The 65909-nt window shown below is 37.2% G+C and overlaps 2 protein-coding genes across 4 annotated transcripts; both read right to left on the reverse strand.

The window, feature by feature from the left end:
• Positions 1-923: 923 nt before the first annotated feature.
• On the reverse strand, positions 924-1310 carry LOC131151417 (uncharacterized). The gene has a single exon (XM_058102660.1). It carries the CDS (start codon positions 1308-1310, stop codon positions 924-926), a length of 387 nt encoding a protein of 128 aa, XP_057958643.1.
• A 20608-nt stretch (positions 1311-21918) lies between these two features.
• On the reverse strand, positions 21919-39421 carry LOC131151030 (uncharacterized vacuolar membrane protein YML018C). 3 transcript variants are annotated; one of them, XM_058102201.1, is made up of 9 exons: positions 38965-39038; positions 37499-37558; positions 37154-37410; positions 36050-36267; positions 35084-35154; positions 34887-34988; positions 23267-23384; positions 22954-23089; positions 21919-22269 (listed from the first exon to the last, which is right to left on the reverse strand). In XM_058102201.1, exons 3-9 carry the CDS (start codon positions 37403-37405, stop codon positions 22207-22209), a joined length of 960 nt encoding a protein of 319 aa, XP_057958184.1. In that variant the 5' UTR covers positions 37406-37410; positions 37499-37558; positions 38965-39038; the 3' UTR covers positions 21919-22206. The 3 variants fall into 3 exon arrangements, with proteins under 3 accessions (XP_057958184.1, XP_057958183.1, XP_057958182.1); XM_058102200.1 differs by having other exon boundaries at positions 37154-37558; positions 38965-39421; XM_058102199.1 differs by having other exon boundaries at positions 21919-23089; positions 37154-37558; positions 38965-39421.
• Between the last annotated feature and the right edge of the window lie 26488 nt (positions 39422-65909).

Raw genomic sequence — 65909 nt, forward strand, 5'->3', positions numbered from 1 at the left:
CAATCAATTCATAATGTATAAATCATTGTCTTAACATAACCCCCTTACTTGCATGTGAATCAAAGTTCGAAACGACCCGGAACTAAAGCCCTAACCTTCCGAATCCCGAACCTAAACGGTTCAAAACAATGGCACGAAAATCTTAAAAGCTAATACTTGAAGAAAAACACTTCAATATAATCTCGTATACTACAGATCTACTAGACCAAAAGCAAAAACCGACCCTTACCTCGATTTTTGGGAAAAACTTGGAAATCTCCGAAATGAAATTCTGATCCATAGAACTTGTAGAGATTCCTTCCCTGATCCACGTAGCAACGTCGGATCATCAATTTCGATAACACACGGCTCAAAAATCTTAGAGAGAGAGAGAGAGAAAGAGAGAATGAGAGTTTATAAAGAAAAGTCTAACTAAGCCTTTAAGTAATCAAAATAAATATCTCCTCCAAGATATTTACATATAAATATCTCAAAATATCTCCTTTCAAAATATATCTTCTTCAAAATATCTCCTCCAAAATATCTCTTTATTTATTTATTTATTTATTTATTTATTATTTATTATTATTATTATTATTATTATTATTATTATTATTATTATTATTATTATTATTATTATTATCATATATTGATCGGGTTACTACAATCTCCCCTCTTTATAAAATTTCGTCCTCGAAATTTGCTAACTGTTTATATCACATCGTCTGAACTCTAACTGCTCTATCTCTAGGAAGAGCCGGTGGCCACCCATATAGTAGCTCCGTCCCAAATTTATTACCTACCCTCACTTATGGCGGAGGAATACCGTGGTTACATATAATAGTCTCGAAAGCACACATTACATATACAAACTCTCCCAGAGACAATCCACATACCCTTACCATAAGCAAAAAAGGATACACTCACATATCTACATTGTCTGTCTAACTCTGAACATCTCTAAATAGTTGAGGATACTTATGACGTATCTTGGCCTCTAATTCCCAAGAATCCTCCTCAATCGCGTGGTTACACCGTAGCATCTTTACTAATGATACCTCCTTGGTACACAACTTTCGTACCTTCTGATCCAAAATCTGAACCGGTACCTCACCATAAGCTAGTGCTTCACTGACCTCTAAAGACTCATAACTGATCACGTGCAACGGATCTAGCACGTACTTCCTCAACACCAACACGTGAAACACATCATACACCCTAGATAAGGTTGGGGGTAAGGCTACCCGATAAGCAACTGGACCTATCCTCTCCAGGATCTCAAATGGCTCAATGTATCGAGGACTCAACTTGCCCTTCCTCCTAAACCGCATCATTCCTTTCATAGGAGCAACCCTAAAAATTACCATATCTCCAATATCAAATTTCAGCTCCCATCGGTGAGTATCGGCATAACTTTTCTACTAACTCTTAGCTGATCTAATCCTTTCTCCAATAAGCTTGACCTTTGTAGACGTCTGCTGAACCAACTCTAGTCCCAAAATCTGCCGCTCACCTACCTCATCCTAGTACAATGGAGATCAGAACTGACGACCATACAAGGCCTCATATGGTGTCATCTCAATATTGGCCTGGTAGTTATTGTTACAAGCAAATTCTACTACCGGTAGATACTAAATCCAACTGTTACCGAAATCCAACAAGCATGCCCACAGCATATCCTCCAAAATCTGAATCATCCTTTCAAACTACCTATCCGTCTGCGGGTGAAACACATTGCCGAACATAAGTTGTGACCCCAAGGCATCCTGTAACCCCTTCCAAAATCGAGACGTGAAACGTGGCTCTCGATTTGAAATGATAGACACCGGGACACCATGGAGTCGTACTACCTCTTCTATGTACAACTCTACCAACCTATTCATAGAATAACCAACTCTTATCGGAATGAAGTGTGTCGTCTTCGTCAGCCAATCCACCACCACCCAGATAGCGTTCTATCTGTGCACCACTGAAGGCAACCTCGAAACAAAATCCATCGATATGTGTTCCCACTTCCACTTGGGAATGTCAAACAGTTGTAGTGGTCCTGCTGGTCTTTGATACTCAGCCTTCACCTGCTGACATTTCAAGCATTGCCCAACAAACCCAACCACTTCCCCCTTCATATTACTCCACCAAAACGATTCTTGCAGATCTCTATACAATTTCGTGCTCCCTGGATGAACAGTATAAAAAGAGCGATGAGCCTCCTCCAGAATCATCCTTTTTATCTCTACGTCGTCTAGTACACACAGCCTGGTGTGGAATGTAGCGACTTGCTTAACTTATTACATAATAAACATAAACAATAATAACATCAACCCGAACCCGTGGGTAGCCTGACATAAACAACGGAAACCTAAGCAGCAGTAAAAATAAATTACATCCATCAAACCATTAATTACATGATACCAGAGTCTACTATATTCCCAAAATACAGTATTTAAATACAATCTCCAAAACATCAAAATAGACCTAGGATATTACAACAAAAATCTCTTGATCCTAGATCAAAGCTTACCCTTCTAGCAAGGAAACTCAACTCACTCAACAGCGGCTACGACCCGCTAGTCTCTTAGGGTCTCCTGAAAAATTTATTAAGTTCAGGGGTGAGACACATATCACTAAGGGAAAATAAACTAAATGTAGCTATGTGGCAACATGAATATATACTGCAGTTATACATATACAATACATTTCATATATCTGTAAACATTCGTCATATCGTACTGAATAATTATATACTTTCATATTTTTCTTGTAATCATATCGTTCATAAATCGCCTATTATATCTGATAATACTGAAAGCATAACCAGGATGAATAGCTAGCTGATGTCATGTATTACCCCCCATGACGGGTTGTGCAGCACGAAGGCGGGACTCGACAATGGCTGGTAGATTACTGTCGAGTCAAAAATGTCTGTACGTACAATGGACCCACCACACCCTGGTCCGAACTGCCAGGTGGACGTTTACAACTCTACACTGAAAGCTACATCGACTATCCATCTCCCACCCCCTCGTAGGGTGGTTAGCACAAGTCCAAACATAGATATTTGATCTATATAGCTACGATACCGAGCTCCTGAAACTGAACTAAACTAACATCTGGGTTCTGATAACATATAATACATGATATTATAGCATTTTCAACATTTCATTAATATGGCCTCGTGCCAAACATTTCATAAATACGGCCTCGTGCCAAATATTTCATAAATACGGCCTCGTGCCGAACATTTCATAAATACGACCTCGTGCCGAACATTTCATACATATCATTCTGAAAATAAATCAATTATCATGTATTTCAAAATCATCATATACTGCATTATTACGTAATTCCTGAAAACATACTTATTCGTAAAATTGTCGTAACATAATACGTTTCATGAAAAATAATACCCATGCCACACAATGCTGAATTAAATCATATGTTCCATTTAAAATCATAATTCCTGTATATAGCAGCATTTTTCACAAATATATATTTACTCAATAATATTCATATATAATACATGTTTTTCTGAAAATCAATTTGCTGAGAAATAATGCTAATTTGTGTGGAAAAATAACTGCTTTAATTTATTCCCTTAACTGGCTACTAAGAAAAGCCCCTATAAACTCTGGTCTCACACTCGTAGGATTTCCTAATCAATACCTTGAAAATGAAAATTCCCAGTACTATACTTCAGTATTTTCACGTGTATATCATTTCCTATAACTATCGTAAGACCAAATTTGGCTTAAAAAACTTTACCTCAAGTCAAGGATGATTTCCAACTTGCTTTTACTAACAATCCGCTCTGGCAGATTTGGAGAGAACTTCCCCAGGAGCGTCGTGGTGGCTTCAGATAGTCGAACCGGCTGAAATTCGACCCAAAATCGAAGAGAGAAGAAAGAGAAATCGTAGGGCGAGAGAGAGAGAGAGTGTGTGAAAGGTTACTTAATTTTGAAGTTAAAATCTAGATTTTTGATATTTATAGGATTGGATTCGTTGACGAGCCACGTCATCTTGTCGATGAGTCCTTCAATAATTTCATCGACGAAACCCTCTCCTTGTCAAGGAAATTCAGACTGCTCAAAACCTCTCTCGGTATTTCCTCGTCGACAAATCTTGCCTTCGTCGATGAGGTCCTCTTATACCCTCGTCGACAAATCTCATATGTTCGTCAATGAAGTTGGCTGTCTCCTTTTTTTTTTGGTTTCCATTTCCCTTTCTTCTATTATTTAAATATCATTATTCTTCGGGTAATTACATTCTCCCGTCCTTATAAAATTTCCTCCTCGAAATTTACTATTCACATAATTTATCATCCCTTAGTAGGAAAAATGGTCTACTTATTTTATTACTTACCCTCACTTATGGCGGAGGAATACCATGGTTACATTTCAAGTCCTAGGAGATTACATATACCAAAAGAAAATTCCTTCAAAACTAAAACACCACTTACTAATTCAAGAATTACATGTACCTACAAAAGAAATATTACATATTTACTCACATTTTCTAATAACATTTAAGCTTCTTGGAATAGTTGCGGATAATTCTGTCTAATCTGCTCCTCGAGCTCCCAAGAAGCGTTTTCTATCACATGATTCCTCTATAAAATTTTTGCCAAAGGAATCTTCTTACTATATAGTTCATGTTCCTTTCTGTCCAAAATTTGCACTGGTACCTCCTTATAGACTAGCGAGTCATTGAGTTCTAATTCACCATAGCTGATAATATGAGAAGGGTCTGGGACGTATTTTCTCAACGTAGATACGTGGAATACGTCGTGCATCCTAGATAGTGTAGGTGGCAAAGCTAGCTTGTAGGCCACCGGGCCCACCTTCTCTAAAATTCCAAATGGATCGATAAACCTAGGGCTAAGTTTACCCTTTCTACAAAACCTCATAACTCCTTTTAATAGAGCTATCTTCAAAAATACATGATCACCCACATCGAACTCCAAATTCCTGCGGCGATTGTCTGCATAACTCTTCTATCGGCTTTGAGCTGCACTGATTCTATCCCTGATAAGTCAAACTTTATCATACGCCTGTTATACCAGCTCTGGCCCCACAACGAGCCGCTCACCCATCTCGTCCCAATACAAAGGATATCGACATCTCCTACCGTACAGTGCCTCAAACGGTGCCAAGCCAATACTGGACTGATAACTATTATTATATGTAAACTCTACCAGCGGCATAAACTGAGTCCAACTACCCCCAAAATCTAAAACACATGCTCGGAGCATATCTTCTAATATTTGTATCGTCCTCTTAGTCTGCCCATTCGACTGAGGATGGAATGTCGTGCTAAACGATAGCTAAGACCCTAAAGCTTCCAGTAAGCTTCTCCATAACCGTGACATGAAACGCGGATCTCGATCTGACACTATGGATACTGGCAGTCAATGAGATCGAACTATCTCCTGGACATAAATTTCTACCAATCGACTGAGGGAATAGCTAATCTTGATAGGGAGAAAATGAGCGGACTTAGTCAACTGGTCTACTATCACCCAAATTGCATTCTGGCCATGTGATGTCGACGGCAACCCTGAAACGAAGTCCATGGATATATGATCCCACTTCCACTCTGGGATAAATAACGGCTACATCTGACCTGCTGACCTCTGATGCTCAGCTTCTACTTGCTGGCATGTCAAGTACTGGGCTACATACTCAACAATCTCCCTCTTCATACCACTCCACCAGTAAAACTCTCGCAGATCCCTATACATTTTCATACTGCCGGGATGAACTACATACAAAGATCTGTGAGCCTCCTCTAAAATAGTCCTCCTAATGTCAGCATCAGCAGGAACACACAGTCTAGAATGGAACCATAAAGCTCATCATCTGAAATGCAGAATACCTCTCCTTGACCACTTTGCACTCTGTCCACTACCTCTACCAATTCTGGATCTTCTTTCTAGGTGGCTTTAATTCTTTCTTGCAGAATAGGCTATACCACTAAGCTTGCGATACATATTGGAGTATTACTCTCTATAAATTCAATGTCGAGTCTCTCTAGATCCATCATGATCAGACGCTAGATCTCCATAGCTGCCAACACTGATACCCCAAACTTCCTGCTCAATGCATCAGCTACCACCTTTGCTTTCCCTGGGTGGTAACTGATAGTATAGTCAAAATCCTTAATCAACTCTAACCATCTTCTCTACCTCATATTCAATTCCTTCTAGGTGAAGAAATATTTTAAGCTCTTGTGGTCAGAGCAAATCTCGCACTTCTTGACATACAAGTAATGCTTCCAAATTTTCAATGCGTGTACCACTGCAGCTAATTCAAGATTGTGGGTAGGGTAGTTCTTTTCATACTCTTTCAAATGTCTAGACGCATACGCCACTACCCTGCCATGCTGCATCACTACACAACCAAATCCTTTCAAGGACATATCACTGTAGATAGCATAACCCTCACCCCCAGATGCGATGATCAGTACTAGCACTGTGATTAGGCTCTGCTTCAATTCCTAAAAACTCTGCTCATTGCTATCGTCCCGTTCAAATATAGCATTCTTTCTAGTCAGCCATGTCAAAGGTCCTGATAAAGTTGAGAATCCCTCAACAAAACGACAGTAATATCTAGCTAACCCTAAGAAACTCCTGATCTCCTAGATATTCCTCGGTTTAGCCCAATTCACTACCACCTAAATCTTACTAGGATCTACATAAATTCCATCTCTTGAGATAACATACCCCAAAAACACAACTTTCTCAAGCTAGAATTCACATTTACTGAATTTTGCATACAGCTTCTTCTCCCTAAGCATCTGCAAGACCTGCCTCAAATGTATCTCATGCTCGTTATAGCTCCTCGAATAGACCAGTACATCATCAATAAAAACAACCACAAACTGATCTAAATATGGATGAAAAATCCTATTCATCAAATCTATAAATATCGTAGCAACATTCGTTAGACAAAATGGCATAACAAGAAACTCATAATGCCCATATCTGGTTCTAAAAGTTGTTTTTGATACATCTTCTGCTTTCACCTTTACCTGATGGTAACCTAATCTGAGGTTAATTTTAGAATATACCCGTGTAACCTAGAGCTGGTCGAATAAGTCATCGACACAGGGTAGAGGATATTTGTTCTTGATTGTCACTTTATTAATCTCCTTGTAGTCTATGCACATCCTCATAGACCCATCCTTCTTTTTCACGAACAGTACTAGAGCTCCCCACGGAGATACACTAGGTCGTATGAAGCCTTTATCAAGCAAATCCTATAACTGATCTTTCAGTTCTGCTAACTCTGCTGGCGCCATTTGGTACGATGCTTTAGAGATCGGCGTTGTACCTGGAAGTAAATCAATAGGAAAATCTACTTCACGATTAGGTGGTAGACCTGGTAATTCATATGGGAACACATCCGTAAATTCTTTCACCACAAGTGTATTAATAAGCTTCAATTCATCTTCTGACATTTAATTCACAAAAGCCACGAATCCCAAACAGCCATTCTGGAGCAACCTCCTTGCCTGAACTGCTGAGACCATCTGAGGTAAAGATTGCACTCGCGACCCTATAAATCTGAATTCTAGTTTCCCTAGAGATCTGAATATCACTTCCCTTGCACAAAAATCTATAATAGCAGAATTAGCTGCTACCCAATCCATGTCGAAGATGATATCAAACCTGTGCATATCCAACATACCAAATCAGCAGATAAAATTCTCCCCTAAACATCAACTAGACAACTACGGAGCATCCTACTACATCTCACCGCTGACCCGGTTGGTGTAGCCACTAACAGTCCAACATCTAATGATTGTATTTTCGCCCCACATAATTTAACACACCCCAAGGACACAAACGAGTGTGTGGCACTAGAATTAAAAAATGCACTAACTTTAAATGAAAACAAATTAATCGTAGCTAGCTGTCTCAGCATCACCTGGTGTCAAAGCAAAAACCCTAGCTGGGGCCATATTCCTCTACTGGCCTCCACGTGGCGCCTAGTAGCCTCCTCGAGCAGGTCTAAGAGCAAGAGGAGCACCTATCTGAGCTTAGCAATCCCTCATCACATGCCCTAGCTCCCCACAACGGTAGCAAACACCTCCCCTGACACGACACTCCCCTGGGTGCCTCTTCCCACAAGTTGGGCAAACTGGAGGTGGCTGTATACCCTAAAAACTGCTATTCTCAGTCTCTTGCCTCTGGTCTTTGTTGTAGCCACCTCTCTTCCACGAACCACATCCAATCCCCTGCTGGGAACCAGAAGGAATGGATCTCTTCTTTTGTCTCTGCTCCTCAACCTCCAACCGCTCTCCAATCTTTGCTATAGTGGCCTTATCAACCAGCTTAGCGAATTCCTCAACTTCAGTATCGATACCTATTTATATATTTCTCTCCTCAGGCCTATTTCAAATTGATGTACCTTCTTCACCTCATCTAGAATTATGTACGGGACAAAGCGAGATAACTCGATAAACCTCGCAGCGTACTGCTGCACTGATAACTGTCCCTGCTTCAGATTCAAGAACTCCTCAATCCTAGCCTCCCTAGACGAGGCTAGAAAATACCTGTCAAATAATATTTCTTCAAACCGCTCCCACGTCATCTCCACAAGTACAGCCCTCTACTGCTCTAATCATCTCACCACCGACCACCATCTCTCGGCCTCTCCAGTTAGTTTATATGTGGCAAATAGTACCCTCGGTTCTTCCGAACATTGCAGTACTGCAAACATTTTCTCTATCTCCTGTACCCAGTTTTCAGCGACTGCAGGATCTGTCCCTCCTGAGAAAATCGGAAGACTCATCTTAATAAACTTCTCAATCAAACTACCGTGGCCTTCCGATGGACCACCCTGTTCCTTCGAACTCCTGGCAATTTCTGTTATAACCTGCTATGCCACGCTGTGTAAGACAGCATCTGAATCACTACACGCAGCGCCTGAGGGTCCAGCACCCTCACTTCCACTAGCGTGGGCACTGTTGCCACCAATGTCCATCCTGAAAAACAAGTAACTTAACTCAAAATCCCTTTACTATACATATCACTCGACTTATATAGTATATTCTCCTAATTAATTCATCTCTCCTGATCTTAATTCAAGGTTCAATCCTGCAACCTAGATACCCAACCCAATGATAGTTTACAATGACTTTCCTGAAATCGTCACCCCAGGAAAATCACACAAACTACCACGGAAGTCTTGCATCTAGAATACAAAACCAGACTTCAAATCCCCTTATCCTATACCCTGGTATTATTATTACTACTGCACTCTAGAGTCTACAGAACCTAGTATCCTAGACTCTGATACCCAACTGTAGCGACCTGCTTAACTTATCACATAATAAACATAAATAATAATAACACCAACCCGAACCAGTGGGTAGTGGGGATAGCCTGACATAAACAGCAGAAACCTAAGCATCAGTAAAAATAAATTACATCCGTCAAACCATTAATTACATAATACCAGAGTCTACTACATTCCCAAAATACAATATTTAAATACAATGTCCAAAACTTCAAAATAGACCTAGGATCTTACAACAAAAATCTCCTGATCTTAGATTAAAGCTTACCCTTTTAGTAGGGAAGCTCAACTCACTCAACGGCAGCCACGACCCTCCGATCTCTCAAGGTCTCCTGAAAATTTTATTAAGTTTGGGGGTGAGACACATCTTAGTAAGGGAAAATAAACTAAATGCAGTTGTATGGCAACATGAATATATAATGCAGTTATACATATACAATACATTTCATATATCTGTAAACATTCGTCATATCGTACTGAATAATTATATACTTTCATATTTTTCTTGTAATCATATCGTTCATAAATCGTCTGTTATATCTGATAATACTGAAAGCATAACCAGGATGAATAGCTAGATGATGTCATGTATTACCCCCTATGACGGGTTGTGCAGCCGGAAGGCGGGACTCGACAATGGCTGGCCGACCACTGCTGAGTCAAAAATGTCTGTAAGTACAATGGGTCCGCCACACCCTGGTCCAGACTGTCAGGTGGACGTCTACAACTCTACACTGAAAGCCACATCGACTATCCATCTCCCACCCCCTTGTGGGGTGGTTAGCACAAGTCTGAACATAGATATCTGATCTATATAGCTACGATACCGAGCTCCTGAAACTAAACTAAACTAACATCTGGGTTCTGATAACATATAATACATGATATTATAGCATTTTCAACATTTCATAAATACGACCTCGTGCCGAACATTTCATAAATACAACCTCGTGCCGAACATTTCATAAATACAACCTTGTGCCGAACATTTCATAAATACGGCCTCGTGCCGAACATTTCATACATATCATTCTGAAAATAAATCAATTATCATGTATTTCAAAATCATCATATACTGCATTATTACGTAATTCCTGAAAACATGCTTACTCATAAAATTGTCGTAACATAATACGTTTCATGAAAAATAATACTCATGCCACACAATGCTGAATTAAATCATACGTTCCATTTAAAATCATAATTCCTGTATATAGCAGTATTTTTCCCAAATATACATTTACTCAATAATATTCATATATAATACATGTTTTTCTGAAAATCAATTTGCTGAGAAATAATGGTAATTTGCATTGAAAAATAACTGCTTTAGTTTATTCCCTTACCTAACTACTGAGAAAAGCCCCTATAAACTCTGGTCTCACACCCATAGGATTTCCTAATCAATACCTTGAAAATGAAAATTCCCAGTACTATACTTCAGTATTTTCACGTGTATATCATTTTCTATAACTATCGTAAGACCAAATTTGGCTTAAAAAGTCTTACCTCAACTCAGGGATGATTTCCAACTTACTTTTACCAATGATCCGCTCTGGCAGATTTGGAGAGAACTTCCTCAAGAGTGTCTTGGTGGCTTTAGATCGTCAAATCGATGGAAATTCAGCCCGAAATCGAAGAGAGAAGAGAGAGAAACCGTAGGGAGAGAGAGAGAGAGTGAAAGGTTACTTAATTTTGAAGTTAAAATCTGGATTTTGGATATTTATATGACTGGATTCGTTGATGAGTCACGTCATCTCATCAATGAGTCCTTCAATAATTTCATCGACGAAACCCTCTCCTCATCGATGAAATTCAGACTGCTCAAAACCTCTCTCGATATTTCCTCATCAACGAATCTTGCCTTCGTCGATGAGGTCCTCTTATACCCTCGTCGATGAATCCCCTGTGTTTGTCAATGAGCCCTGATAACTTCTCTCGGTTATTCCTTCTAAAGTGCAATGTCGTCTACTACCTCCTTTTGTTTCCGGTTTCCATTTTCCATTTTTTATTATTTAAATACCATTATTCTTCAGGTCATCACATGGAATCTTAGAACTCCATCCTCAAAGACATTAAAGTCTAAATGTGGTTCGCTCTGCAATTTCTCCACAATCTTTACTAACTCTGTGTCATTCAACTGAGAAGCTTTGATTCGTTCTTATAAGTTTGGATGAACCACCAACCCGGCAACGAAGGCCTGGGGATCCCCGTCCACCAGCTCTACCCTCAATCTCTCTAGATCCATCCTAATCCAGTGCTGCCCCACAACTGTTGAAACTGAAGCCTCCACTAACTTTTGACTCAGTGCATCAGCTACCGCATTAGCTTTTTTGAGATGATAGCTAATGGTACAGTTGTAGTTTTTGATCAATTCGAGTCACCTGCGTTGCCTCATATTCAACCCCTTCTAGGTGAAGAAGTATTTGAGACTCTTATGATTTGTAAAGATCTCGCACTTCTCACCATATAGACAGTGCCACCAAATCTTTAGAGCAAACCCAACTATTGCCAGCTCCAAATCATGCATAAGGTAATTCTTCTTGTACTCCTTGAGCTAAAGAGAAGCGTAGGAAACTACTTTACCATGTTGCATCAAAACACAACCTAGTCTCTTCAGGGACACGTCACTGTAGATCATGAGGCCACCATCCTCTAATGGAATGATCAACACTGGTGTCGTGACCAAGCACCACTTCAACTCTTGGAAACTCTGCTTGTAGTCTCTAGTCCATGCAAACCTGCTACCCTTCCTAGTAAGCTGGGTCAAAGGGCCTGACAGCTTAGAAAATCCCTCGATGAACCAGCTATAATACCTGGCCAGACCCAAGAAACTACATACCCATTCCTTGGTCTCGCCCAATCAACTACCGCCTCAACTTTACTTGGGTCAACTGAAATCCCCTCCCTAGACACTATATGCCCTATAAATGCAACTTGCTCAAGCCAAAATTCACATTTCTTGAATTTAGGGAATAGTTCCTTCTCTCTAAGTTCCTAAAGTACTACTCTAAGATGAGCATCATACTCTACTGGACTCTTTGAATACACCAAGATGTCGTCAATAAACACCACCGTGAATTCATCCAGGTACTCTTGGAACACCCTGTTCATCAAGTCCATGAAGGTTACAAGTGCATTCGTCAAACCAAATGGCATAACCAAAAACTCTTAATGGCTACCAGGTGTAGAAAGTAGTCTTCAATACATCCTCTACTTTCATCTTCAACTGGTGATACCCAGACCGCAGATCGATCTTTAAAAAGACCTAAGTGCCCTACATCTGTTCAAACAAGTCATCAATCTGAGGCAACAGATATCTGTTCTTCACGGTCACCTTACTGATCTCCCTGTAATCGATGTACATCCTCATCGATCCATCCTTCTTTTTCACAAATAACACAGGCACACCTCAGGGTGACACGCTCAGCCTGATGAACCCCTTATCCAAAAGTTTCTACAACTGCTCCTTCAGCTCTTTCAACTCAACTGGAGCCATCCTGTAAGGCGCCTTGGAGATTGGTGTCGTTTCTAGCTCAATAGTAAACTCCACTTCCCTGTCTGGAGGCAACCCTGGCAAGTCTTCAGGAAAGACATTGGAGAACTCCCTTATCACTAGGATATCCTCCAACTTCAATCCCTCCTTAGGTGACTCTTCCACACTCACCAGGTATCCCTGACAACCCTCCAGAAGCAGTTATCTCGCCTGCGTCGCCGAGAGGATCCATAGTGCTGAATGCACACACTACCCAACAAATAGAAATTTTTCCTCTCCGAGAGGCCTGAACACTACTTCCTTCCTACGGCAGTCAATTCTTGCAAAATTGGATGCTATCCAATCCATCCCTAGGATTACACTAAACCCATACATATTAAACATGATTAGACTAGCAGGCAACCTCCTCCCCTAAATCTCTATCGCGTAATCCCTGACCACTTTACTGCATACCACCACTAATCCTAATGGCGTATCCACACCTAACTCAACTTCTAATGGTTGGGCCTCCACTCCACACCATTTAACAAATTCTCAAGATATAAAGGAGTGGGTTGCACCCGAATAAAAAAGAACTACATCATTATGTGATAAGCTATAAATGGTACTTGTCACCACATTGTCGGCATTCTCTACATCGCTCGGTGTCATTGAGTACACCCTAGCCTGAGCGGTGCCTCCCTGGTGACCACCTTGAGGTTCCTAGTTACCACCCCGGTTCTGAGCCTATGCTGAAGGGAGAGTCATTGTCGCTTGACAGTCTCGTATCAAATGCCCTAACTCCCCACACCTGTAGTAGCACGTCAATCAATACTTGCACTCCCCCCCCCCCCAATGCTATTTCTAGCACTTAGGACACGTTGACTTCTCCAAACTCCCCTAGGAAGTCTGAGATCCTGACTGCTGCTGCTGTTGGCCTAAAGGACCGCCGAACTTCTTCCAATAACTCTTGCTGGAGCCTGACTGCAAATTTTGGGGAAAAGGCCTCTTCTTCTGATTCACCTCTCTCCCCCCTAGATGCTGGCTTCAGCCGCCATGGCTCTATCCACGAGCTCGTAAAAGCCCTCGACCATCAATTCTGCCATCTACGCACATATAGCCTGCTTCAGACCCCTCTCAAATATATGAGCCTTCTTCGACTCATCTAAAACCATGTGAGGCGCAAATCGAGATAACTCCACGAACCTAGTCGTGTACTGCTACACCGAAATTGATCCCTGGGTCAAGTGGAGGAACTCCTCAGACTTCGCGTCACAAGTGGCAATGGGGAAGGTAGTCGACACGTACCCTGAGCGCTGCTCCTTGACCAGCCTAGCTAATTCCCACCATCTCTTAGCCTCCCCCACCAACTTGAGGGTGGCGTATTTAACCTTTTTTTCCCCTGTGCACTCAGACACCTCCAGCAGATCATCCATCTCTTGTAACCAGTCCTTCACCCCAATCGGGTTCGGCCCTCTTGAAAATGTCCCTGGAACCCTTTATGGGATCCTTCCTGGCCTACCTCGCTATATCGCAGAGGAACACGGGAGCCTCAATCTCATCCTCACTAGAGGCATCCAGGTGATTATCACCTCCTTCCATGATCCCCTTCCCTCTGGGTTCCATCATGTACACAGGTAAAAGCCGACTTAATCATTCCACATTTAACACAATAAATGCAAATATGGAACAAGAAGATTAATCAACACGTATTCAAGACACCAATAGCCCATACACACTAGACCGTCTAACTTGTCATCTCGACATCAGAGTCAAGTCTCTCAACCTAGAAATGAAACCATCGATGGATTTACCATGGTTTTCCTGAAATCATCATTCCATGAAAAGCACAGAAGACCGTCAAAGGAAATCCCGCCTCTGAGCCTCCAGATTAAAATCCGACTAACTCTCTAACTCTATCTTATTACAGCTAATACTCTGGTAATTTACTCACTGACAATCAAAGTCTGCAGCACCTAGCAAACCTAGGCTCTGATACCACCTGTAACGTCCTGGTCCTAACTTACAACCCGGGTGTTACTATAGTGGCATATGTGTACCTGATGTACTTCTCAATAGATATATACGCAGCGAAAAACATAAACATCCATCAAACTATTACCATAGTTTTAACTGCCTGATAGATACATACAGCTATTCCAACATCCATATACAATACTATATGATACTCAACGCATCCTCAAGTCTTACAACATTTTACAAGTTCTGAAAACCTATAACATAACCTACAAAAACGAGCTCATGGAGACGCTCATTCAAAAATAGATCGCTACCCTGCCCCAGTCCTTGCTAATCCCAACCTCGATAAGGAGCTGAAAAGATAGTTTGTATGATAGGGTGAGACACCTCTCAGTAAGGGACGATTAAACTAATAACAGTGTGTGGCCAGCATGCTTTATGTGTTTAACAAAAACATAAACATATATAATCATCGTTTCCATAATTGTAAAATACGTTGCCCATGTTCATCATATGAATAGCCCCACAGTATATAACAACAATTACATAAATGTATAGATATGCAGGATAGGACATGCCCTCAAACTCTACACTATGTATAAATCCCCACAATCGGGGTTGACCGCCCCTACTGTCTTAATACAACCTGGGTACACAATCAAGAGGCAAACTCACACTAAGATCACCCTTACTGTCTCAATACAACCTTGGTTCATATAGATCAAAAGTTTGGTGCCCTCATTGGCAACGAATCTGTGCCTACACTATCAGTCCCTAGGATTCCTAAAGCATATCGTGCAATTTAAGCAATTTAAACACTCTTATGAAATCATTTCACAAAACACATCATTATATGAAATTCGGCCCGTAGCCGTCAAATAAACTTCCCATTTTCACAACAGTTCCAGTATTTCACAACATCAACACCTACTACATAGTTTTCCACATTCAAAAACAACCCAAAAGTAAATATAAATAGTTAATATCACAGTACGAGTTTTAAACAACGAAAACAACATTTCCAACCAATGAAAAGGTCCAGAATGACAAGTACAATATTCTAAAAATATAACATTTGAATTTGACAAGTTGATTTTGAAAATAAAGTTGGTTTATCGAACTGAGGCCCAAAAACCCTAAAACCACCATAACTCAATACCTAAAAGTTATTTCAACATTTCAATCGATTCATATTATATAAATCACTATATTAACATAACCCCCTTACTTGCATGTAAATCGGAGTCCAAAACGACCAAAAACTCAAGCCCTAGCTTTCCGAACCCCGAACTTAAATGGTTCAAAACAACAGCACGAAAACTACGAAACCTAATACATGAAGAACAACACTTCAGTATAATCTCGTATACTACAAATCTACCGGACCAAAAGCAAAAACCAACCCTTACCTCGATTTTTGGGAAAAACTCGAAAATCTCTGAAATGAAATTCTGATTCGTAGAACCTGTAGAGATTCCTTCCCTAATCCACTTAGCAACGTCGGATCGTTGATTCTAACAACAAACAGCCCAAAAATCTTAAAGAAAGAGAGAGAGTGGAGTTCGTGTCTAGAGAGAGAGAGAGAGAGAATGAGAGTTTATAAAGAAAAACCTAACTTAACCTTTAAGTAATCAAAATAAATATCTCCTCTAAGATATTTATATATAAATATCTCAAAATATCTCCTTTCAAAATATCTTCTCCAAAATATTTCCTCCAAAATATGAGCAAAAGTACAATCAAATAAAAATCATGGTGATACAAAAGAAACAAAAAATACAAGTAAAAGAAGAAAAGAAATAACTGTGAGCACAAGCACAATACAAGTACAAAGGAGAGCTCATATCAAAAGATCCTATACATCCAGCACTACTCCTCCTCAGTAGAACCACCCATGTCATAATTAGAATCGTTGCCCCCTCATACTGTTGAAAGCATCGTAAGGGGCACTTGCATTAGACCAGTGAGCCGCATTAGATGGTGTGCGAAGCAGTTAGATCATCATCGAAAAAACTATCCAACAGAGTCGATGACTTGGGTGATGCTGGAGTGGGGAGTGGCATACGAACATCTAGAGTAGGTGGTGGCAGAGCAAGTACAGAAGTTGGTGTGTGCGAAACTGAGGATGTAGGTGGAGAACAAGAGGCTTGAGCCACTAGTGGAGCAGTGGAAGATGCCCTAGTGGTGGGAGCAGATGATGTGGCTGCCATGCTAGTGTCCATGGCTCTCAAAATATGTGCCATTGTGCATCGTAGGCGAAAAGTAGGAGGTGTGACAATGGAAAGAGGCGTTGAAGGCACTGAGATACCTATTGGTAAAATGAGGGCCATTGCCAAGGAAGGATCCGACTGGACAAGCATGTCCTTCGGAGGCACTGTAGTTGCAATTAGTGATGCTGAAGTATCGACTAGCTCTGTAGCGGGTGGCACATCCATAGGTATTGGTGAACTGGTGAGGGACTGTGCCTCGCTCACAGAAGTAGATGCTAGTACAGGGCCTCCTCCATAGGAAGCACCAGCTCATCATCACTGCTCTTCTCGATCTTAATCATCACCGCCGAGCTTGTTGGCGGGGTAATCTATGGCGCAGGAGATTGATGGCCAGGCTGTGGTGGAGGGGACGGAGGAGTAAGAACCCGTGAAGTTGGACTGAGCAAGTTGAATGGACACTCACAGAGATGCTACAAGCTCAAGGGGACTGACAGGCGCCGCAGTAGGTGCAGGTGAGGATGAGGGAGCTACAAATCTTAGGAAACTGAATGCCTCTAACGAACTTGGGAAGCAGACTCCGAGTGGTACCTAAAACTCAGACCCCAGTTCAACCTCAATGGTGCCCACTGGTGAACCTTTAGTTATTCCATGTCTACCAAGTTTAGGCTCTGACGCCATGTCCATTCAATGGTGACCTCTATAATAGGGATTTACACGTCCAAATCACCCAGGTTGATCTTCATACGCATCAAGATCGACATGATTAGCTGGGCGTACAGAATGAGGGGCCTCTTCGGCTCCCTAGCTGGTTGACCGCGCATAGGCCTTGGTGTAGGCCTCCTCAATATTGGGTTCTTCACGTTCCACTTATGGAACATAAGCATCTCATCCATGATGAGTTGAGGAATATCAAACTTCATATTCTAATGCACGATGTAGAGGACCTATAGATGAACGACACGCCTCTCCAAGTGATGTCCAAATGCACAGATATTGCGTTGTAGGATGAGGTCTAGAAGAAGCAGGTAATCGGGTAGCCTGCTCCATTTCATGCATGTACCTCTCTGCATGTTGCCACCATCGTAGTATAAATAGTGAAACAAATAACGGATGATGTTGTGGACATCGGCTGAATCAAAGGCAGCCCAAGGTACGTCATCAATCTCGTCGTGTGACCATGCCCGCTCGATCAACTTCGAAGTCAGCTCGTACCGATCGGATGTACCACGTCTCCTCCAAAACCAACCAATGGAGTGGAGATGGCTTTTAGGTGTTCTTTATCTATTTTCATATTTTGGAGCACCGACCAGAATATTATGTTGGCTAAGCTCCCGTTGTGTATTAGGACTCGTCTCACCTTGTAGTTGGCCACCTGTAGTGACACCACCAGGGCAGCGTCATGAGGCTATTGTACTCCCTCGTCATCTTCCTCATCGAAGGTGATAGTGTCTTCTTGCTTTTGTTTCTTACCATTCGAATTTCTTCCCTCTACTAAGAGCACATGTTTGGCATATCTCTTCCGGGTACCCCTCACTATCTCCACCATTGGCTGGTCTGCCAAAGATCATAGCTATCTCACTGACGACCTGCTCTTCCTTCTCTTCTACATTAGGCTTTTTCTATTCGCAAGCTTCCCTTCGACGATCCCATTTTTTTATGAACCCTAACAGATGACCTCTTTTTATCAAGGCCTCGATTTCATTTTTTAGGTGAATGCATTCCTCGATATCGTGCCCGTGATCCTTGTGGAACTAACAATACTTTGACATATTTTGCTTATATGAGGGTGTTCGCATAGGCGCAGGCCATGAAACGTATCCCTCTCTCGTATATGCATTAACACATTGGTGCAGGGCGCATTTAGGGGAGTATAAGATTGAAACTTGCTAGCATGTCCCAATCCCCTAGAGTTGCTTTGTGGTTTACCACTCTCCTATATTTTCCCGACTCTAGAGGATTCTCCAATATCTTTAGCCCCTTTTCTTTTCAATTCATCCTAGTCCCTCCTCGTATCCATTACCTCCTCTAAGTTGATGTATTTTTGTACCCTAGCCATCAGCTCTCCCATGTCGGCTGGTGGCTTCTTCCCTAACGAGTATAAGATAGCTCCGGGTTGGAGGGTTATGGTTAGGGCCGTCGGTGCTACCCTGTGATTCAGGTTGTAGATCTCTGAGGTTGTCATAATGAAGCAGTGTATAAACTTCTTCAATGTCTCCTATTCCACTTGAACCAAACTCATCAAATGAGTCATGGTTTTGGTGATCCTTCAACTACTAATGAAATAGCCAATGAACTGTTGCTCCATCTTAGAGAAAGAGCTAATCGATCCAGGCTTAAGGGTTCAGTACCATGGTCTAGTGTTACCTTTAAGGGTGGCAGCAAACGCACGGCACATTATAGCATTAAATACGCCCTGCAGTTGCATCAAAACCTTGAAGATATCTAGGTGATCAACAAGATTAGTCGATCCTTCATACCTTTCAAAAGTTGGCATTTTGAACTTGTTAGGCAGTGGAACCTCCATCACTTCTTTGGTGAACGGTGGATCCGATGACTTTAACGAAGTCTCTCCATAAGAGGGGTTGGTTCAGCCCTCTTTCATCATTTTTTCTATTTGATCTATCTTTTTTATTCTCTTCTCTAGGTCTTTTGATCATTGCTCATTGACTCCTATGTTGTTCACGTCCTTCACCTTCTTTGTGGGGTTGGTTTATCCATTGCTCTCCTTTGGGTCTTCTGCTTTCCCCTGTGCATCATGATCAGTTAGCTACTAGCGAGAGGTAGGTTCTCCATGACTCTTTTGCTGTAAAAGCATGTTGAACATGTCCTCCATCTTCTTCTAGAGTCTTCTATTCTCCTTTGAAAGATAAGGAACTCCTCCCTTATCACTCCTGAATGGTCTCCGCGTGCAAAATGAACAGACTGGGGTGACTGATCACCCGCAGCAGGGTCTGATCTGGAATTAGTGGTTGCTGCCATGTTTTAAGAATCAAGATCGAAGGTAGGATGTGCACCTCTCAGAAGTGGTTCCACAAACGGTGCCAACAGTTGCTGAATAAAAATGTCAATGACCTCCGATGAACTCTCCGGTCTCGATCACCTGAAAAGGACAAAGAGGAGATTGGCTTAGAGGACCCGAGGTGTACTCCAGGGGATCTCTCTGATGCCTAAGTCAGGGATTGATTTTCAGAGGTATGAAGCAATAGTAAAGTATGGTTTAGAATGGGATACCTTAGCCTCTTCTCTGAGTCCCTATTTATAGTGAAGGAGTTTGACCCGAGGGTGATATGTCATTTATTGGTGAATTACGGAGCGGGCGTGAATTGTTCCAATTATTACCTTGTTGGCATGGATGGCTCTGGTCATTATAAGGCGAGCGTCAATTGCTCCGGCGGGGTGATTGACTTGAATAGTAACTGCCCTCATCAATGTAGGTCTTAGTCTCCTCTTGACTTATGAGGTGATATACTTTTGGGGTATATCAAGACCAATTGTTGTCATTTTAAATTGTATTTGAGGCTTGGGTTAATTTTCACAAGATAAATAAAGGAGAAATTGAAGACAGCTATTAGAAATTGAGAACCAAGTTTCTTGTTTTGCATAAGTAGCTTAAGCATGGTGGGCAAATTGTGTTAAGGGCATGCCTTTGGGGATATATATCTAATAACATGGTGACAATTTGTTGGAAAATTGGAATAAGGAATAACTTTTGTCATGCTTTAAGCACAATACCAAGACATTTCATACCTTTCTCAAAGTTGGAGAGAATATTTACAAAATCATTATTGATGGAAGATGCCTTAAATGCAATTTCTAGAAATGGGATCATTCATGCAAATTCAAATTTTGAAACCTTAACTAGAGTCTTATGGGATATCTTAGGTTCATAACAATGCTTCACATGTTTACGAAAGATGTCAAGTTCTTATCCGAATGGATAATTATTTTGATGATGTTTTATGAGATATCATACTTTATATATTTAGGTATGATTCAAGAACATGAGAAAACATATGTATCTCTCTATAATGATAAGAAGATTGTTTTGAAGTTTACTCTGCCATCAAACCAAGATAAAGAATTTGACAATATTGATTATGTCAAAGTTACTCAACTTGAAGACATTACAAGGAAATGCATGTGTTTGAAGAGTCTTCAAAACATTCATATTGTTGAGTTTGTCATTTTCAAGGTGCTAATTAATGGTACTTCTCAACTCAGCTCTTTTCTTTGGTGCTACCAAAGGAACAAGGTTTCTTGCATCAACTGCTCACAACTTCTAAAGAGTCCAAGTTTATTGCTTCTATGTTTAATCCTCCAACATTTTAAAATTCTAAACCAAATTTATTTTAATTGGAAAAGATGTGATGTAGGACAAAACCAAACTATGGGTGGATCCTTGTTGGAGACTAATTTAAAAGAACAAGGTCAGTTAATTGTTGTGTTTAGATGATTAGTTTATTATATCGTATAGGTTTAATTAGTACTAGGATTATCTATATTTGGGAGTTTGTTCATAATAGATGTGTATTTTCTAAGATTTCTTCTATAAATTTATGTATTCTTAGGAGTTCATGTATAATTTCATATGATTTGAGCTTTCTTTTAATAGGATACATAAGCCACGTAAAAGTGAGTTTTTGATGCATTTAAATTGAGAAGTTTAACTTTAGTTTCCCCAAATTGCATCTCCTTCTCTGCTCCATCTCTCTGAAATTCTCTCTTGGCTGTAATTCCTCGATGCGGTTCTGCATCAATGTATTCTGCTGCAAAAGCCAAACGGATACCATTTTCCATTGACATGAAACAAATTTTCAAAATAATCTTTACCATTTTCATCTAGATTGAATCTTCGTTGATACTTGAATGTATTTAATATTTTTTTGTTCCTTTCAAGTTTCAAGTGGGATGTCATTAGAAGTGCAATTGCACCCATGGTGGGGGGGCAGAATATTGATGCAACCATCCATAAAAATGCAAAAATAATTGAGATTTTTCTTTGAACAAGAAGCATTTATTACATTCTTCAGGGCTCAACACTCCTACAGGAGCATGGTGAAAATACAGACCTCATTCTTCAACTCATTTTTTGCACAATTCAGTTGCAGTACAATAAGCTCCTTTTTCCTCCTTTCTACATACTAACCCTGCTGAAGACATTACAATCCAACCTTCAGCCTTTACTCAACACAGTGGAGTGAGTACAGCCATGATAAAGAATCAGGGTTGCCAAATTAAGCACCAGAAAATTCAACGTAAAATGCTACAATCCCAACTTCTTCGTGAGCCAGTCGGAAAGAGTGGCTATTACAAATCCTGCAAATACCTGCAACACCGACCAAACATAGAAAGTAACATATGCAGCCAACAACAATTGGGGTCTGTGCATACATTTCACATTGCAATTGGACAGAAACTTGTATTCTCTGCAGACAGGAAAGTGCAATATGGAGATATCCTGATAATTTTCAAAAGAAAATTTAAAATAACTGAACTAAGACTTTGCCCATTTTAAATATGGGGCCAAAATGTGTAAATTGCAGGAGAAAATGGTGGAAATCATATTTACAACAAGATGTAATGCTGCAAATTGAAACCACTTGAAGGCAAATAGTTAAGCATGGTATGATTTGCATAGAAAAGAGGGGCAAAAGAAGGTTTTGGATTCATCAGCAGTCGTAACAGTATTTTGAGTACTAAAGATTGGGAACTTTGGATGCAACAATACCTGAGATGTTCTGTTGTATTTCCCATTTCAACTTTATTGTTTTCTCAAGATAATTTTACATGGTTTGTTTTCTAGTAAAATTGAAAGGAAGTTTTCAAGTCAAATAGTCCGAATCATTGCATTGTGAATAATTATTGACATGGCAAAAATCTCCTAATGGATGGAGCCTATTTTTGCAGATACTGCACAAAACATATTCCACATACCTAAATATATTATGCGCAAAAACCCATCCCCTTGATATCTATCCCCCTTTTTGCGACTTCGTGACAACTTTCTTACCTGAGCTGAGCCAAGAATGTAGATTGCTGAATAGTGACGGCCATGTATCAACATGTCAGCAACCATAGCAAGCGGTATTGTAAGTGACATGCCCAAGGTGGCTACCAATGGAGTTGTCCAAACAACGCATAATGCCCTAGGGAAAATTGAAGAGAATCATGATTAGAACTTGTAAAGCAATCTGAATGTATAAAGCAATAGAAGAATTATCTAAATGTTAATCAGGAAAGAATTTATTTGTGATTAAAAGAATTATCTGAATTCAAGTCTGAATTTATGAAGCTATAGGCACAAAGAGATTGCTTTTACATACCAAAAGTAATCAGAGAGGACACTTCCAATAAAGCCATTTGCAATAACAACTTCTTCCATTTTCACGGAGTGAGGAATGGTAAACTTGGGCTCAATTCCTAATGCGGTCAATGGCCACACTGAAATGGAAAACAAAGGGAAGAGATGATCATTAAATCAAACAATAAATTGGAGAAGACTAAATTTCAGATAATAAAATCAACTGATATCCTTACGGTTAGATTAGTTACTGGTTATTTTAGTTATTTTGGCATTTTTGCTTTGTGTTACTGCTGTGTTAGTAAGTGTGAGTTAGTAAAGGTATGATGGTCATTATAGAGGCACACATCATAAATAGAGGGAGACCTATTTGCTGATTTAGAGTTTCCTATTTACTAAACATTCTCAGCATGGTATCAGGGCACATTCCCAAGACCTAAACCCTAAGTTCCGAACATGACCAAATCAACCTCTAGACCCTCTAATCCCATGCATGTCTGCCACTGTAGGAGGGTCATTTACACCGCCACAGGTCAGGAACAGCTCCAGCTGTCACCAGAAAACATAGCAGTCACTGTAAAGTTTCTGGATAACACTACCAGTTCAGAACCATAATAATCCCTTGAGACTTTGAAAAACCAGAATCATAGTTTCTCATAGACATCACCTGTCTGATAGAATGCCATCCTCCGTATTTGGTGGTAAAATACCCTATTCTGTTCTCTTTCTCAAAGGCTCCTTTTTTCTCACTATCTCCTTGTACATTAGGGTGTGTATCCTTTGTCCATAAGTCTAGGCATGGATAAGTTAGATCCTCATTCTATCAAATGTATATTTTTTTAGATCCTCATGCCATCAAATGTATCTTTTTGGGATACTCTTGTACACAAAAAGGATATTGATGTTATCACCTTAATTTACATCGTTTCTTTCTATTGATTTTACCTTTCTCTGAATCTACATCATATTATCCCAACTCCCTGAGTTATGTTGACCTTAAAAGAGTCCTTTTCTTTGCTTAGTCTTTAGGGCTTTGGTCTTTTCATCCCTGTCTTCCTCCTATATTGACATCTCAATCTAATCCTTCTAGTCACTTGAATCATCCTCATCTGCAGGTATACAACAACAGCTCAAGGGAAGAGAGCCCTTTCCAGATCCTAATGCTATGCCTTTGGCGTCCTTGTTAGATGATCCCACTTCCCATGAGACTCACCTTCTTATTGCAGGAAAGGTAAATGCGCCTGTACCCAGCATCAAATCCCTAATTTTTTCCATTATGATTCCTTGTCACCCTCATACTATTGTTCTGTCATCACTTTATCCATGTTTCACTTCCCAAGTATACACCTGAAGCCTTATCCCACACTCGGTGGAGGGCTGCAACAGTTGAAGAGATGCATGCCTTAGATGACAAGGATACTTGGGAACTGGTACCTCTTCCTATTGTTAAGTATGTGATGCCACAGGGTGTACACTAGGAATGTCAATTTTGATGGATCTGTGGCTTGCTTGAAGACCCAACTTGCTGCCAAATATATAATTTGTTGAGTCAAGAAAGGTGTAAAACAGTCTTCCAGAGCATGGTTTGGCCTGTTCAGTACTTAAACTTGAATTCAATCTTAAAGGTGTGTAGTAGATCACTCTATATTTTATCGCCAAACTGATATCAGCTGTCGATAGGATTCTGCTTGTTGTGTATGTGGATGAATTAGTGAATACTAGTGATGACAATCAAGGTGTCCTGAGCTTGAAGCATTTTCTACAAACTAAATTTCAAACCAAAGATTTACGGCTATTGGAATACTTCTTTGATATAAGAAGTATCCATATCTTATGTGGACCATTTTGTAACAGGGAGAGTATGCTCCAGAATTTTCAGGTGTGACCATTGGTGGATTTAGGACCTAAAGTCAGTCGGGGCTAAGGCTCTCATACATACATAATGCATTTTAAAATTTTTTATTTATATATTTTATAAGATTTAAAATTTTAAAATTATTCATTCATAATCATGAACTATTATATTATTAATTTTGACATAAGAGTTGGGGTACTAATCAAAACAAAAACAAAGGTCAATTTTTCACTACATTCATTCCAAAAAAGAGGTACACCATACACTTACCCTTGATTAATTTTCATGTTTTGGATGCTCCATAATCAACTTAGTTGCAATATGCTATTGAAAATCTCTCTCTCAATATAAGTGACTAGACAATTTAGGGTTTAGTATGAAAAACAACAAATTAGGATTTGCCTCGAGTTAGGGCTCATAATAAAATAACTCACGTTGTGTTTGGGAACATAGATTTTGGGCCATGGATTTAGATTTGTTTGGATTTGCACAAAATTTAATGCAATTTTGAATTACATTTTCTCCAAATCTACATATATCCAAATCCAGGGCCTCTCCCAAACACAAGGTCAATGCTCTAAAATATTTCATGAAATTTTCTGAAAAAATAGGAATCTAATCTTGTTCATTTGAATCAACTCCAAAATAAAAAATTTTTAAAATTGAATTAGCCCCCTAAATCTGGTTTATTTGGACTTAGACCCCATTTTGAGTGGGTGCAATTCCAAAAAACACTGCTACTTTAAGCCTATAACATGAATTATTATTGGATTGGTTTTTTTGTAAATTCAGTGGGGGCTATAGCCCATCCCCAGCCTAATGTAGATCTGCCCTTGGGTGCCACTGGGCTTTTGGGATCCAAACTACACCCAGGGCCCTAACAGCAAATTAGTGCCAGACATGGGTGATTTGTTAGGCTGACCCAAACTGATTCCAGAGACTTGTTGGAAAGTTAAACTATCTCATTGTCACTTAACTAGATATATCTTTCATAACAAGTGTTATGAGCAAGTTTCTTGTTTCCTAAGAACAACTCATGAGACCTTGAGATACCTAAGTGCACCTAGGAGAGGTCCTCTATCTTGATTGGGGGTACCACTCATGTTCAGGTATACACATAGGGGTGAACGAAAATTACTGAAAAACCAAAAACTAGACCGAAATACATTTGGGGTCAGTTTTTTTGTTTCTATTGTGGTTTCGATTTGTAAAAATAAAAAAAAACAAATTCAGTTTCGGTTTCCAGCTGAAAATTGAGCAGGAAAACCGAAAAAAAATAATTAAATTAAATTATGTTATAAATTTATATAATATTAATGATAAATCTATTGTATACTTAGATTCATTAATTGTTTTATCATTTAATTATAATGTACAATCGCACCTATTGATAACTAAATATTTTATATTTTCAGTTTATAAAAATCTTAATTCAAATTCCTAATAGAAGAGCTTCATGGGGCTTGTGTTTTATAAATGTGGAGGGGCTCCTCCACCTCTTAAATTGTCGATGTGGGACAAGTAATGTAAAGGGGAATTGCACCTCTCCATGCAGAAGAAATGCAGCTTGCCCGGTGCCCCAGCCTACACAAACCCAGCCTCTTTTGCAAAATTTCCAGTGTCCCACATTGGTTGTTTATGGGAAGGAAATGGGTTTCTCTTCCTACAAATACCAACACCAACCTTATCTTCTCCCAACTCATGTGGTGGGCTTCAAAGCCAATCCAATAGCCTAAGTCTGGGCCATGCAGTTTAATTGCAGGCTTAAGAGCAGCTCCTTGCGCAGCCAGCCCATTAATGGTTATTTTTTGTTCCTTTAGTTCAAAATTTTAAAAAAAGGAATTTAACTGAAGCTAACTGAAAAACCACTGGTTTGATTCTTTTGATAACTGATGGTTTACGGTTTGGTTTCAGTTAATTTTTTTTGACAACCAAGGGGTTTGGTTCAGTGTTCGGTTTTGTCAATAACTGAACCAAATAAAACCAATTACACCCCTATATACACATGCAGATTAGGCTAGGCCACCTTCCATTAGAAGATCAACAATCAGGTACTGTGTTTTTGTTGGCTGCAACTTGGTATCCCGAAAGAGTAGGAAACAAGATGTGGTGGCTTTGAGTTAGAGCATTAGTCCATGGCCCAAACTGCATACGAGATTGTTTGGCTACAGAACATGTTGTAAGAATTTAGTTTTCCACATTCTCAGCCTATTGAGTTGACGTGTGATAATCAAGATGCTGCTAATACTGCCCCCAACCCAATCTTCCATGAATGGATGAAACACATTGAAGTTGATGCTATTAATACTGCCTCCAAGTTTCCAACCCAATCTTCCATAAGTGGACAAAACACATTGAAGTTGATTGTCATCTTTTGAGGATAAACTTGGGCAAAAGCTCATTAAACCCTCATGTGAAGTATGAATTCCAACTTGATGAATCCACTAAAGCCCTGGGGGTGGGGGTGCTCATGAATCCATTTGTAACAAGCTAGAAGCATATGATATCTATGCTCGTGAATTCACTACACTGCCATTTTTTATTTGTCACTCTCTCTCGCATGCACGCAGACAACAATTATGTTACACATTGACGTGTCAAAATGGCATATATATTATTGCAAAAATATCCCCTAAATCAGCTCGTCTGACTTGAATAAATTTTTATTATAATATATTAACTTTTGGCTGTTTGCAGATCATTTAGCATTTAACAAGGATAAATAACCAAAATATGGCCTAAGAGATTTGAAGTTGACAAAGCAGCATTGAGCCAGTTTCTAGCACACCATCTTGAGGTGACCAAGCTTTCAAGTTGCACTATAAGTATAGAAAATATAGAATGTTTGTATTTTATTTCACACAATCACAATTCACAAAATGCATTAAGCATAGCTACAAAATGGTTTTTTCATCTCCAAATTAAGTGTAAGAAAAATATTTTAAAATTTGAAGCACTTGTATCTCAAATATTTATATTATTTAATAAGAAAGAAAGTGGGAGCTATTTGAAGATAAATACCAAATATTAAGCAAAAAAAAAAAGGCAGCCCAGTGCACAAAAACAATTAAAATAAGCCAACTTAAAATTGAGTTTCCAAACTAGAATAGGAAAAATAGTGAAAAAAATGCAACAAGAGGGCTCAAAACCCCATTTAGGCATTCACAACTAGTTTAGCATCACAGTATCGACCTAACACCGGTGAGGGAGCATCCACTTTGGCCCACTAGACTTCATTGTTGTCTTATAAAAGGTTCTTGATATGGTTGAAATCTAAACCATCCTCATATGGCCAAGATCCCCCTAGTACACATCTGATATGAGATCCTAATAGGTTCTCTCGACCAATCCCTAGTGCACTCATCAGAGTGACGCACACCTCTGTGTGAGACCTACACATTTGTGTAGGATCCACCCACATGACAATACCCCCAAGGTGGTCCCGATACCATGTGTAACATCTTGGCCAACTCTAATAAACTGTTGTTCACTTTGGCCCACTAGGCAGCTTTGTCACATAAAAGGCACCATACAAGGTTGAAGCCTAAACCATCTTTATATGGCCAAAATCTCCCTAGTACATGTTCAATGTGAGATCATGATAGGCAATGTCACAATGTGATGTTCCTACACTCATGACATGTGTAAGAGAGTTGTACAGAAAACCTTGGGAGAATTCATTGGGCATGTTGTTGTGGCTTGTAAGTAACTTCACTAAACATGGATTCAATTATGGAGATGTCATAGGATGTACTTTGAGTTTTTCTATGATGTTGTGGTAGATTTGGAAATTTATAAATGTGTCTTTTCCTAGTTAAGGAAGAATGATTCTTCAAACCCATGGATGGTCACTCATGCTAGAACAAGAATGTTGATGGGAAGCAAATGATCTTTATGGGTAATACCAGGTAATCATCCTACCACCCAATATTTGTTCAGTTCGGGCACCAAACAAGCACTCGAGGAGCACTTGGAGGTGAGCTTCTTTTGACATCCTCAAAATGTGTCTTAGCCTCTCAGGCTTCTGTGTGGCATTAGGAGCCCCATAGACAACCCACAAAGAATGTGGTTGCATATCACTCTTGACTCAAAGGTTGGGATAAGTATTCATGTTGGCCCTTGGTCTACCCTTGAGCAATTTCATCTTATACTAAACTACTCAAGGAAGTTAACCCTTTATAAGTCTATCTCAAGCAGTGTATTGGGTCACTTCCCCTTAGCAATATGATATGGGTATCTAGTGGCAAGCACATTTACACAAGGATCATGTTGTGGATGAGAGTTACCGTCAGTGCTTGCAAGATGTGAGCAGAACAAACTTATCACTCCAATCATTGCTCATTTCAATTGTGTCAAGGGTTGTCAAACCATGAGACTTGAACACCAAATAAATCTAGATTCTCCATGTATTTCAATGAGTAGTGGTGTAGTCCCATTGCAACATGGGCATGACTCCATCACATATTTGGCATACTAAGGCAAAGGTGATTCTTTTGACCTTAGAAATCTACTGCTCCATGACAGTTGGTATAAAAGCAAGTCACTCCTTTGTGGAGTAAAGCAAAACTACTGCTGTTAATTTCAGCTCTCTTTCGAAATTTGAGATATGCCATTGAGTGGTGGATCTATCCGCCCCAGGGTGTACATTGGTCGATGTACCCTCTTGTCACGGTATACATTATGCGGATTTGCTGAGGTTGGCCTTCAATATACTAACTTGTGGAAATAAAGATGCTTCAATTTACCTTATACCTTGGGTGCGGGGATAAGGGGTTTTTTTTGCGCCCGCCGGGGGGGGGGGGGGGGGGGAACTAATATGTTTGAGAAACCCCAGTGCCCTTAAGGCGAGCATTGATGCCACAATACAGAACTTCTCCTATCTTGTTGGTACTTGAGTTTGGATTTTAATCAACACATATTTATGTGGCATCCTTGCTTTATAGCAGAGGTGATATTCTTAAATCTATGGAAATGGATAGTTCTGAGAGTTTTTTCCCAAAATCATTTAAATGTTTGTATTCAATAGAGAGAAGTGTGATTCTTGGATCTGTGAAAGAGAGAATGGTGAAAGCCTTTGTGTATCTAATCCTTGAGCTAGACGAGTGCAACTCTAAATTGGTTAGTGAGTTGAGGGAAACCCTATTGAGTGTGGGCTCAAAGGGAACCATGATTGTTGCTTAGAGGACTTCATTTGAACCTTAAGAGGTCTACAGTTTGAGTTCAAGTGGGAACACGATTGAAGACCATAGCTTGTGGAATTAACAACTTAATGCTTATGCGTTGATGGCCTAAGGGCCTCTATTCTTACTCTTGCAAGAGGGCATTGGGCCATGTTTGCTAGAGAGAGTATGTGTTGAGTTGGCCAAGGGCCCTTTGTATTTTGTGCAGGTGAGTTTTATGCAACTTGGCCAAAGGGCTTCAAAGTTTTGCAAGGTTTGAGACTTGAAAGCTAGAGGGAAACCAAATAGGAAGTCAAACACAAAGGAGCAGGTTTGACATTAGAACATCAAAGTGACTACTAGTGCTTGAGGTGAGAATGGAGCACTACACATGGGAGTATGAATATTGAAGCATAAATGGATAGCAAATGCTTGTCATTGAAGCGGGAATTGGACAATGAGTCTTAGGGTTTAAATGTAGAGTGTGAACTAAGATTTTAGATGTGGCATGTTTCACTACCAAGATAGTGGATATGTGAAATAGAGGATTGACTTTTGAATGGTGACTTAGAAGAGGACTAAATACACTTCGAGAAATTTGGGGTCATGAATTTTACCCTCGGAGCCCTAACATTAGAGAATGTAGGGTGATATTGAAAGTGGCCTAATTCATTATTGGGGAGATGAAGGTGTGGGACGGACAATTGAGTTTTAAATCGAGAATCCAAAAGGGGACTGTTTTCGCCTTGCGTAGCATGGAGATGTGAAGTCAATTTTTGGGGTTCAAACATGGTGATCAAGCCTTGATGTTGTTCCTTGTGTGGAAGGAAAGCAAGAATGCTTTCACTCTAAGAATCTTTTGGGAACAAGGGTTCAAAAAGAGCTTTTTTGTAGATGAAAGAAATAGGAACGACCTCTAGATGGTCGACATGTAAGGGTCTTAGTATATAGATTGTGGTAAGCTATCACTAGAACAACATTTTGAATGGAATTTTTTTGGGTCAAATTGGTGTTCTCTGTTAATTTTAGGATTTGAGGTCAACATTGGGAGAGGGTTCAACAGATGATTGATCAATTCCTTAAATTTATGAGGGAGTTTAAGGCACTCAAGTACAAGGATGAAATACAAATCCATATCAAGGATTGATGAGATGGAAATGTGTTGTAAAAGTGTCCATGATTGCAACATCTTCATTGAGGAATTAATGATCTAGACAATGTTTTCAGAGTAAAACTGAATATCAGTCTAGGAGATGGTATCAAATGATTTTCTTCCATGAGGGTTTACTCAAGGCTGGGTTTGCCTCAAGAGCAGTGATGCAAATAGTGTGCAATGGAGTTTGGCTTGGAGAGCCTAGATGTTCCAATGGAATTTGTTGTTGGTTTGTCAAAGTTTTTAGCCAGAAACAGATGTGTGTTTGAATCAACAAGGACATTGATAAGATGGAGCAAAGGAAAATGTCACGGTGTAATGTTCTTGCACCCGTGATACATGCAAGAGAGTCATATGGGCAACCTTGGGACTTGGGAGGATTCATTGGGCATGCAATTGTGGCTTGGAAGTAACTCCAGAAAACATATATTTGATTATGGAGAAGTCATAGGATGTGCTTGAATGTTTATATGATGTTGTGGTAGATCTAAGAACTTATAAATGTGGTGTTCTGACTAAGGAAGTGTGATTCTTCAAATCTGCAGATGGTCACTCAAGCTAGAACAAGAATGAGACAGAAAGCCAATTATCTTTGGAGGGAACGCCAGATAAGCTCCTACCCTCGGTGTTCATTTGGGCACTAAGTGAGCACCCCAAGGAGCAAATGGGGTAGGCTCTTGACTTCCTCAAGGTGCGTCTTGTGCTTGTGGTAGGATTCAAAACCCTATGGACAAGCCATTGGAAAATGTGGTCACACATCATTTCGACCCAAGGGTTGGGATGGTTATCAGTGTTGGCCCTTGGGTTTACCATCAAGTGGTTCCGCTTATATTGAATGGACTATTGAGGTTGAGGGATGTTGACACTTCGCATGTCTGTCTCAAGCAGTGTATAGGGTCACTTCCTCTTAGCGGCAGCTTATACCAAATGAACTATTAAGGGACATTGACCCTTCATATGTTTGTCTCAAGTAGCGTATGGGATCACTTAATCTTAACAATGGCTTATGGCTGGTGGCAAGTACACTTGCACAAGGATCATGCTGTTGGCAACGAGAGTTACCCTCGGTACTCGTGGGATGTAATGATGACACCCTTACCATTTGAGTAGTGACCATCTAAGTATTGTGAAAGGCTGTCAGGCCACAAGACTTGAACACTGAATGGATTCAAGAGTGTTTTCATGTATTTGGATGAGCAGGCGGGACTTGGTGTAGTCTTGTCGCCGCATAGGTGTGACTCTGTCACATATTTGGTAGTTAAGGCAAAGGTGACTCTTTTGGCCTTGGAAATCTGCTGCCTAATGACTCATAGCAACCTATGAAAGTCCATAATGGTCCACAATGGTCGTTATCCACAAACTAGCAGTTTACGGAGTTGTGAAAATGGGGGCTTTCGAGATATCACCCTCTAACCATCTTGAAAGGCATTGATATTGTCATGCAGCAGCCACTATACACCAATTTTTAAAACTGAAAAGTTAAATAACAGATTTTATATAGCAACATGATTAAGAGGTTTAGCTTGCAGGAATTACAAACGATGGCATGGTGAAACAAAGTAGAAAATGTGGTTAACAGCATTAAAGGTGCTGCTGAGGGGAGAATAGGGAGAGGATAGGGGAATAAGGAGAAGAAGGAAGGAAGAAGAGGAGGAAGAAGGAGGAGATACAGGTGGGGTGAAAAAACTCTCACGTTCACTTCTCAATTCAAATTCGTCAAAAGCTAACTTTGACAAGGCTTTTACATTCTACTTATAAGGGGCCTAAATCACAAGACATCACACATAAAACCCTAAAGATACATGAAATTACAAAAGAACCCCTACAAAAAATGTATTACAACCAAATCCCAGATACAAATAAACCTACTGCAAGTTAAACTACACACGGATGATAAACTACTCATTAGCTAAAGGCATATTTGGGTTTAGGACACAATGATTTCTTGATAAAGTCTCCTGAATCCATCATCGACAAGGGTCTATCCATGGTCCAGCCTTGTGTTTTACATCACCAAATCTAAGGCTTCCAATAGCAATTATAAATTTTCATATTTATATTCTATTTTCACATCTAGACATTACAGAATATGTAAAAATAAATAAACAATCTACAGTTGGTTTTGCATGGAGTAACATACACTTTTTAAGATGGAATTTTATGATCACATCATCTCAATCTCACTAGGGCTAATCCTCATGCATTTAAATAGTTACACCATTAGCTTTGCACCCATATTGTATCCGCCAATTACCAGGTCTTAGCAATTTGACTAAACAATTTCCTAGATGGGACTTCTTCAATCAAATCCGATTTAAGCAGTACTCTGAACACTATGACCAGTGCACAAGACTCCCACGCCATTCAGGGTGTGGGAAAAGCATGTTTCACTGTTGTATGCAGCCTTACCTCCACATTTGAACAGGGTATTTATGTGACTTGAACCTCTGACCGTAAGGTTTGAGTTAAGTGTGTGGCACCCTTACTATTGAGTGAAGACTTGCCCTAAAATCAAATTTAAGAAAAATCACATCAATTGATATATCTTAGGATAAACATAATCCCATGACATATTTATTAAGTCAGCATTTGACTTAAAAGCTATTGCATTGTGGGCCAACAATATATATAAAGCCTCAACAGTACCATGCACATGCAGTCTGATTGCATCGTGGAGGGGTAAATAAACAATAACTGATACCCACGAATAAGATAATTAAAACATTGAAGATAAATGCACACAGCAAGATAGAACCCAGGACCCCGCAGCAATCATTGGCTCTAATACCATGGTAAGAGAGCAGGGAGACGGGATGCCACTTAGCTAGGTAAGCTCAGTGGGTTGACTGTTTTGAATCATGGTGTGCACAAACTATTTAAGCACTCAGCCCACTTACTAAATATTGAAGGTGTCATTAGGCACAATGGAATCTAATAAATATATTCAGATCACTTACTTTATCTGGTTATTTCATCAACGAAAAATTTTTATTCATTTTTCTTAGTATCTTCAATTTTTACCTTCTAGTCACTAATTTTTTTAAACTGAGTACATGTAAAGGTTGGACTGCCACTTTTGGCAATCTGGATTGCATACGCTCCACGCAATCTGAGATGCAAAGTTTACCACAAATCGGATGAGTTTGCCCAGATCAAAGCACCAAGGTAGGCATAGCATTCTCAGAAACCATGATATTATCACTAGGCCTGTATCGTCTAAAAGATTGATAACAAACAATCTAAGCCTTAAAATGAGTATGAAAAAACAACATCAGAAAATAGCATCCAAACATCCCACCAACATTGTCTTAAAAACTACAAGATTTTCCCAAAGCTATAGAAAAGGGAGTGAAAAATAAGCTCTAAGCATGTAATAATCCTATGACTGGAGGCATGTGCAAGTCAGTAAAAAAACCCATGCCAAATGAGAACATGGAGACCAATTAAAAATGTGTTACTAGTTAATAACTCTTACCAAGCCACCATAGCATTACAAGTGTAAATAATCCAATATATCCAAACAACTTTTGCACATCAACCCTTTCTCCTTCCTCGCCAGCAAATTTTTTGAGAAGTACTGCAGCAAATGACTGTAAAATGAATGCTAAAATCATACTAAATTATAAAACACCATTACAACATAGATAGCCACATAAGGGAGAAAATGCGCACCAGTAAACAGGCCATATGACATAGCTGAAAGAAGGCCAAAGAGATCTCCAGAAAAAGAGCGTTTCCCATTTCTGAACACAATAATTCAACAGTCAATGCACAAAACATGGTGACAAAGAACAAGGTGATATAGGTGTTGTAACGCTCTAACAACATAACTTCTAAATTGATACCCAATCTTACAGATGCAAACATAGACATGCACATCATGCCAGCCTCCTTTTTAGTACAACAATTTAACAGTCAATGAACAAAGATGTGCACATCATGCCACCCTACTTTTTAGTACAACAATTTAACAGTCAATGACCAAACTTGGTTACAAAGAACAAGGTAATAGCGATGATGTAAAGGTCAAACAACATATGTTTCTATATTATGAAAAAGTAGGGTGGCATGATGTGCACATCTTTGTTTAATAAGTGGTGATTTGGGTCTCAAGTTCATCAAGTGAAGCATAAACAGCTTCAGGCCACAGTCAGCCCATTCCACTTAAATCCTCATTACCAAAACAAAAGTAGGGCCCATTTATGTTCTTTTACATGAAGCCCACCCCCTTGACCTGCCACTGCCACCACTTCTAATCACATCATACTTGGACTTAGAACATCCGCAAAAAGGAAATATCCAGAAAAATATGAAAGAAAATCATCACTAATGATAAGTCCATGGTAAGAAAGAACTGCAGCAGCTTTGTCACTTGGGAAGAGTAAATATGTAACAGTTCCCAAAAGCCTCCACTATATCTTGTTGGCAACACACCCCATGGTTTCCTAAAGTAAGGGGCTGTGTCAAGAAATACCAGTTGAGGAATAGCTAACTATGCAAGACCTCTGCATCTCCATTATTTATAGAGGAGATAGAATAACAAAAGAATGAACAGCATCAGCAATTGATGCTTTCATCTTCCATCAAAGGAAACGGGCTTACTATAATGTAAACAACAATGATGAAGAAAAGAATTACCCTGAAGCATTTAACTGAGACTCATCTGAGGCCCATGTTTTCCCTAGAGTTGTCATGGCAACACCAGCCATGCTGATAAAGACAGCAACAACCTTTGCTACATTTAGAGAATCTTGGCCCATGAATGCACCAATGAAAAGAGTAAAAAGTCCTGAAGTTGAAGACAATACTGTTGTGCTGGCAACACTTGTTCGCGCCAGTGCAGCATTTGAAAAATACTGCATACAATAGAAAAAGAAAACATTACAGAGCTGTCATGTGATGCCTGCTAATTGGCACACAGAGCATGTGCTATACGCACCATAGATTGGGGATCATTCTTCAAACATGCCCACACATTGTCAACATGCCCGTGCATTGTGCATGTTTAACCAGCAGTTAATATCAACAATAGAAGCATACTATCTATTAAGAACATGAATATCTGACCAATCATCACTGGAGTGCAGAAGAATAAGAAGACTCCCCCAAGTCATTTCAAGCACAAATTACACAATTCTACTCAAGCAAAAATGCCTACTCATAAGGCCCTCAAGGTATTGGGGCCATCTGAACAAGGATATAACAAAATAAGTGGCACCAAAAAATTGTTTAGATGTGTTGGGAGATTTAACTAATGACAAGTTCAACTCTGCAATAAGAGAGATGCTATAGCCTAATCTAGAACGATTTAAAAAGCAAACACTACTTATTGACATAAGTACTTATTTCAAAAAGTACTTTTCCAAATTTTTTTAAGGAAAATAAGTATTTTCTAAAAAATATTTTTCTGAAAAAACTACTTATCTATAAAAGTACTTAAATAAGTATTCTCAGACTAGTTTTAAAGAAGTATTTTTCCCAGAAAAGTACTTTGTATAAGTGGCTCCAAACGATCCCTAAATTCAAGAATCAAGATACACAAAGGTACATCCAAAACTATCCACAGGGAGAGTACTTTTCCATTTATCATATATTTATATGAAGATGAAGATTTGTTTTAGAGACCCAATAAGTTCATGCCAAAGAAGCAAATGCTTCACCAAACAAAACTGAAAATTTTGTTCTTTTTTAAGAAAGAAAAAAAAAAAAAAAGATGAAAAAACTAGTGAGGAAGTGCCATACCTCTGTTATAAACCAGATGGGAGCAATATAAAATCCATAAGTTGCAATTTCCCTAGTTGTAAGCTCTCGGTCTTGTTTCAGAACTTCTGTATCATCTTTACGCCTTGGAACTAATGGCCGATCCTCTTCCAGAGTAGCAAGGTCTGCTTCACTGTCTTTTCTAGTCAATGTCCCTTGAGTTTCCATCTCAAAGACTTTCTGTCCCCCAATATATTTTAGAGGAGAATTCAGCCTGCCAGATGACTCATTCATAGTTTCTGCATTTTTACCACCACTTTTAGAAGAGCGCTGTCTTAGTGAATTACATAACCAATCCTTAAGAAATGCTATTGGGAGATAGACTACCATAAGAGAAGCTCCGAGATACGTCACTGCAAATGGCTGCTTATAGTCTGTAAAAATACCCTGTGAAACAGATTCTGATCAGTTGACCTTGGCCGAAATGCATAGTATGTGGCTTTATTGAATCAGCGAGAGAGAGAGAGAGAGATGGGGGGAGTGAGGTGAATATATGCACTCATGCTAGGTTTGCTGACTAAAGTTGGAAAAGTATCAGAGAGAATTTTCTGCTAAAGGATCTCAATTGCCTACAAAATTTAAAAAAGAAGCTGATTGTGCTTCATAAATGCTAAATCATTCCACCTTGACTAAGATGATTGGATGGTTCCAGCTGCAGGGCTACTTGGTGGCTTGAGAGCTCAATATCACCTTAAAAGGAAATTTATTCCAACTTCCACTGAAAATTGAAATTCCATTTATTCCACACTAATATGATTCTTTTTTTCAAATGGAAGATCAAACTGCTTCTTTTTGAGTTTCGAGTTAGGTAATATAAATACAAAAAAGGGTTCATATTGTAGGCCAGTCCAGCTTAATCAAGACAATAAGCTAAAAAGGGTTCATATCCAAAGTTCCTCTGGCACAATGTCCTCTTTCATCTATTAAACATAATTATTAGAGCATCCAATTTAAAGTAGCGGCTCTTTAAATGCCAGCTTAGATATGAATGCCCACATCCCCTCAGCAACAAACCCCGTTTCTCCCACAAAACACATGATTTTGGACACTCACTAGCATATGTATAGGTGAAAGTCAGTTCACAAATTGAAGCAGAACAGTCTTAGTGAAAACTCAAGACGTTCCATTGGCAATCTCTTATTGTGTACCCCAGAAACGTAAGACGCTAAAGGATTACGCACCATTACATACATCCACTAGACAACTTCAGAAACATAGCATATCTAGTTATGCAAAAAGGTATATAATTCAACCAATCGATATGGAAAGACCGTTTCAACCCCCTGAACTTAATTATAACTCCCCATTCCATCGGACATAAACCACACATAAATTTACAGACTCATAAATGAAATTTCAACACACATGGTCATTCTAAAACCCTTCGTTTGGCTTCTGAGAAAACTGAAGAAAAATAGGCAAAGATTAGGAATTCCATATATACTGCAGAAAATACCATCCAACGTTTGGTCGCCGAGTAACTCAAGAAAAATATTCGATACTTCAGAATTTGAAATTTCAACTTCTCGGGGACAAAGAGAATTAAAACAAACCTCCTAGTCGAGCCTAGTAGACCCATATGCTTAAGGTAGAGTTGACCAAATCAAATAAAGGATTAAAATAAAACATTCAAAATCAATAAATTATCAATTTCTTGTGAGTCTCCTAAGCAAACGAATGCATATCAAAGATTCAAACTTCCATTCCCTCTCCCTCTCAGCAATCAATTAAGGCAAAACAAAGGGAATTGAAAACGAATCAAATGGGTAAAGGAGGTTAAAAAATGAGCCAACCTGGGTGACTTCAGCGGAGGCGACCCATATTACAACAACAGCACCAATCAGAAACAGACCCGCCTTGTATCTCCAGCCCATCACGAATCAAAGAAACCCAGAAACGGAAAACCAAAACAAAATGAGCAAGATCTGTATTGCTCACCTTGGATCCTCAAACAGTGTTGGGACTTAAATGAGACAATGAGATCTTGGCTGGTGTTTGATTGGCATTAAACGCGAGAGAGAGAGAGAGAGAGATAGAGAGAGAGAGAGAGAACGGCGTTTGTGGGAAACGGAGATTGCAGAGGAAGCAAAGCCAAGGAATTTTTTTTGGGTTGCTGCGTAACGAGGCCAAGAAACTCGGAGCCGGCGAGAGATGGCACGCAGTCGGTGTTGGAATTAAAGTTTTTTCGGTGGTTAGCAATAGTTTAACTCTCTCTCTCTCTCTCTCTCTCTATGCGTCTGTCTCTCTCTCGCGTTTAATTGCCTTTGGCCCTCGTGCTCTAATCACTCTCTCTCTCTCTCTCTCTCTCTCTCACTATGTTCAGATTTAATCTCACTTTCTGTCCCTGTCGACCTGTCATTCTCTTCTTTTATTTTATTTTACTTTATTTTTTGAATATTTATTCTTAATTTCACCCATTTATATTTAATTTTTTTACATTTTTAAATTTGATTTTGATTTTCTCAATTTGCAGCCTCAAATAAATGAAATAACCAACGGTTGACCAAATTAAATTACTCTTTTAACCCTCGACTCTAAAAAAGTCCCAATCTAAACTTCGAGGTAAGGCAAAGGAGAGGGTAACTAAATTTGGAAGTATATTTAAATACTTTTTTAATCCAGTGGCAATTTCCAGCATTTTTATTTTGTTTGTGTAATGAATTCCGGATGTTATGTAAATTATTGAATTTGATCATAAAGTAATAAGAGTCACCTTTACTACTAATTTTTTTTTTTTTGGTACTAACAAAAAGGAATCGTCGAGAGAAGATTAGGACATTAATTATGGGTACGTGTGACATGTGAAATATATTTTTAGTTATGGGCACATGTGGTGTATGTGAAACATATTTTATATGTTACAAATAATAATTAATATTATCTTGGGTAAGTAGAATCAAACTCTTTGTAAATTATCTAATATTTTTTTTATTACATTGAAACTTCAGCCACCAACGAACCCTATGGACCCCCTGATGCGTCACCAAACCTACGAATTAGCGTCCTTCGCCCTCAGGTCTCGCTGATCAAGGTAAAGTTCGGATACAGATACGGCTTTTGTGCATTAGTTGAACGTTCAACCAACCCGACTTTCAGGACACATCCTCATTACCATTCACGCTCCCCGCTAGATTACAGAAAACTCTCTACATCCACGGTTTTCGCTGACTCACAGAGTCAACTCTCACCATCCACAGGTACTGCTGGCTCCGTGAGTATATCTACCTAGAATTGAACTTCTAATGCTCATTCTTACTTGTTGATACATTTTCACCGAGCCATGTCGTGGGGACAATTATCTAATATTATTTTTTTTTTTTTTTTTTGGATTCGTCCGGGTATCCGCCTACCGTCAACAGTGTCAGTTTTACTGTCCACTGCACCGGCCAGCGACTAATCCCACGCCCCGTGGATCCGGCCCCACATCACCACGAGGAGGGTAAACCAGGAGCTCAGAGCGGAATCGATCCCGGGTGGCTAATTGCTGACCTCGTGAGAGGCACACCCTGGAAATCGCTCCACCACCTGAGCTTAGCCCTGGGGGCACAATTATCTAATATTATTGTTAGTACAATAAGATGCAAATTTTGCCAATTGATAATAATAATTTAAACTATAAAATGAAATCTTATAACTTGTATGACAAATCATTATATATATATATATATATATATGTGTGTGTGTGTGTGTGTGTGTGTGTGTGGTAATTAATCAGGTTGGTGTAAGGTTATCGAAATTTCTCTAAATTAGAGCTTATTTACTCATAACCATATTTTTTTAAAAAATAAATTGTTTGTTACTAGAACATGCCCAGTATCCAAAAAACAATAATATTATTATAAACAAGAACTTAGTCTTAAAAAAGAAATATAATTAACACAATAAGGAAAAAAAAAACCCTTTTATATTCTCATCCATGGTTTGCATATTTTAGCCAGGTAGGTTTTAGGAGCTCCTTGGAAAAGTTAGTTTTAAGAGCTCTTTGGGCACGTCAATTCTAGGAGTTCCTTGAGCAGGTCAATTTTAAAAGTTCTTCAGACAAGTCGATTTTAGGAGGAACTATATTTTTTCGGGGTAGCTTAATTTTTAAGGAGGCAGGTAGGGTCTTGAGGAAGAGGTTGGTCTAACTTGGTATTTAAGGAGCAACTCGATTTTTTGGTTATGACCTCTACATGGTCTTAATTCTTGTAATTATCATTTGTTTCTTAATATTTCATCTTTATTTCTCAACTAAAACCAAAGCAAGGGAAAGAGGAAATGGGAGTTCGATCTATATTTGCAAAGCAACCGAAAACAATATATCAAATAAAGAAAATAAAAGGGAAAATTAAAGAAAAGATGACTAAGAGTTTATGTTGTCTAATGTATTACATCTTTTTTTGTGCAATGTGAGTTTCCGATCAAATTACTACACAGGTCTATAAGCATATAAGAAGATGAGCCGATGATCATGTCTTGGGAAGGTAAGAAAAGAAAAGCAAAGGTTTTTATATGATGATAGGGGAAAACAAAAATAATGGGGAGACAAAGTGTTGGAAGGTGAAGAGAATAAGAAGGTAAAGTGTTGGAAAACAAAGGATTAAGAAGGGAACCATGTCAAAAAAAAAATTAAAAAGAGGTATTTTGGGTATTATGTAACAAATCAGAACATAATAGAAATTTAAATTTTAAATGAATGACAGTGAAAAGATAATATAGGCATTAAAAAGTGTCACTTGGATGACTACCAAGTTTTTTCCTTTAGTCTTTTGAGAGTAGTTTGTATATATATATATATATATATACATATTATAATTCAATGAATTTTATAGCACTTTGATTTTGAGTTTGTAATATGAACCCATATTGTCATGTGAATTAATGACATCACAATTTAAAGTAAAACATTTAATTTAATTGTAAGAGCTTTGGATCAACCTTTAAGTTTAACCTTTGTTATCTTAATGAAGCACATGTTGCTTGCTTTGTAAGAAAAGGCTATTGCTGGCCAAGAAGGACTGCCAACAAAATTACTTTGGTCAAAGATAAAATCTACTCCCACCCAAAGCCTATGATCAAAGACTCAGTTAATTGGACTCTTTCCTCCTTGTAGAACTTCACTCACTCTTTTAACTAGTCAGACATGCTGGTGCTCCTATTTCTTGCCATGGAACCATATGATACAAGAACTACATTTGAACATTTACTTTTTATCTATATGCTTGTGGTTCTAACATATTCTCTGCCTTCAATAGGATTAAGACCTAGAAAGAATTGCTTCTTCCTATCTATTTTCTATGAGAACTCATAGGAGACTAAGAGGGCGTGTCAAAATGTATAGATCGGGATTTGACGCTTTGATTGGGGTGACGACCTTGAAAAATATTAATATGAGAGTTTAATTATGTTAAGAACTCTATGGAGTTACCAATGACCTTTTCTCCTAAGAGTGATTAAATTCACCTAATTATTACTAATTAGTTGTTCTCTGACTAAATCCAAGTTCAATAAATCGATAGTCATGGTTTGTGATAGTAAAGTCAAGTTCGAGAGTATGATGACGCGACAAGAAGATACTAGCACCCCCTATAGACCTGTTGAATGGTAGCATGATAATTTTGAAATATTCAAATATCAATCAAGTAAAGACTTCAACTCTTCATTTTTAATTAGGTTACCTTCCTTTAAATATCCTTCCATGCTATGATCATTAGGTATTCCATCATAACCATAAGACTTCCCTAACCTCGAAAATCCCAAAAGAATGTTATCATGCCACATTTAGGTTTCGTTGTCTGATTAATTACATAATGGTTTCTTTGAATTCAAATTAAATATAACCATATAATAAAAATAAAATTTTAAAAAGGAACAAGATATATATTGTCGCAACATCCCAGAAAAAGGGTTCGAAATGGCTAGGGATAATAGATATTGAATTTTGAATGGAGTCATCACTAGCCTATTATTTACTTTGGTGTGGTTAGAAGACATATTCACTACTCATTTATTGGTCTCTAGACTATTCCTAGGCTAAGGAACCAGTAGTCTAAGTTTGCTTTACCAGGATCGGGATCAGGAGTTCGGTTTATGCGAGGAAAATGTACTAGCACCCCCTACACACTCGTTCTACGAATGGTACTTAATTAATTATAAATTATCCCTAAATTGAATTTGATGGTCTTTATTTAATTCCTTTAAAATAAACAAATAAAATAAATAAATAAATAAACAAATAACATAAATTTAAAAAAGGAAAATAAAAATCAAAGTGAGATTTAGAAATGTCTAATAAAACCTTCAAATGAGGGAATCTTGTTAGATAAATCTCAATCATAGCTGATACAGGTGAGGTCTGAAATACCTCTTTACCCTTTTAAAAATTATCGAGACATGCCCACACAAAAACAAGTAAAATCATCAAAATGATCTTTGAAAACATTCCTAGATTTTTAAAAAACTTTGTGAAATTTTTCTAAAATTTTTTCAATGTTTTCTAAAATTTTCTAGGATTTTAAAACATTTTTCTCATTTCTTTTAGTATTTTTTTCGTAACAACCCGAAGAATAATGATATTTAAATAATAAAAATGGAGGGAAATGGGAATAGAAACAGAAGGAGGCAATAGACTTCATCAACGAGGGTACATGAGGACCTTGTTGACGAGAAAGCATTTCGTCGATGAGAAAATACCAAGCCGCTATTTTTCGAATTCTAAATTTTGTCGACGAGGAGATGGTATTCATCAACGAACCTCCTTCTAGACGTCGTCGACAAGATGACGTGCCTCGTCAACGAAGGCCGCAATATAAATAGTGTACCCTCGGATTTTTACGCAGAATTTTCAACAAAAACTCTCTCTCTTCTCTCTCTACGGTCTCTCCTCCATCTCTCTTCGATTTCGGCCCTGTTAGTTGCCGAATCGACGATCTAAAGCCACCACGACGCTCTTGGTGAAGTTCTCTTTGAGTTTACCGGGGCGGATCGTCGGTGGGATCGAGTTGAATTTCTCCCCAGGTTCAGGGTAAAGTCTTTTATTCGAAATTAGGCTTTCCAGCAGTTATAGGAAATGAGGTAGACAGAGAAATAATAATGTTTTGTTATGGTGAATGTTGTTTTCAGGGAGTTGAGTGGAAAACCCTGCGGATGTAGGACAGATATTTAGTAAAGGCTTTCCAATAGTTAGGTAATGGAAACATGCTATGTTAGGATACTTCATTATAATTTCAGTACAAAATATAGGTTGTTATCAAGTTATTATTCAAATTATATATACGATTTTCAGAGCCTGATTATAATAATATTTATTAGTGTGGCTTGAGTTGATTAGAGTGGAGTACTATATTTATACAAACCATGAATACCATGTTTACAATTTATGAATAGAAATACCATGTTATTTACACGTTTATAGAATAAAGGACTTTCAGTATATAGTATACCCAGAAAAATATATTTTCAGTAATTCTAGAATAATTAGTTTTTCAGTACCATAACGCCCCGATATTTAGTTATACAGATAACAGTTCAGTTATACAGAAATCAGATTTTTAATCAGATAATTTGGAATTTCAGATAAATTCTATGGGTTTATGATTATTTCAGAAATCATGGTAAAAACAGTATGTTAAAGATATCAGCTACCTATATAGTATCAGACCTTGATAGATCAGATTTAGCAGACCACAATACCGTAGTTACAGATATTCAGTTCAGAGTGCAACTACTTTACTCAGACTGTAAATGGTATGAGGTTGATCGTGCCCACGTCGAGACAGACTCTCCATTAGATATGGATTGAGGGAGTCGATCAGACTATCGGAGTTCAGTCAACTTATCCTGGTCGGCCAGCCAGGATAGGTCCCGTCTTCGGGCCGCACAACCCTGTCATGAGGGGTTAAATCATGACATACAACCATCCAGGGAAAGTTTCTCAGATATTATAAATATAAGTAAATTTCCAGAAATAGTTGTAGTATTATGAAAAATAAATTTATATAGTTTTAATATATGTTCCTTATACCAGCATTTACAGTTTTAGTTATCCATGATATTATTTTTAAATCAGATTATTTATACAGAAATGTAACTCAGTAGCCACACACTAGTAATAGCATGTTTCGTCTTACTGAGCGTCATCTCACCACAGTGTTGAATTATTTTTCAAGTGAATCAGTTAAGCGAGCAGATCAAGCTCGCATGTAAAGGGGCTATTAGTTTGCCCTATTAAGGGTGAGTAGTATTTTTGTATGTCTTGACTTCAGTAGGGACTAGTTTTGAGGAGAATAGTGATATATGTATAATTTATGGGATATTTAGACGCTCTAGTATTGTAATTTATGTGGTTATGTTTATGTATGTGGCTTTTTGTTGTTTAGGTTAATGTTCGATATTAAAATAGGGGAAAATTTTATATTTTTATTAGCAGGTCGTTACAATCTAGTATCAGAGCAATGGAATTTCATAGTAATTATTAAATATATATATATATATATATAAGTAAGGGAAATCTTAATTAATTTAGCAGGATACTACATTTTCCTTTTTTGTATTCTGATTTAAAATAACTCAAAATATTTTTTCTTGAATTCAAAAATATACTTTTTCCAAATTTTTCTTGTTTTTTTTTCCTTTTTATGATTTTTCATTATTTTTCTCCAATTTAAAAAAATTTATTTAAAAATTAAATAAAGAAAACAAATAAAGTAAATATATTAAAAAAACAGTTTAAGAAAACATTAATTAATCCAAGCCCAAACATTTAGACTACTAACTTAAATTTACTAACTTAGCCCCTGAGCCCAAACTTAACCTAATTTAACCTTAGGTTAGGTAAACCTGTTTGGAAAGTAAGAAAATGTAGGAAAATCTCATCAAACACTATATATATCAAAAGAGAAATAGTGTACTTATTAGTTGGATTTTCTTCATTTTGACCATAAAATTGTAGGCTTCTTTGTGGATTCCAATACTTGAAGTTGCTGCTACAATGGAGTTGTTGTCCGAAGCACAAAACCAACATTGAAAAAGCTCCAAATGCAAATCTGACCGTCCAGAATGAAGAAACATAAGTCCTGCACAACATATCAAAATTTCAATTCAATCGGACGAGAAACCTCATCCAATCATCTAAATCAAATTGACTACGCATGCACCTCCAATCCTAAAGTTGCTGCTGCAATGAGGTTACTCTCCAAGGCACAAAACCAAAGTTTAAAAGCTCAAAATAAAAATATAACCAATAAGAATTAAGAAAGGTGAGTCATATATAACCTGTAAATATTGCAATTTAATCGGACGAGAAATCACCATTCGATCATTTAGATCAAGTAGACTACGCAGGCACCTCCAATCTTGAAGCTACTACTACAATGAGGCCGCTGTCCAAGCCCCAAAACCAAAGTTTCCAAGATCTTAATGACTATCATACTGTCCATAATGAAATTAAGCACCACCTAGCAAAATTTCAGCTCAATCAGACGAACAATTACCATCCGATCGTCTAGGTCAAGTTGACTACACAGACAGCTCTAATCCTGAATTTTCAGCAAAAAATATTTTTTCCTCCCTCACTTTTTCTTAGCCCAAAGCTCTCTTTTTTCCTACTCCTCTCGTCTTGTGTTCTATCCCTTCACTCTCTTTGAGGCCTCTATTTATAAGTTTGGGAGAGATAATTTGAATTCAATTTGATTGATTAATCAAATTTTCAATTTTTTTTAATCAAAATTTCAACTACAAAGCTAACTCCCAATCACCACTTATTTTTTATTTTTGCACATTTTTCACATTGCATGTTTGAAAATGATTTTCAAATTGAAGATTACTTAGCCCACTTCCATTCATTTTATTTTTATTTTTATTTTTTAAAAAATCAATATGAAAATGTAATTTTCTTTTCTCTACATTTTTAAAATTTTTTTATTTGTATTTTTTTGTATGAAATAAAAAATTCTTTTTTTTCTTTTGTTTTTGTAATTAAAAACTCCCGACAAATTGGGGTGTATACATATACTTTAATTAAAATATTTCAAATGAATCAAGTATAATAATTAAATTACCTTAGAATAAAAAGAAAATTCAAAGGGAGTAATAATTAGAATGGCAAGCCAAATCTATAAATAATACATAGCAACATTATTTAGTTCAAAGGGCTAAGAAGCCTTGAATCTCTAATCTTTGCATTCTCCTTATTTCTCCATCCACATGCCATCTCACCCTTTCCCACTTATTTTCTCTATTATTTTTATGTCTCCAATTTCAAAATTAATTACACAAAATATTTTATTTCCTATATTTTTATAAAAATAAATAAATAAATAAACCAGTCCATAAAAATTGTTTCATAAAAAAAACAAATAAATCCAAATTGTTAGCTCTAAAATAATCTAATAAAAATTATTTCCTAAAAGCACAACTACTTTTTATTGTCTCAATTTCAAAATTAATCATACAGAAGATTTTACTTCTTATAATTTTATTTAAAAAAAACTACTAGCCCTTTAAAATTATTTCTCAAAAAGAAATTAATTCCAATTTACTAGTCCAAAAATATTTTAATAAAAATTATTTCCTAAAAATTATTAACCCACTTTCCTAAAAAATAATTAATTCCAAATTACTGTCCTAAAATCAGTTAACAAAATTTATTTCCTAAAAACAAAGCTACTCTATTGATTTTATTGTCTCCATTTTTTAAATTAATTAAAAAAAAGAATTTATTTCCTATAGGTCTACAAAAAAAAAACCATCCCATAAGAATTGTTTCCTAAAAAAGGCAAATAAATCTAAATTATGGCATAAAATTATTGCCTCTATTTCAAAATTAATTACTCAAAACAATGTATTTTTTATAATTATATTAAAAAATTACTAGCCTATGAAAATTGTCTCCTAAAAAACATATAAATTAGACTACCGGCCATAAAATCTTTTAATAAAAATTATTTCCTAAAAGTACAACCACATAACCACTCTATTGATTTTATTATCTCCAATTTTCAAAATTAATTATAGAAAAAATTTCATCTTATTTTATTAAAATTATTGGCCAAAAAAATTATTTCCTAGAAACAAATAATTCCGAATTATTTCCCTTAAATTATTGTTCCTAAAATTTAAATGATTTGTGATCTATAATGTAACAAGTAAGTTATAGTGATGTCAATTTATTTAGTATTAGTTCACATATCTAAAATCAATTAATAAAAATTATATCTTGAAAAAGCAGATACTCTATGGATTTTTTTTGTCTCCTATTTCAAAACTAATTAGACAAAAGATTTTATTTCTTATAATTTTATATTAAAAAAATTATCAGCCCATCAAAATTGCTTTCTAAAAGTAGTTAAAATATTTAGTACTATTATTTATTTTCATGTTGTCTGCAATATGAACAAATGATATATATAGATATATTTTTCTCTCTCTTAAACTGTGTAGTTAACATGCTATCAAAAAATGAGAATTCCCTACCCTCAGGGTGTGGTTCAGGTGGTAATGCGGACTGCGGGAGTGCCTTTCACGAGGTCAGGTGTTCAAACCCTCCCGAACTCGTTTCCCCTCCTGGACTCCTGAATTTATCCTCTCTTTAGAGTTGTGGGGTCAACTTCAAGGGGTGCAGGATTAGTCACGTGAACCGTAAAACGGACACGTGGATACTCGGTGCGTATTCCAAAAAAAAAAGTGAATTCCCTTCGGTGACAATGAATTGTAATAATAAATATTTGTAATATAACGTTAACAAAAAGACTTGAGCAGAAATCAGTCCAACAGAGCAGAGTTGAAGATAGTGCAACCTGACAAACGTGAAGTTGAAGAGATCTTTGCAAACAGAAAGTTCATATCCTCAAGGAAGAAACGACAGAAGTTTCTAGTGAAGTAAAAATGTCTTGATGACAAAGAAATTAGCTGGATTTTTATGAAAGATATGAAACCGTTTGTGGACAAAGTTGAAGTGTACCTAGCGCCAAAGTTTACGAGGACATTGACCGAATAAGTAGGGGAGAATGTCACGAGTTAAGCTTGTTCAGGGCATTATGCTTGCCTATGACCGCTTGTCTTGTGTGCTTGAGATGAGCTTCTATCATGTAAATACTAGTGTAGGGTTATTTTCTGCTAGTAGTATCTATGTATGCCAAATAAGGCAGTATGACTTCTCGGTCACTTTGATGTTTCCTAGTGTTAGAGTGGGAATGATTTAAAAAACTCTTTAGGGGAGGGCGAGTGTTCATCAATCATTGTAAAACTCACTAGCTATTGTTAACGTGTTTAGCCTACTTGCCTCTCTCGCTAAACACACATTGTCAACGAAAGTGTTGTTAATGAATTGCGAAAATTCAATATTTACCGCTTGCTTCTCACTGTTTTCACAAATGTTTATTGTTTCCGATGCCATTTGATTGAATGCTAATGAAAAATGTTGGTAAACGATAGGTTGACTAGTTAAATAAGAGTGTTTTAACTAACGCCACACAGCCCTTTCACAACGGTGTGAAAATAGTCGGATCGTGACACATATGCTTGTCTCTTCTCCTCCCTATCTTCCCAGTTAGTCCTCTCTCTCTCTCATAGTTCTATGTGATGGGTCCATACCATTTTCGAGAATCAAGGCATAAAATATTAAAGGTGAGCAGACATCAAGATATTCTCCATCTCCCATGGATTTTTCTCCACTAAATCAACAGTGAATTTCGAGCATGATTTTCGGTAGAGAGAGCTATGAGAGTTGAAAGAGTTTGAGTGAAAATTATCTCCTCCTCCTCTGTATTTTTCTAAATACATATAGTAGCTATCTCTCCAGTAAACGTAGGTTAAAATTGACCGAAACACATATATCTTGATATTAATCTTTATTTTTGTGTGCATTTTTATCTTTGATTTCTAACCCAATTATCCCAACATTTCTCAAATACATATAGTAGCTATCTCTCCCATCAACGTAGGCTGGAACTGGCCGAATTACGTGTATCTTGATGTTGATCTTTGTTTATATGTGTGATTTTATCTTTGATTTTTGATCCAGTTATCCCAATACTATGTATGTTTTAAGACCTTAGCATGTCAAGTCAGACTCCATTGCACTAGAAAGTTTTTGTCCTCCTCCTTTTTTGTGTTAAAACAAGGAAGGCTAAGTTGTGACGTGCATGTGTTGGAGAAGCAAGCCAATGCTAGACTAAATAGGAGGAAAGGAGGATTAGGGCTCATCATTCAAATGTTGTTTGCTTTTTTTATTTAGTCTACTCCCTCGTCCTTAATTTTTCACTATTTTAATCAAAAATAAAAACACAAAATATAACAAAAAAGCATAAAAATATAATAATATATCTTTTTAATTGAAATAAATCAAAACAGTCTGATCCAATGAACCCGAGTCGGATTGATTTGGACCGGGTCAGCTGGTTCTGCCCAAGTTATCTTATTTTTTGATTTGGTGTTTCACCTTGACCAAATAGGTGGCCGGTTTCGATCGAGCCGTGTTGAATTAGATAATCCGATTCAATATTTAAGATTATATTCTAAAAATATTTTTATCTGATTTCATTTGTACTTCAATTGCAATCCACAAATCAAATGGAGGGCTAGATTATAGGCCAATGTAGGATTAAAATATGCTGTGGCGGAAATCACAATTTGAGCCCAATCCTAAGATCACAAGAATCAACAGTACCCTGTTAATCAAATATTTTTTTTAATGGCAGAGGCCTGCTCTTTGTTGAAATAAATAAATATATATATATATATATATATATATATTCTATTAAATATTTACTTTTATCAGTATCTAACATAAACAAAAAAAAAAAAAAAGAAAATATAAAAAACAAATAATTTAATTCTCATTTCTTTTTACGGACAAGATCTTGATTCATACATATGGAATTTAAGCGACAAAAGAAATTTAAACCATCAAAACTTAAGGAACCGTTGTCAAAAATTATAAAACTTAAATAATTTTTTTCCATCTAAATTAGGGTTACTTACATCTTTAAAACACAAATCTAACCCCTTTTTCAACCCCCCAAAAAATGTGTAACTTGAATTGCAAAAATTGATGTGAAAAAACCCCAACTGTGAGAATCAATGCCCCTCCAAAGAACACAGAACAAAAAAAATAAAAGAAGAAAGAAAATACACAAACGAAATGCTCATAGCCAAAAGACTCTACTAATATCCCATTAGATTTAGTAAAAATTTTGAAGACTTTTTTGAAATTTTAAAAATATTAAGAACCCTCCTGTCAAAAATAACACAAATATCCTTTTATATTTTATGAAACAGTCTAAGGAGATGAACCCCATAATACCTCAGCAGCAATGGTGGCTGCCTCTGCATCAGAAACACCGGCCGCCTTTACTCTCCCCAATATGTCCAATTTAAATGCTTCTCTCTCCCGCTGCCCCAGCCCTTCTCCCATCTCCACTTGTACTGCCCACTTCGCCACGCAGCTCGCAAATGGACGCTCGCTCTCCTCCTCCTCCTCCTCCTCCTCCTCCTCCTCCCTACGTCTACTCTCTCCCTCCCTCTCAATTTCCCCGCACCTTCCTCCGCTCTCCCGTCTCTGCAACTCCACCAGCTTCTCGATCAGCCCTTCTTCCAGCATCGCTTCGATCGCTTCTTTTCTCCCGAAATACCCAATTTCGAGGACGCACTCCATGGCCGCCACTCGAACCGACTCCTCCTCTGAGCTCAAAAATCCGATGATTTTTGGGATTTCTCCGTTCGACGAGATTACGTCCACCAAGGGGCTTCTGATCAGTCTGGTGAGCGCACACAGAACCTGAATCGATCGGCTCGAAGACATCGAAATTAGGGCTCCAATCGTCGGACCCATCAGCACTAATCCTGCAAACACCGCCGTGTTGAATCGGACCACGGCGGTTATCGCCAGAGCCGCGTGCTCTCGAATCCGCTTCGAGCATGTCGAATCGCATACCACCGACTCGAGAATCGGGAATATCTTCGATTTCAGAATCAAATCTTGCGAGTCTCTATCGAAGCCCTTCGACACCCATGTCTCGAAATCCTTTAAGGCCCTCACCTTCGCGTCTTCGTCGCCGCGTTGTTCCAGAATCTTCACGAGTCTTCGAACGCTTTCCCGATCGATCCATTTCTGGATTTCAGTCTCTATCGAGCGCGCGACAATGGAAATTTGGTAGTAAAGAAGATTGCGCTGGACGAAGGAGGACAGGCTATAGGCTTGGGAGCTGTGGGGGAACTGGTCCGCTAGGGTTTTAAGGTTGCGGAGCAGTTGGGAGAGCTTGTATAGAGTAGGGTCTCGGGAAATAATGACTTCCGCATGAGTTGAAAGCTCTGATACGGCTTTAATGGCGGTCTCGAAATCTTGCTTGATGAAAATGGTGTCGGTGGGGAGATCATTGAAGGCCTTCTTCAGAGCTTCGAGTACGAGAAGCATATGTGGGTTGTATTGCCTATCGCCATTGGCTTCTTCCATGGATGGGGTAGCTTTGATTCCGAGTTCATTGAAAGCGTGTTTGAAGAAGAAGCCAGTGGAGAGAGAGGGATATCTCGAGTTCCGTTGTTGCAGTGGACAGGAGGGATCCAACTACAAGTCATGCGCGAGGCGGACCAAACGTTCAAATTTTTCTGTTTCTGTTTCTGTTTTTGTTTTTGCTTTTGTTTTTTGTTTTTTTGCAATTATGACTATATTAAAAATAAAATTATTATTTATACCTCTTAGATTTAATTTTATTAACAAAATAACTTTTCATTAGTAATATAACAAATTTAATAATATAACAAATTTTAATAAAATTAAGAAAATTCATGTGAATTATCTCGAACAATTGTGAACCAATTAATATAAATTTAAATTTTATTTATTTATTTAGTATTCATATTTTACACAAAGAAGAACTAACATCCCATTTTATAATTTTAATTTATACAAAATGAATTTTTGAATCTTTAGTTTATCTTTTCCTAATACTATATTTGATAAGTTACTTGAATTTTTTATTTGTATTTGATTCAAGAACAAAATGAGCATTTGCTCAATTAAGTTTTTTCATATAACATGATTATATTATATTTTGCAGGCATTATTGTCTAAACATCAAAATAGGAAGGACAATTTAGCCTAAAAAGTAGGATTCCCACTAAACTTATCCATGGAGGAAGAACATGAATAGAATTTCCATGTTACATAGGAGTCCTTATATTCACAAGAATGTAAATATGCCCGCCACATCAGATATAAACGTGGAAATGAGATGTCATGGGCATCACATTTTTAAAATTCTTGAAAAATGTCGCAAAACAAACACTTTTTAATATTAAATTTGCAAGTATAGGAACAAAGAAAAAATGAAAACAAAATTTATCATTTTACTTTATAAAAAAATTATAAAGTGTCTAAAGTTTTTTTTTTTTTTTTTTAATTTCTGAAATAAGGCATCCATTTTAAAGATAAATCTATATCATATATGAATCTTGAAACATCGAGCAAACCTACAACTGACACATGATGTAGTAACTAAGACAAAAAAAATTTAATTAATTAATTAATTAGGTGATTAATTAAATAAGGTAATAAACTAAATAGTATAATTCAGATATAGTAATTAGATGATAGGATATATATATATATATATATATATATAACAAAAAGCTAAAAGTAAGATATTTATTAAATAAAAGTATAATAATGATATTATAATATTTGATATTAATTTGTAAAGGAAGTACTTCAATTTGGGAATTGAACAGAACCCACCCCCGCCATCTTCTCACGGCTCTCATGCCCTCTCTCAATTCTCACTCTCTGTCCTTCTCAATTCATTTTCTCTCTCCTCATTGTCACTCTCTCTCTTTAGATTATTTCTCCATTCGTAGGCCAAATCGAAAAATGAATACTACCACGAGATTTCGGTTTCGATCCTGAACAAATTAATCGGAGCATATTTTAGGTTTGGACTTCCTAGGCACCAACCCAAGGTCAAGGTAAGGGGAATGTCAGAAATTTTGTAAAATTCAACCAATTAAATATGTGATTACATAAATTGATATAGATGTTTTCTAGGTATTCGGATATATGGAAACTAGAGTTTGGATTATTATTATTATCATGAATTGATTAAATTGACGTTTGTGAGCTTAAGAATTTTATAATAATTGTTATTTTAAAGTTGAACCGATTGAATTAAAGTATGTGATTTTTAGATTATTGTAGTGAATTTTCTAAATGATTTGACCTATTAAAATTATGGGTTTGATTATTTATACGTATTTTGGTAAAGGATCAAAGTGATTAGGGTTGACCATCTCAGTTTAGTAAGTGTAGTTAACACTTAACTCGTGTGGCATGAGATTAATTCTTCATAAAAAACCGATTGTGATTGTTGTGGTGTGAGTACTTATATGTTTGTGTGATTTAATGTCCTTCATGTATATCGCAATATGACGTTGGCAGGAAAATGAGGAGTTCGTTATATTGTCCATGATATAAGTTGCGATATAACGTTGACAAGATTATAAGGAGTTCGTTATATTGTCATTTATATAAAGGGGGTAAAAACGTTGGTAAGATGGATGAGGAGTTCGTTTTTGTCGATGTACTATGAATGGTGTTGTGTGTATTGTATCTGTGAAAGTCCCTACGTGGGCCACGTATTGAGAACAATGGGGAGGGATGCTCAGTATGTAGCGAGGAGGCCGGAAAGTAAAGATGTGATGTGGAGATGTGCATTTCAATTATGGATGTGCGTGCATGAATGTGAATTGAATGTATGATAATTGTGATGTGATGTGGTAGACATGAATGCAAATTCTGTGGTATGGTTGATATTGAATGTGTGTGGGTTCTAGTTGGCAAACAAAAGTTAATTATAGCAAAGTACTAAATGTAATTTTATACTGTGGCATTATGTATTATTGAAGCGAGGTAAACTCTCCGCCCGATGACTTACTAAGTAAGGTGAGTGCCTTGATAGGTATCAGTTGTAACTGCACCCAGGCTAAATGGGTAAAGTTACATAAAGTATCAGAGTAAAAGGACGTTACATGTATGGGCGTGTAAACTCCCCAATCCTCGGGAAACTCTCGCTATAAATAATAGTGTATGTGAATTGAATGCATCGTGATTGTGGATATGTTGTGGTGTGATTAGTGATGGTGGATGTACTATGGTAATATGTGTGATATATGTGTATGTAGATTTCTATGTCATGGATGATGATGTATGTGCGAGTACTGTCTGCAAGTGTTTGTTCAGTTATTGGTAAATAATTAAACTGTTATATTTTGACTACACTAAACCTAATCTGCTACACGCTGATAATAATTTATTTCGTCTTACTGAAAGGAGTCTCAACACAGTATACAAATTAATTTTTTTTAGGAACTTAGCGAGCTCCAAGGCAGGGTTTTTGGGATAGCTTAATATAGTGTGAGTATTTGTAAGATATTGGAATAGTTATGTTTACGTTTATGTTTTAATTTCTTGGGTACGTAATATGGCCGAGTGGAGGCCCTTTTCGGTTGTATAAATTAGTACTCTGGTAATATAAATCGAGGATGTTTAGTTATTTTCCGTTGCGTGCATATTAATGTTGGTATCAGAGATATGTGAGTGGAACACATAATACCCTGGGCCCCAATTTCGGGTTCAAGGCGTTACAAATGGTATCAAAGTCAGGTTGTTCTACAAATTTTAACAGATGATTTTACCAGAGTGTAGGTTTGAGTTAGAATGAGAATAGGAATGGGTATATTAGGATACTAATAGGAATTTTGAGTTTTGTTTTGTAGCCTAAAGGCAGAAATCCCTTGACAAACTTTTGTGATTTTCTGAATCAGTCGACGGGTTCAAAAAACCACGGTAAATCCATCAACGGTGATGTTTCTAAGTAGAAAGACTGGAACTTTAAATTAGAACTCAAAAGTTAGGTTGGCTGATTTGTGGGGATAAGCCTCTGAAAGAAAATTTTGATAATTTAGGTGTTGTGATTTGATGATTGAGGTCAATTGGGTGTTTGATGTTTAAATTGAGGATTTGAATGTTAAATTGGTTTCTTTGCTTTATAATTGTACTAGTTATGTTAAGATATCGAAATTCTAAACTCGCCTCTGTCCTATCTTCAGGATGGATCCCAGAGATAAAGACGTGGACACTGGAGGGGATAATGATTTAGGGGCTTCCAGCATGGATGAGATTGACCTCCAGACTACTGCGAGGTTTAGCTCGGCTGGTCAGGGAAGAGATTAGGCAGGACCTCGAGGGACAAAACTGCCCACTTGTGAACCAAGGTTGTTCGATTGAGCAATTTACTCACCTGAAATCCTCTACTTTTGCGGGAGGTACTGACCCAATCATGGCTAAAAGTTGGGCGTAGGAGAAGGAGAAAATATTGACGGTGCTGAGTTGCACTGAGGAGCAGAAGGTTTTTTTCGCCACATTCAAGCTAGCAGGAGAGGCCAAGTGGTAGTGGTTAGCGGTGAAGCTATTGGAGGAGCAGCGGGCAGTACCCACAGTAATGACTTGGGGTCGTTTCAAGGAAGTCTTCTACGACTGGTACTTTCTCGCCATTACCAGAGAGGCAAAGGTGGAGGATTTTTTGAACTTGACCTAGGGGCGCCTCATTGTGCAGCAATACGCTGCTAGGTTCGTGGAGCTTTCTCGCTTCACCCCCTACATGGTCCCAGATGAATACAGAAAGGTGCGAAGGTTTGAGAGAGGCCTAAAATAGAGGATCCACGAACAGGTGGCAGTATTACAGATACAGAGTTTCTCAGAGCTAGTGGATAAAGCCACCGTAGAAGAGATGAGTCTGCGGAGAGGTGTAGAGATACCATATCAGAAGAAGAGATCCATGCCTCCCAACTTTCATGTAGATGTTAGATAGGGTTTAGGGAGGAAAGATGGTGATACTGTGAACTGGAGGCAAGTTAGGGATGATCAAGGCTATCGAGGTGATTCATCACACCCTTACTGTGCTGATGTCACCGGAGGCATTGCGGAGAATGTCGAGGTGAGGGTATTGTCTGTTATCGGTGCGGCAGGTACGGCCACGTAGCCCGAGATTATCAGGGGACGCCGAAAGATGCATCCGCTTCAAGTCAAAATTGGGGAAATAATTCGGTGCCTCGGGGCAGCCAGGCGCGAGTTTACACGCTTACCCCGACTGATGCTAATATTACTAGTGGCACAGCAGTAGGTAATGTGTTTATGTTTTGAGGCAAGCAGTAGTCATATTTGATGATAGAGTACGCAGTTAATTATATTTATGGAATATATTGAAATTCTGGTATGAGGTTAGTTAAGTAATTTTAGAGTTACGTAAGGTGATTAGTTAACGAATTTCGAGGATGAAATTCTTATAAGGAGAAGAGAATGTAGTAACCTGAATAAAAAAATAAATAATTAATTAATTAGGTGATTAATTAAATAAGGTAATAAACTAAATAGTATGAGTTAATTAGATGATAGGATATATATATATATATAACAAAAAGCTAAAAGTAAGATATTTATGAAATAATAGTATAATAATGATATTATAATATTAGATATTTATTTGTAAAGGAAGTGAATCTTCCTTTAGAAGATTGAAAAAGGGACTTCAATTTGGGAATTGAACATAACCACCCTCACGGCTCTCACGCCCTCTCTCAATTCTCAGTCTCTCTCCTTCTCAATTTATTTTCTCTCCTAACCATCACTTTCTCTCTCTCTAGATTATTTCTCCACCTGTAAGCCAAATAGAAAAATAAACACTACCACAAGGTCTCGACTTTGATCCTGAGCAAATTAATTGGAGCATATTTTAGGTTTGGACTTCCTGGGCACCAACCTAAGGCCAAGGTAAGGGGAATAAATTATGTTAGGAATTTTTTAAAATTCAATCGATTAAATATGTGATTACATAAATTGATATAGATGTTTTCTAGGTATTTGGATATATAGAAACTGGATTTTGGATTATTATTATTATCATGATTGATTAAACTGACGTTTGTGAGCCTAGAGATTTTATAATAATTGTTATTTCAAAGTTGAACCGATTGAATTAAAGTATGTGATTTTTAGATTATTGTAATGAATTTTCTAAATGATTTGACCAGTTAAAATTATGGGTTTGATTATTTATATGTATTTTGGTAATAGATCAAAGTGATTAGGGTTTACCATCTCAACTTAGTAAGTGTAGTTAACACTTAACTCGTGTGACATGAGATTGATTCTTAATAATAAACTAGTTGTGATTGTTGTGGTGTGAGTACTTATATGTTTGTGTGATTTAATGTCCTTCATGTATATCACAATATAACGTTGGCGGGCAAATGAGGAGTTAATTATATTGTCCATGATATAACTTGCGATATAACGTTGACAAGATTATGAGGAGTTCGTTATATTGTCATTTATATAAATAAGATAAAAACGTTGGCAAGATGGATGAGGAGTTCATTTTTGTAAGGACCCGAACCCGAGTGGGTTCCTATATATAAATTTTTCAGTGGACGCAAATAAATCTAAATTATTTTTATTACCAGAACACTAATTAGCTTTATTACAAATATATGTCTCAACTATTAAAATGCAAATTTATAAAATTCTAAAATATACAAACATATTCTAAATTGTATTATACTAATTTTTTTATTCTATTCTATTCTTCCTATTCCCACTCATGCACTTGCTATGTCAGATTTCTGGTACTCTCTTCAAAATGATATGAAATATAAAATAATGATTGGGGGTGAGACAACACTCAGTAAATAAATAAGATTATTATTAGTGTGTGAGCTTTCATAATATCGTAAAATAATATTTAATATTATAATTTCAAAAATGCTTTTAAAATAAATGTAAATTTAAAATTTCTGAATAAAAACTTTTGCCACCAACTGCAATAGAAAAATTTTATAATCATATACTATAACAGTTAAATTAAACTTTTAACTTTAAAAGCTATAATTATAATTTTTATTTATATATATATACTTTTTTTTATACGTTTCATTTAGATTATCATTTAGGCACAATAATGGTCATGTTCATATAATCTTATACTTTACCTTCAAATCATCAATAATTCTGTTTACATAATTAAATATGTATATACATATACTGTAAAAATCACCCTTAGGTCTGTTAATCGTAAGTCATGTTTACCCCTATGATTGGGTTGTGCGGTCCGAAGACTGGACTTAACTGATTGGCCGATCAAACTAAATCAACGTACATCATCATTAAGTGAGATTTTTCCTATTAAACCCTGATCCGACCCAGGTGTGCACTCAGGAGAAATCCATTACCGTATAAAATCACTCTGTAAACACTGTGTACGTGGGTGCACTCTGATCCGTTTAAACTTTAAGTTGCGGTATTGACCATCTGTAACTTTAAACTTTCTTTGTCATAAGGGGTTTTAAAAATATTGTACAATTAAAATAATATCATGAAAATCTCATTTTTACTCATATTTTCGTGAAATATGCAACGTAAAAAAAATATACTCATGTAATCTTTACTCATATTCTCGTGAAGTATGCAACGTATAAATAAACTCATGCCCCACAATTTTCGTGTTAAAAAAATATTTTCTTGAATAGAAATTAATGATGTAAAATACTCGAGGGGTTTAGAACATTTTTTAACTCAAAAATAAATGCAAGTATATTAAAGATAAAACTAGTATAATTAAATATGCATAAAAATAAACTCAAGAGAATTTTATGAAACTAACTAACATAATCGAAATTTACTTACAAATAAACTTGGATATGAATTTTAAATAAAAATCTAACATGATCAAATTTACTTACCTCTTCTTTTACCTTGTGCTACGAACACAATGACTATCTTTAAGAAATGAGATTGGAAAGAGTAGGTGAGTGAGAATTTACTCAAAAATTCTCTCTCCATCACTAATTCTTTTACTCACTAATCATTCTCTTCCTTTGAAAATTTTTTATGAAAAATGAAGGTTGAGAGCTTCCTATTTATAGGAAAATTTTGGGAAAAAAAAATAGAATTTGTAAAAGTGTAAGGAGAGAGGTGAAATTATAATTTTTTTTTAAAATTAAAGAATGGGCATGGGATAGGTTAGACATGGGTTAGGTATGAGATAGGGATGGAGGCCATGTGGGAGTGCTTGTCACCACTCCCCTTTAATTAACTTTTAATTAATTACTTAATTTAATTAATTAATTAATTATTTATTTATTTATTTTTTAAATTATTATTATTATTATTATTATTGTTATTATTTTTAAGTCATGTTTTAGTATTATTTTTTTAAAGAATTAAATTCAAATTTTGAAAACTCATGTGGGCCCCATTTGGTCTTTGTGGGCCCCACACAACTTCAAGACCCAAGTGCGTCATACGTAACTCTAATAGTCTTCACACGATTTTATGAGTCCTACATAGTTTCAGATTTCATGTAGACCCCACACAACTTCGAGACTCATATGGGCCCCACACAGTCTTGTGGACTCCACGTAAGATACCTATATTATTATTATTATTTTACTATGTATTTCTACAAATTATGTCTGTCAAAACACTATTTTATATATATATATATATATGTACTTATTTATGTGTATAAACAGTGTCTATCCTGTTTATCCTATGAAATTCAATTTTGACTAAGCCGACCTCCAAGGAGTGACTAAGCCGCAATGATTTCTAAGCACTCGCTAAGACAAGATATTTCTTAGGCATCAAATATGGAATCAAGGATCCTACAGAAAAGTACTTCTGTGTTGATATTAATTTAATGATCATTATTATTATTATTATTATTATTATTATTATACTTTAATCGTATATATATTTTTGGGTCATCACAGTTTTTGTCGATGTGCTATGAATGGTGTTGTGTGTATTGTATCTATAAAAGTCCATGTGTGGGCCACGTACTAAGAACGATGGGGAGGGATGCTCAGTACGCAACAAGGAGGCTAGAAAGTAAAGGTGTGATGTAGAGATGTGTATTTTAATTATGGATGTGCGTGCATGAATGTGAATTGAATGTATAGTAATTATGATGTGATGTGGTAGACATTGAAAACTAAGATGCAGTCCCAAGAGGGGGGTGAATTAAGATTTAAAATTTCTTTTAAATTCTTTTTATTTTTTAATGAAGTCTTAACCTTAAATTGATTTGTTCAATACACAACAAAAGCTTAAGTCTTTTATTCAATCCACAACCACAACACAAATAAACATTCAATCAACCACTCAAACCAATCAACCACAAAGTAAATAACCAATCAATTAACTACACAATATTCAATCAAGATATTCAGTTTGTTTGTAGCCTTGTAGTGAATGAATTTTGAATCAAACCCTGTATTTGTGAAATTTGTTTCTTAATTTGATATTCAACAAATCATCCACACTTCTCCCATAATTTAGAATTCAAATAAACTCTTAGTTAATATATCTTTGGGTGTTTAACCAATCAACGTACTCTCTTTGAGGTTTCCGTAAAGTATTGATTAACTAACGTAATTCCTTTCGATTTGCGCAATCCCAAATCAAAATTAAACTTTAAGTTTACTTAATTTCCAAATTTACGTAATATATATGATTAAGAAATTAAATCATCCACGCAGTTTATATGTGCTAAAAATAAAGAGAGTAAGGGAAAGAGAGAGTGAGACCATGGTTTTTACGAGGTTCGGCTTATCCTCAGCCTACATCCTCGCTTTTGGAAAACCACCAAAGGATTCACTAAATTAGTTCCTTTGCCAGGCAGAACAACACCGTTACACACTCCTTTAGTAGGCTAGAGCCCGCCTCTCCAAGTGATATCCCCTTACTCGGTCACTCCTTCAATTAGGTTAGAGCAGCACCTCTCTAAGCGATCCCCCATGCTTAGCCAACGATCCAATAATCCTGGAATTGTCAAAAACACTACAAGAATAAAAAATAAATGATAGCTATGTATAAGAACACTCTCTTAAAGAGCATATTAGTACAAATTCAGAACTAAATATTTCAAAGCAATTCAAATATGAAATTCAGATTAAAACTCAAGAAGTATATCACCGTATGGTTCTTTCAATGGATGAAAGATTTCAGAATTGTAGCTCAAGATTGGTGATTTAGAATCAACAAAACCTCAGTAAATTTCGTGCACAAGAAGAGAGTGAATGAGCCTTTGAGTGTTGAGCGCACTTGAGAGAGTATAAATTCTTAATTTGATACTTGATTATTGAATTAATTGATCTTGGGTGTATTTATAGAGTTAGAAAAGTATCTAACTTGTTCCCCAAGTTTACTTGGAGTAGTGTCCAAGTTTTGAACAAGTTTGAGCCCTGAGTAATTGATTTTTCAAAAATATGTCCGTTATAAATTTTAAAATCTATCGCATGGCAGTAGCCTGAGAGCTTCTAGTCAATCACCTGTCAATGTATTACATTGATAAAATACACAGGGAGTAGGGTGGCAGTCGCCTGACACCTTGGGGTCAGGTACCTATCATTGAATTTCTCAATTTTAATAAACAAGCAGAAATGTGACAGCAGCCTAGTAAAACCTTGTCAGGCTTCTCATTTTGCACTGTCAGGCGCCTGTCAGGACCCAGACAGTAGCCTGACAAATTTTTCTATATATATTTTAAAAGCCTTTAAAGTGGCAGCCTACTGACCATATGCAGTCAGGTGCTTGTCAAGTAAAAATCCTGACTTTTAAAATATGGTTATTTTCTCTTCTTGGAATGTTAATTTGTTTTCTTTAAAAAATATATTCCAAGATTTAAAAATTAAGGTCTCTAGGCCTCTTCATTCCTAATGTGCTTCAAAATGATATTTCACAATTGAGATATACTTGAAGTACTTACAAAGTGTGCTATTAGACTCTTCATTTATTGAACTCCTTGAAAATCATCAAGTCACTACTTTAAGTTCTCTTTGTTGCTGAGCTTCTATGATCCTTTGAGCTTTCATTCTTGAAGTTTTTTCTTTAATATTGATGCTCTCGTGATCTTCAAGCTTTATCTTTAAATCCATGCACTAAGCTTCATTTGATTTTCATTCTTTGGAATACAAGCTTTGAGTTCCTAAATTCTCAATATTGATCACTTGAGTTGATATGAGCTTTCAATGTTCTTGTGATTTTTGAATCTTTCCATGTTCTCTTGAACTTTCAGAATTGATCACTTATCCTCATGAAGTATGCTTTTGTTTCAATATCTGAAATATCACAACTTTGAAGAACATTAAATAACCTTACTTTGTTATCATCAAAATCAAGAGTCATAAGTCTTGTTTAGGCTAATAGACATGATACAGATTCTGGGGTATGGTTGATATTGAATGTGTGTGGGTTCTAGTTGGCAAATGAAAGTTAATTATAGCAAAGTACTAAATGTAATTTTATATTGTGACATTATGTATGATTGAAGCAAGGTAAACTCTTCGCTCGAGGGCTTCCTGAGTAAGGCGAGTGTCCTGATAGGTATCAGTTGTAGCTGCACCCAAGATAAATGAGTAAAGTTACATAAGGTATTAGAGTAAAGAGGCGTTACATGTATGGATGTGTAAACTCCCTAATCCTCGGGAAACTCTTGCTATAAATAATAGTGTATGTGAATTGAATGCATCGTGATTGTGGATATGTTGTGGTGTGATCTGTGATGGTGGATGTATTATGGTAATATGTGTGATATATGTGTATGCAAATTTCTGTGTTATGAATGATGATGTATGTGCGAGTACTGTATGCAAGTGTTTGTTCAGTTATTGGTGAATAATTAAACTATTATATTTTGACTACACTAAACCCCATCTGCCACACATTGATAATAATTTATTTCGTCTTACCGAGAGGTGTCTCACCCCAGTATACAAATTAATTTTTTTCAGGACCTTCTGGTGGTCGAACTTAGCGAGCTCTAGGGCGGGGTTTTCGGGATAGCTTAGTATAGTGTATCTGTAAAATATTGGAACAATTATGTTTACGTTTATGTTTTAATTTCTTGGGTACGTAATATGGCCGAGTGGAGGCCCTTTTCGGTTGTATAAATTAGCATTCTAGTAATATAAATTGAGGATGTTTAGTTATTTTCCGCTGGGTGCATATTAATGCTGGTATAAGAGATATGCGAGTGGAACACATAACACCTCAAGCCCCAATTTTGGGTTCGGGGCGTTACACATGACACTAACTTTATTTTTTCAACATCCAAGTTTTACCTTCTCTTTTGTCCTCTCTTGAGTTTTTTACGAAAATATTAATAAAATAAAATAAAAAACACAAATATGGAGAAAATGGGAAAAAATACAAAAATGTACCCGACCGACTTTTGGAAAGTTGGTTTGGGCTTTAAAATAAAAAAAATAAAAAAAAAATTTAAGGGGACATCATGCGAGCCAATTTTTTTTTCTTTTTTTTAAAAAAGGGGGACAACGCTTCAATGGGAGAGAGGGGAGAGACGAGAGAAAGGGGGGCATTTAATGCCTATCAGGGAAATTAAATAAAAAAAAAACAGAGGATGGGAAAAGAGAGTTTAATGCAGGGGAGAGAGGAGAGAGGAGAGAGATGAGATGAGGCGTTGATATGCAGAGAGAGAGAGACCAGAGCTATTAGAAATTTTTTTATAGTGATCAAATCGACTTTTCAAAAGTCAATTTGGTAAATTTTTCCTCCATATTTTCGTTCATCAACCTCCACTATCACTCCTACAGTTGCTTTGCTTGCATTAGTTTTCTCATTTAAAATGTTTCTTTTGTATGCACGCACTCCCCCATATTTAGCACTTAAACATATAGTTTGGTCCACTTGATCCATCTATATTGACATTGGGGACCATGCATCCCTTCTATAGGGTATGGGAGGAGGTTCATTCTGACACCTTTAAAGGGCGTCAGTGTGTGTGCCCATTAGAAACTATGTGGCATGCCCATCCCAAAAGCATTCTATGGATTGAACAAGCAGGGTTCTATCAACTGTATTAGATTCGGTACATTCGATTGGACTATCATTTAATTAGCGCATTGCTGGAGCGTTGGAGGCCTAAGACACACACATTTCATTTTCCTGTTGCAAGACGACGATAACGTTGTAGGATGTCGTCATCATCATAGGATTACCTATTGATGGCAATGTTGTTATAGGCACAATGCAGCAAGATTGGAAGATGTTGTGTCAAAGGTTACTTGGATGCAACCCCCCCTCCCACCGGCGAAACGGACAAAATGGCATGTCCTTGTCTATGTCATTGATGGACAAGGTAATACCTAATCTTACTGATGAATCATCTAAGGGGGACGTATTGTAGTATGCTCGAGTGTACATACTATGTCTTATGTGCAACTTATTGTTCGTGAACAAGTCGTAATGTTATGTGTCACTGATGTTCATCCCTACGTTGAGTGACTTGCAGAGGGCGTCGATGTATAGCTGGGGTAACGCTACACTTGCTTGGCTATATAGAGAGATGTGTCAGGTTGGTCGTGTGCGGGTGCAATCAGGTGGAGGTGGGTTATTCCTCCTGTAGGTTTGCGCATAAGGGCACGCATGCCCCTTTTTGCTCCAATTAAAGTTAGCTTGCCACATCTATCTGCTGATGTCATCGATGACCCGTTCCCACTTGCGGTCAGGTTAGTATCTGTTTTAGTTTAATTAAATTTTAAATATTTAAGTGTACATTATATGAATATAAGATATTGTAGATGAAGAGCTTCATTTCATGTCTCGCACGTCCTTTAGCATACTTTGTAGTCATATTGATATAACATTGATATGATGCGTGAGGACTAGGTAATACACTATTTATTTTATTTG

The sequence above is a fragment of the Malania oleifera genome, chromosome 3 (assembly GCF_029873635.1).
Source record: "Malania oleifera isolate guangnan ecotype guangnan chromosome 3, ASM2987363v1, whole genome shotgun sequence".
Taxonomy (NCBI): domain Eukaryota; kingdom Viridiplantae; phylum Streptophyta; class Magnoliopsida; order Santalales; family Ximeniaceae; genus Malania; species Malania oleifera.

Bases quoted from the DNA above. Each gene is read 5' to 3' on its own strand.
- LOC131151417 (XM_058102660.1), bottom strand. From the start codon at position 1,310: ATGCGGTTTAGGAGGAAGGGCAAGTTGAGTCCTCGATACATTGAGCCA.
- LOC131151030 (XM_058102199.1), bottom strand. From the start codon at position 39,045: ATGGGCTGGAGATACAAGGCGGGTCTGTTTCTGATTGGTGCTGTTGTT. The intron at 34,989-35,083 runs GTGCGCATTTTC...CATTTGCTGCAG, and splicing joins GTCATATGGCCTGTTTACTG to TACTTCTCAAAAAATTTGCT. The intron at 23,385-34,886 runs GTAAGAGTTATT...TTTCCATTTCAG, and splicing joins TGTAATGCTATGGTGGCTTG to TGTGGCCATTGACCGCATTA.